This window comes from Ixodes scapularis, unplaced genomic scaffold (genome assembly GCF_016920785.2).
Source record: "Ixodes scapularis isolate PalLabHiFi unplaced genomic scaffold, ASM1692078v2 PGA_scaffold3__209_contigs__length_174095766, whole genome shotgun sequence".
NCBI classification, from domain to species: Eukaryota; Metazoa; Arthropoda; class Arachnida; order Ixodida; family Ixodidae; genus Ixodes; species Ixodes scapularis.
The window spans coordinates 27,793,002-27,865,090 of NW_024609868.1; positions in this window are offsets into that span (position 1 = coordinate 27,793,002).

A 72,089-nucleotide genomic window follows, 5' to 3' on the forward strand; every position below is an offset into this window, starting at 1 on the left:
CTCGTAGAACTCAAAAATGCTCTAACTCAACACTACTGACCAAGGAGCGTCTTTGTCGCGGTAGAATTCCCAGGATAGAACCGAACCTTTTTTCCAGTGTCTCCTTCGCAAAACTTGATGACGGAGCAGCGGAAACATTGCCAACAATACGACCCTCAGGCGTGCGTCATCAAGCTTTGCAACCCCGCTGTGACGATATTTAAATGTCGCTCACACAGTCGGAACGAAGATTGCGTAGACATTCGATTTTGTCTCGTTTCCACCAATATCTCGACATGCACTCTGGTAATGCTTCGTGCCGAATCTTCAGGATGACGGGAATACCCGAACCTTAAGAATGCGTGGAGTTCAGGCACGATCTGTGTTCTGTCAACCCCAAGGCGTGGCTATGATAGACATTGGTGGCATATAATCGGCTTCTGATCACTTGGCTCCTTTTTTTTTTTTTTTTGGCAGCGAGTAGGGGGGTAAACGGTGTTCGCTTTCCTCTGATTTCTTTCTACGACTGCCATTACGTAGAGAAAAAAAAAACAAGCAACGTGCCTTTCATAGGTCATAAACATCAAAAAAATATTTCTAAGTTGTATTTATCAAAAGTCGAAACATTGTCGCATTGCCCCTTTAACACATCCCATAATGTGTTACCCCTACCCTTGCCACCCTAATACGGTAAAGAGGCGACTTTTTTTCCGCTTCCGTTTTGCACGATATTTTTGTGTCAGGGAACCACTCCTTCGATTATATGTTTCCCCACCATTTTCTCCTCGCAGCGACAAAATAGCAAGAAAAAAAATATCAATATGAAATGTCACGCAAGTTTCGAATAAACGCGATTCATGCCTGTGAAAAGAACTTGAACTTTAGGACTTGGGTGCAAGCTCTTTATAAAAAATCGCATGGCAAAAAACCCAATCGAGCTCTCAACAAAAGCCAGAGAAATGGACTCAATCTCGAAAAAGAAAATGTTCCATACTTTGAAGATTGATCGGTTACCGAAACGCAATCTTCTTGACGGCGGGATTCTAAAGTACCATGGCGCGGAAGATTGTCCGGGAAATCCTATTTCCAACTGTAAAACCGCTCAACACCTCTCGATCAGCAACTTTCTGCATCAAGCTCAAGGAACATAAAAATGCTGGCCAAAAAGGAATAAAAGAAACAGTTTACTGCATTTCAATCATAAACGCCGATATGGGCGATATCTGCAGAGGACTTGGAGAACTGAAACGCTACGTCCCTACCAAGACTCGTCGCGACTTCCTGCGTTGGTCGGCCAGTTGGAATCGGATTCCGAAAAGCGTATACAAAGTCAATCTTGATGTGTAAAAATAATGCCGCGTATATGTCCGAAAGGGAAGGCTTCTCTGTACTTCGTAAACATGTGTGCTTACTTTTACACCGAGATTAATATATAAGAAGGCCAATGTGATGTTGCCGACTCAGTCTCGAACATTCTAGGCAGAATGTTTGAGATACCGAGAGTAAAACATAAGGGAGCCAGCGTAGCCTTACCGACTCACTCAGACTGTCCCTACGACTCTGGCAGTCTCACTCGAGCCAGCTGTCCCGCCGACGACGGAACGTTCGCTTCTGCTGTTTCGACACTTATTCTTTCTTTTGTTTCTGGCGCAAGCTCCCCGATTAAACCTATATTTGCAGTTTATCGCTGGTGAATTAATTTCTATCCGCGACTATATTCATGTAAACACCCGATATTGAAGGAATCCATTAGGACTTGTAGCGCAACGAGTCACAGATTCATTAAACCTCAAGTTTACAAATGAAAAGGGAAGGACACTATATCTTAATTGTAACCCCCCCCCCCCTCTCCGCCCCCCCCCCCCCCCCCCTGAAGTATACCTTCTTTAGTACCTTGACATAAAACAGAGGGATTGCTGCCTCCAACTCTTTAGCCGTTTCTGCAGGATTTGTAGTTTTTTATTCAGTCGGCCATCTGCTCTGGAATTGGAGCGACGCTGTCTTCAACAACGGCACTGCCTCTTGAAAGGAACTAAGATAATATTAGTTTTCATGACAATATTTTTTTCTGCCTAAATTGTGCGTCGCATGGTAAACCAACAGAGGTAAGTAACCCTACACGAGATTGTAAAACTTGATCCTAAAGCGACAAACAAGATTTTCCAAAATGTTTGAGATGAGTGGGACATGTAAATAGTAAAGGTAAATAATTTTAAAGGTACTTTTGTATTAAACAGATAACCGTTTGGAGTCCATGGCCTCAAGAACTCACCATGGCAGATATTGGGCGCCATGGTCAACCTCAGTACGCTGAAGTATTTCGCGAAGTTTAACGAGACTTCTCCTACGCTGCACCATACCTGCAGCAACATACATGACATTTTATAACAAAGAGCTGAACAAATACAAAAACAGTAATCTCCAGTAGAAATATTTACATAGTTTATGATAGTCTATACTTCAAACAAATGAGGTTTGGAAAGGAAATTTTCTTGAAGCCAATCCGGATATTCGAAAAAACGTGTTAAGGATAAAAAATTAATAACAAAAAACACGTTTTAGAGCCGCACCGTATAATAATAATAATCTTTATTTTGGGGTGCCCAAAAACAACCACATTGGTCTTCTTACAGTGTATCTGGTCATTGAATGAATAAAAATATATTTTCGTTTTAAGGAAAATATTTCTGCCAAGCATGGTTTCAGAGCCGCCTGGTTGTGTAGCTGTTGAGGGCGTTGAATTGAAGACGCGGGAAATCTAATCAAGCTAGACAAAGTTAAAATGTCCTTCTTGGACATCGACATACTAGCCGGCGGTTCCATTATGATTCATATAGAAATCATCTAAAAATAACAGACAAGCAAAAATCCTTCCGATCGGCAAAATTCACTAGGTATTCAGAGTTTTAGTTTATAAGCTATATATAAGTCTTTGTTTTTTATTTATTGGGGGTCAAAATCACCGACATCATTTAATCAAAAAAGTCGATTTTCTTCCTTAACCATTAAAATAAGGTACCCAAGGAAGATTTTAAGCGTACATAGTTTTGAACGGTAATGTTGCCCCTATATTTTCCATAAATATGCCACACTGTTTAAACAAATGCTTCGTAACGTCCTGTTCCTTCATAATACTCCCGCGCAATATCGGGCATATTATGTTAAAGGATGCATTTCGTTTCCTCCTCGAATCTATAAACGCTTTTCCGTTCGCTTATCTCTCTCGCCGCTCATACGTGTATATGTGTGTGAGTGTGTACGTGCGCTCGTGCGTGTGTTGATTGTGAGCGGAGGTGGAACGTTTCCCATGCACTTATTTCGCCGTCGACGCGGAATAGTGTAGGGCGACGAGCGTTGTATCTTTACGACAAGGCCGTCGCGATGGCCGGCGTGGGACTCTTTTTCTTCCCGATTTGAGATTGACGACGGCGATTTCTCGGATCTTTCGGACGAACGATCCAGCGCTTGAGGACAAAAGGGAGCCGTGACGTGAATGACGAGGACCGAGAGCCTCGGCCAAGAAAGATTTCGAAGTGGAAATGATCGGAACAAAGCGATGTTTGAAAGCGTCGGCGGTGGCGATTCCCGACTCGTTGATCCTATTGTCAATCTTGATTTGAGCCTGTTCATATATTTAGATTTGTATCTACGTGTTGGAATTTTTTTCTTTTTTCTTCAAAAACGAGAAAAAAATGTAGAAAAGAAAAAGGTCTTGAAGAGATGACTGGATGTTGTACAATTACGTGAACAGGTAACCACAAATTACTATAAACAAATTTTTTTTTTTATTTAATGAGGAGCTCGGACGTAAGACTGCACGTCAAAAGACTCCGGCCAGGAAATCGCAACCAAACAAAACCACGAAAACCCAAGTTACCTAAGGTGATTGTACCGGAATATTGCGTACGCTTTCCTTGAAGTCTGTTAACTAAAACTTGAAACGTAGAAGGAAATGACCGCTTGTCACTTTTCAGGCACACATTATAGCGAAGCACGGTAACGGCAGATCAGACAAAGAATGTGACGCAAATTCTCTTATTTGAGTTGTTCCAGTTCTAAACCCATAAACAGCTGTAATATCGTCAGCACAAGCTTTGACCAGTCAGGTGTGACCTACCCATTAGTTGCACTGCGGACAATGTGAGGGATGCAGAATAATAAAATAAAATACTGAGGCGTATTTTTTTTTGCATGCTTTGGGATCTTGTTCATAATCTGGGTCTGTGTTTTGTAGCCGAGAGTTGCTCGGGCATAACTTTCCTTTCAATAGCAGTGAAGGAACGAATCAATCTTAAGCAGTTTTTACCTGAAAAATTGTGTAGTCGCTTGATGTAACGCAACGAGTGAAGAGCTCGGGTTCCTGTTACACATTACACATAGTTGAATAATCAATTTAGTAGGCAGCACTTTTTTCACTCGGCTAGCATTTCTTCTTTGCTTAATCCATCCCTTTATTTTCCCAATTTATAAAAAAAAAAAACATAAAATCGCTAATGAATGCTTTAGTGCGTAAGCAAACAACGTTTTCGCGCTTTTTCTCCCTGCCACACCACACACACACACACATATTTTGTTGTTGCCAGATTAAAAAAAAAACAAAAAAAAAAACAAAACAGTACAGCCAACCAAGAATGCGATTAACCGACCGAAAAAGAACTTCCCCTCGGACACCCATTAACTGGTTGGGACTCTGTCGTGTAAAGGTTAGGTCTGTGATAACGCATAGTCAGAAAGTACCCTCGGTAAATTCCCCAGCATTGAAAGCGGATAGGAAATAGAAAGCGGAGGGCTTTTCTATTGTTCGCTCACAAAACAGGCTCTTTGATCAAACTTAATAAAAAAAAATGTCAGCGAGCCAAGGTCAATACAGCCAATATTTTGGTTTGTTTCTATGCCGAACATCACAGCTAATTCCATCGAAGTCACCCACCCTGCTATGAAAGCGTAAATACACTCTGCATAACACCAGCTAAGAGCACGGCGAGGTGTATACTCGCCCGAAGTCAAGGCATCGGACTTGTGACCGAAAAGTAGGGACTTTGTTCACTGCATACCAAAAAAACTGCCCCTTGAATATTTGGCCACCTCTCGTACGAAGCACAGATGTCTCAATAACACACGGCCGTATTTCAAAGTAACTTTTCATGAAGGCTCTTTCGCGTGCAACGATGCAGTGACTAAAAAAAGAGTTGGTGCGGCAGCTGGCATTTTTACGCCAACCGCCATGAATATTTTTCCACTGTTCGTGCATCAAGCGAATTCTGCCCGTGTGACACCGTTTGACTTGTGCAGTGATTGCAGCACTCTACGATTTGTTTTGGTAATAATGTAGTGTGAAAGCCTTAATACTCATAAAATGTTTACTATTTATTTATCTAAAATGTACGCACTTTTAATCATTCAGGAAACATGTTCAGGTGTTTTAGTTGATATATTTATCACGCAACTTTATCAAATAAACCAGCTCTGGAGAAGACGGCTTTTCCCACTGGTTTTTGCTTCCGTTATGCCCCTTCCGGTTACTTGAAACTTTTTACCTCTAGCTTATACTTTCGCTTCGCGATGAAGATATGACACTAACCCCTGAATGTTGCGTCGAAATTCTGGGTAAAACTCGTTTGAAAATTCTCTGCGACAGTGCAATTTCAAATTTAGTCGCAAATCGACAGAATATTTTTTGCTCCACGATACTAATCGGAACATGTCAATTGGGATTGACGTATTCAAACTCAACTATGGAAATGAGTATTCGCTCAAAAAAAAAATATATATATATGGAATTACTTCTAAAATGTTTGAAGTAAAGTACTAAATTAAATCGTTGACGGACGTATAGACCGACACGCGGAGCGGCTCTGTTTAACAACACGGCCGGAAGGCCGCGCATGCGCGGGAGCTATGTGGGCAAAAGCGGCCCTGCTCTCTCTGTCATCGCCATTGCGTTGTGTGGCGTGCGCTCGGTGTTGACGTTGTAGGGACGCTTCTAGCTTTATTTGTGCGTCGCATTTTTTGACAACGTATGTCTTAAGCTCTGCCCGACTATTTGAGCTCGCTAGCCGAGCCTGAACGGCAGCGATATTGAGACAAACTGTGCGTGGACTGCGTTGCCTTCGAGGATCCGTACGCCGCAAACAAGGACTGCTGGACTTCCGACGTGAAGTTGCTGCCACCGAAGTTGACGGCTCACGTCGTCGTTTATTTAGTTTTTTTTTTGCCAAGCCAGTTCACGGCCGACACGGTGCAGGCGTACAAGTCTCTCGAGGCTTACGATTACTTCGAGTCAGTTTCCGCACTGCCGGCGGGATCAGCAGACTGCGGAAGTGTATTTATTAATTGATTAAATACACACAGCGTCTTCAAGTCAAGCTATCATATTGTTCCTATATACCCTCATGACCGCAAGGAATGACAAGCGGTAACGCTGTCTCCGTTGTTGCAACCGGGCGATGAGGAAGAAGAGAAGCGGCGGGAGCTCATGCTTTTTGTAATTTTTATCAGTCTGAAAAACGAACAGTAAAGGAAAAGGTCGCACCGACCGATTTGTCTAGCGTAATTGCCTTCGTATTCCTTGGTTCCTCAACATCCGTATTCCTTGGTGGTAACACGTTACAAGTAACGGCGTTACCAGCAACGCGTTACTTTTTTCAGTAACGTAGTAACCTACGCGTTACTTTTTCGACACAGTAACGGGTAATTTACTTACGTTACTATTTCAAGTAACGTGGTGACGCTACTCGTTACTATTTGCCAAGTGTTAAAGAAATTACACTTCAATTTTTTCCGTGTTTTTAGGCGTGAAGCCATGTAAATTTTTGAGTTTTCTGCGTTTTTCCTTGCCGTTTTTGTTGTATCTCGGTGAAACCGTAAAAAGAGATAAAGTAGTCATGTTCAGTTTCTGCATGAGCTTAGTGTTTCTTGATATATGAGCTTATGCATACCCGTATTGTCAAAACAGTAAAACGTGTTAAATCATAATTTAAAATAACGCAGAAGTAACGTGCGTTACTTTTTATAGGTATCGGTAACGCGTTCCTTTTATTTTTGGGTAAAGTAGCTCGGTAACGCGTACCTTTTATTTGCAAGTAGCGAGTAACGTATTTCATTACTTTTTTTTCGGTAACGCCTACAACACTGCCGTTCTTTCGCCAATCCCCTTCTGCTTGGCAGCACGGGCGTAGCGACCCTCCGGCGAGTGCTTGGCCGGTGCTTTGTGCGCGAACACCGTGGGAACAAAATCCGGGTGGTCTCGATCAGACGACGGTTTAACTGCACACAAGCAAGCCTTCGGACGGAGACTGAAACTTAAGCCTTATTTGCTCCAAGGAAGTGCTTGCCGCACAAACGGTCGTTCGCGCGAGGCGACCATTCTTTTCGATCCACGGATAATAGAGAGTTTTAGTAATACGTATAGGGGAAAACGCAAACCCCCTCCGTTAGCGTTAACGTTGCGTCGACGGAACGTTACGGAGCGCGTCGAATACGCACTTTTAGTACAGCGGAAGAAGAACGCATACGTAAAGACTTGTAGCGCCATCTAGATGTGCTCCTGTAAACTGCTTCAAACAATCCAAGGCGGGTATTTGGTCAAGACAATCCAAAGCCCCAATTCTCCTCGCTTTGTTACGGAAGTGCCTGTTTCCGTGTGCCTGTTGTGTACGTGTTTTGTCTTCTCTTTTGTACCGACCGCTCGGTAAACACCTTTTTGGGTTCGAAGGCGTCGCCAACGTACTTGGCTATCGACACCCATCTTTGTGGATGCTCGAAAGGGTTCGTCCCGTTGACTTCTTTGAGGAGGTTGATGTCATCTTCAATGGTGAGGTGAACCCGTACAATGCGCGTAGCACTTCCGCTGGTTTGCCTCACCGCTGCCATTTTTCAAACTGGACTAGTCTCGCGCTCTCCCGTGCGCGACGAGAGCAACGAGATGGCACGCAGGGGACCGCTACGTACGTTCGCAAAAAAATCGATAGCGAGCGCACATACGCAAGGCTCGCCGCAGTACGTACGTATGGCGCATGCGCAGTGTGGAAGATGCAACGTTAACGTTAACGTATGGGGTCTGCGTTTGTCTCCTATACGTATTACTAAACCTCTGTATTATCCACCTTCTGTGCCTTTCGGAGTCTGCCGGGAACTTGTGGAAACTCACTCCGCTACTTGTCTTGTACCTTTCGGCGCAATTAACGGCAACAGAGCTTCGCGGCATGCTGAATTGCTATGACGCCCAGGCGAAACGTGCGCCCTTCTGGCCACACCACCCGGCTCCGGCGCGATCGCAGCGCCGCCGTAGCTCCGTGACGTCAAGCCTGCGTGTCGGTCTATATGCAAAGTGCCATTTACGTCTAAGTTTATATATTGTTTCGGAAAATTAATTGTTTCAGATGTTCAGACGTGCAGCGCGTGCAATTAAATTCACCGCATGTTTTTGGCTACTTGAATAATATAAAAAAAAAACGTAATATATTGAGGTGAAAAAAATGAAAGCCGTTTACAACTCTCTGTAACGCTGAATTAGAGCGCAGTTCCTGAGGAGGAGTAGGGGAAGGTACGAAGAGGAGGCTATGCCCCTCCTCTCCGTAAAGGAAAAAATCTCTCCCCCCCCCCCCCCCCCTAAATTTGGCGGAAAAAATTTTCTGATAAATTTACCGTGGAAATTTTCCGCTAAATTTAGCGGGGAAATTTACCCATGATCCGCCACGCGGTTATGCCGACGGCGACGCCGCTCAAGCCGGAAACGGGCGCCTAAGAGCTGCGCTCTAAAAACCTCTCCAATATTTATTATGTTGCTGCAGTCTACAAAAACTCTTTGGTATTACATAAAGTTCCTTCGTTTCAAATATAGAGCTCCTGTAAAACACTGAATTTTGGCTTATCCTACCACTCAGATGGGGAGAAAATGATGTCGTCATTCGTAACTTCAGTCGCACTTTGGCCTTTTTTTTTCAAGACCTTTTGTCAGACTACAGTCATAGTTGTATGAGATGCAAGGTACCACGGAGCCTGGAACGCGTCTCCGACTTGTGTGTTTAGCGTCCTATGCAGAGCGCAAGTCGTCGTCTGCTTTCGGCACTGGGGTTTTGTGGTGACGTCACAACAACGAGCTCCGATTCGCTCTGATTGAAGGAGAGTGGGTAGACCTCAGAGCAAGCTTCCTTGAAGTCTACCCACTATCCTTCCATCAAAGTAAATCAGAGCTCGTCCTCTTTCTGACGTCACCGCACCTCCTGCCCAAAAAGCAGGCGACGTCTTGCGCTCCGGATTCCGGCCACGCATTGAAAGTGGTCCCGAAGTGGCAACAAATGACGTCACTAAATGCCGACTTTCATGCTGTCGGATGCCCCGATCCTGGTGGTTGGTCGCAGAAACTCCGGGAAAAAAGCAGGACCAAACGCTAGTGGTGTCATGGCGTCCCCACTCTTGGCTGCCGAAGCTTCCATACACTCTCTCAAGCTGGAGAGCGACCTGCAGAGGAACGTGCGTCTGCCACGTTCATTACCACCGCTGTGACACCACCAGGGTCGCGGCCGGCGCAAGCGTAACACGTTTATGACGTCATAAAGCAGAAATCGAGGAACAACGTTTTGGACGCGTCAAAGACACCAGTTGAAGACGTGTTCCAGGCACCATAGCGGTACCAAAGAGGAGAAAGAAAACAACAATGAAAATATTTGGATACGAACCATAAAAAAATTGTATTCCCACTTCAAAATAAAGCAAAGATACAACATAAACGTTTTTTTCTTAATTTGATAATATAAGTTAGGACTGATCACTAAATATCCTAACCCATGTTGGTGAAGTACAAAGCGCATACTACCCACTTGTTTTTGTCAATCACAGGGTTCTCGAAGTTAATAGAGAAGATATCAGCAATGATACTTTCGCTCTAACACCATTGCAGCACGGCAAACTTTTGGAGTAATTTTCATTCAATGACATTATGCGATCGGCGAATCAGCTTGCTATCATAGCTATAAGCCTCGCGCGTGCACCGCACTGCGCCAGGAGTGGCTCGGCGCCGATTGGCTGATCAGTTAATGTCGATAAAAAAAAAACGATATTAAAGCTTGCTTTATGGCAGAACAACTTTGTCGCACTGAGCGCTTTGAACAGAATAAAAAAAATATGTCTCCGCTAAACGAGTCTGCCAATTTTATTTGCAAGTTTTTTGCAGGCGCTGCGTCCCACTTGACAAGATTTCAAGGGGCCCTCTTTTTACCTGGCGTTAAACGCATCCTTGTTCCGCAAGTCCTCGAAATAAAGGGGAAAGTCGAAACCGGTTTTCTAGCAACGCTAAAAACGAGTGCGCACGTCCTCGATTCTTGAGTCATTCTTCCTTCCAGACGTTTCTCGAAGAAAGGTTCCCCGATGTTGTTGAGGGCATCCGCGCACTCATGCATTATTGGTCGGTGCACGACACGTATCTCGAGGATTTAGTAAGGCGCACTTTTCGATGAGTATCATTTATATGGATGATGATCGGCAGATTGTAACCCCAAGTCTACAGTCCCAGCTGAACTCTCAAGCTTTTCCAGAATTGGCGTGGTATGCAGACTGTGCTCGGTAGCTCTGCACGCTTCCGTATTGTAAGCCTTGGAAAAATTTTGATCACCGTCCGACTGAATAGGGGCTTTTGATTTGAGTAATCTTAGTATCGTCCTTTATATTCATCCCTTGGAAGTGGTTATTATGTCCTCGGACACAAGAACGGTGCCTCGAAACTTTAACATTTTCATCGGCGTTAAATTTAGAACCTTTTTGGTTTGCCGAAATCACCCTACTCAATTTTGCAAATGAGAGGGGCGCGTATTTTCTACGGTGCAGGATTGAAGGTTGTCTAGCAAACAAGTCAGGAAAGATCCCTTTGATTCTAGACTAGAGGAAAGGCATAACCTGTTCAGTGAAAGGAAAGGCATGTAGTTCAGTTGTCGTTGATGAATTATCTTGGCGTATCAAATTAAAAATCATTAATATTTTACCCCTTGTCACCTTTCTGCTCAAAATAATTTATTGCGCAAAAAACTGTAGCTAGGTGAAGCCAAACTAAACAACTCAACATAAAAAAGAAATTAGACAATAAAACTAAATGCTCTAGAAAACAACCTAAGCTCAGCCGACTTCTTGCATGTAAAATTGTTGAAAAAGGAATGCCTTCGAAGTTGAAATGTTTTATTGCATCTTATAGCCGTTAGGCGAAACATTCGTTAAAAGTTAATACGAGGCTTTACGCAAACCAACATATAGGTCTGCCAAGTTGAACCATCGCTGTCTTCTCAAAGTTAGGAACTAAGCATTTGCCAAGCAAGTTTACGCGATTGAGTTCCGGTAAACAAACATTCTTTATTTTTTTTTCTACCCGGACGTCTAATCCCACCCGAACACTTCGGTTCACTTTCGTGCGTTTTTGCACGTCGCAAGCGTTATGATCATGCGCGAAATAGCTCGAGAAACGTTAAGCACAAAACACACACACACACACACACACACACACAAAAAAAAAACAACGCACGAGCATGATTCGAGTGATAATTTTTGAGCCGATATTTTCGAGCCGATAATTTTTAGAATGAAATAAAAACAAGACGGAACTAATAGATTCAAGAGCACGAGCATGATTAACGAGAATCGCCACCGGGTGAAATGTTGGAGCGAGCCCCTGACAAAATATGTTCAACGCCCCCGATACACGCAAAAGAGCGGACGCGTGTCACCGAAACCGCTCCAACGACTGCAACACAATTACCAGTAACAGAGATATTGGTATTAGTGTCACCCAAAAGAAGGAGAGAAAAAAAGCGAAGAAATAGAAACAAAGAAGTCACGAGAAAAAGATTAAAAATGTCGGTTTCAAGTTTATCAAACTGCAGGGTACCAACAACATGTTTGTGAAGGAACAAAGCACGAAGGCGGCGCCAATCTCACGCCCCTGGGCTGTTGTATACGTATGAAAACAAGAGAAGTAGGAGAAAAAAAAATGAAGTACGGATAAGGTTATTGCTCGAGTCAGTGACACCCTCTTTTGACCCCATTCAAAGTTGGAGCGCAAAACGTAAACGCTGCTAGCAGTGATAAAAACGAAAATTTCTTTCAAAATAAATCCAAATAATTGATATTAAAATGTGCGGCCGGTAACAAGAGTCGCTTACAGAATTTATTTTAGAGTCATTGATACTTGCATTAGTAATAAGAACCTAGGCTTTTTGTTTTTTTTTCATTTTCGTATTTTTTATATAAGACACCGGTGACGCAAGTCCGCACAAAAATCAAGTCAGAAATTAGTGTACACTCAAACGAAACAGTTGTCGGGATTACGATTTAGACTTATTAAGCAAACTGGAGACTTATTTTAAGCGTCTTTTTATATTTGTTTTCATTCGCGCAAGTATATCTATCAAAACAAGGTGCATTCAGCCTGCGCGTCAAGGTACCAGTACAGGTTTTTGAAAAAAAAAAAAAAAATAACACTACACCGAAAATAGCGCTTCCCGTGGCAAACTGGTTTCTACAGGACGTAAAGTCTTCTGATGTGATGATTTATGTAACTTTTAATCTCAGTCGGGAAGGATTCGGAAAATCGCGAAGTCGGGGGCATATGTTGCATCTGATTGCGATTTCATTCGGCGGTATCCCTATTTCTTTATAGCGCTGTGAAGACTCAGATTTCATCAATTCAACTTAAACACGCCTATCGCTTCTGATAATGTCAGAAACATCAACAGCGCGTGTGAAAACTAGCGGGCTCCGGTGATGTCTCGAAATTCATATCGTTCTGACAAATGGAACTTATTCTCCCGTTTGCTCGTTCTTCGTCATTCATTGCGCTTTGGTGTTCAACCGTCAAAGTAGGGCCTTAACTCGCCGAGACCTTTTACCCCCGCTTTAAAGAAACTCGTAGACACTGACCAGTGACAACCGTGAATCAGCAAAATCCAAAAACCAGCAAAACACTCCAAACTAAAAAAAAAAAAAAAAAAAATCAAAATGTTGCGCGGAGTTGGCTTTCCCTCAATCTCGTCTAGAGTGCGGGGAAGCCCTACACCTCGTACTTAGGAGACTCGTTTGCCCGCTTTTCCTCACCCGTCAGGAATTGGGCTCTTCCGCGCATTTTTTATTGATGGCGCTTCAAACTGCGGACGAAAATACGGTCACACCTATACGTAATGCCCAAGACACTCTGAAGACACTGTCTGAGACTTGTTTCTTCCTTGTGTGACCGTGTAGATATGTATATATGCACATATTTGCACAAATGTACACGCGTACATGTGAACACGTACACATACATGTGTATATATGCGAGAAGCAAACATGCTTCTAACACTATAGGGGCGCGTCCTTGGATTGTTACCTGTCATCGTGCCTGCACCGAACGCCGCGTCTTTCGTTTAATGAACAAGCAGTGTGACTCTGGCTTAATGTTTCGTAACGGTCACGGCGCGTTCACCCCGAACGCGGTCGTATTGACTCCAACGGGCATAAGCAACGCAAACGGTAGAAAGCACTTTCGCAGATTAGAAAGTTCCGAATTCCCCTTGAGCGACCAACTCAAACATTTAAATCTCCTATAGTAACTCACAGAATGAAAACGAAACGGCGTGTTTTTTTGTTTTTTTGTTTTCGAACGCCGCCTCTAGTACGCATTTGTTGCCCTTTCGCCGACCTTTGGCTGCGCATGCACGCTCAAAGTTCACGAGACGCCAAAGCACTATCGAAGGCAGGAAGCTGGCACCGGAGGTGGAGCAACCGAAGATCCTTCCTGCCGTTCTCGCCTTAAAAAAAAATTATATATATATGTGGGGTTTGTAGCTACCAACAGAAATACCTATAAAGTAACCAAAAGGTTATCTCATAAAGGAGCCGTGAAACCTAGTAGCGCGGTCCCCACATCTCCGCAGCAATATAGGCGACCTTTTGGGCGGCATTAGCATAACTCGGGTGAATTAATTACCTCCGTCGGTGCCAATGATCGACTACCGTGTCTCACTCCCTCGATTATAGCAGAAGAGAAAACACACGTACGAACGTGAGGACACAGGCCGAGAGAATTTATAAAAACTCTCTTAATGAACTGATACGTCCCCAACCAAAATGCCTCCCGTGCCGGCATGGTAAGAAAAGGTCCAGACGCTGGGTTCCGGACATACATGGGTAAATTACTTTCAAAATGTAATTTAATTACAATTATAATTACTTAGCTCCAAAAGTAGTTTAACTACAATTACAATTACTACTACGCGAAAGTAGTTCATTGCAATTACAAATTACTTTTCAAAAGTAATGCAATTACTTTACAATTACTTATTTCTGAGAGTTACCCCCCACATTGGGCCATATAACTGTAAACGACTTATATGGCCGCTGTATAAATGTCACGCATTGCACTTTACTTTTATGAAATTTGTTAAATGGATTATAGAACTTAATAGTTTGGAGTAATGAACTCCTGCGTTCATATATTCTCAAAACATAAAAAATGGCGACAAAATTCACAGGTGCGAGGTGAATCTCCTTAGAGCTTATGCAAATGGTATCCAAGTCAAACCAAGAAAAAATAAACTTAAAAATAATACAAGGAAACAAATATGCAACAGTACTGGTATCATAAAACTCACGGAAAAATGGCTAATAAGAGAAACTTGTAAACGACGTCAAACATTTAAAGGATACGACAACTTACGAAAACATTTCAGCCACGATAATTCGCTTCCTCTCCCTGTCTGTGAACTTGATACATGCCGGATTTGGGTAACCGTAGCACACGAACTGTGGTCGCTTTCACAAAACTAGTGTCACAATAGTAGCAACTCTATTGCCAGGGATTCTGGGTTAATTCAGTGCACGGTAACACCCAAAAAGCTCCCGAGATAAATAATAAATTTAGGACCGTCATGTAGCTAATCAGTAGGATAGCAATGATTGTATCGATGTTATGCGTCTCATAAAGAATATCGATTTGAATTTAGCATGGCAAGAACAACCTCGAAAAATTCATGATACACTGCAAACGACTTTATTTTCGCGAATTTCGCGAATCGCCTACAATTCGCGAAAAAAAAAGTAAACACATTGGAATCTATATCGCGACCGCACCGCGTCGCGAAAATTAGAATCCGCGAATTATTCCAAAACTGCGGCCCCTTGGACGCCTCGATTTCACGATTTACTTGGGCGTGTTTCAGCTGGAAGATATAGACGAGCTAATATTATTATTTTTTTTATAACTGTAAGTATTATTCAAAGTAACAAGAAAGTTGCCTACCTGCAAGTGTTTCCGCAAATTGGAGGTCGCCTTTCGGTTTATTGAATTTGTTTTCAGAAACGGTGCGGAGAGTTTGCTCCTCACGATTATAGTTTTTTACATTGGTGCTAATCTGTTTAGAGAATTTTTCGCAACAAGGCCCCGGCAGCCTTTCCTTTTCCATTGTAGATAAGACTGTTGCAGCTTCTCAATGCAATGCAGCACTGCGCGCCTCGGGACGGTTCCACAGGCCAAGACTAGAGGACAACGCGTGGAGGGTCACGATAGAGGTGTAAAAACAAAGTGCAAGCCAAGCCCTCTATAAAAAAGAAGCCTTCAACGAACAACAAATGTAAAAACAAGCTCCCTACAGCTAAAGCCGCGGTTTGTAGGTTTTGGAATCTCGTCCAATCAGGCTGACAAACGGTTGAAAGGGTTAGGTAGAGCGAACACTAAATAATGAAGATTTATACAAAAAGGTAGACGAGGATTGGGAGAAGGAAGAGCAGTGTAGCAACAACAGTTGGAAGTAATGCGGGGTGAGTCGTATTAATGAGACCTGCTGCTTCTTTGCTTCTTCGCCTCGATGTTAGAGTAGCACGACTTACTGTTAGTGGTATTAACATACGAGATAGAGGAGAAGGAGGTGAAAAACTCATAAAGAAAAGAGAATAATTTCATGAACAAAAAAGTTCCAAACTTGACTGAAATATGTAAGCGAATATGCTAGCGGCGAAGACGCGTAAGGAGAACCTCGAACCTCCCCGCCTCGACCGGATGATGTGATCGCAGCCAACCAGCTCGACTTCGACCTCCGATGCCCCCGTGTGGGAATGAGAAATAAGAAAGACCCCTAGAAGCAGGAGCAACAGGAAGCAAACGAGACGAAGAGTCAGATTTAACTAAAACAGGAACGAAAACGGACGCGAATGTAGCCCTCATTTATCAAATTATTTTTCAAATTCTTCATTAAATCGTTTTACAGTCTACAAATTCCTTCATTCCGTTCTATCCCAGCCCTCTTTCCCACCCCTCTTTTCCATTTTTTTAGCAGGTTGGGAGACGCTCTCTCCCCTGTCGCTTTGGCTGTGCTGTCGTCTCCGTGGCCAGGGGGGAAAAGCGCCGCCGCCGCAAAATCTTGCAAAAGTAATTGTAATTGTGCCTGAAATTTAGCAATTACTGACGCTAGAAAGTAATTAAATTACAATTACAATTCCTTTTAGCCAGAAGTAATTATTACAATTACAAATTACCAGGAAAAGTAATTAAATTACAGTAATTTAATTACTGTAATTGAATTACTACCCAAGTATGGTTCCGGAGAGCCAAGACCGGGGAAGCATCGGAGAAGTCGCCGATACACGTCCTATCCCTTTCGCGGTTACGGGCGAGTCCCTTTCCCGAAAGCAGGAAAACAAGAGGCGAAACTTCCTCGCCTGTCAGCAGTGATCCGCGTCCGAGCGGGGGGAACGGAAAGAGGCACCCCCGAGAGAAAGAATGAGCAGGGGGGGGGGGGGGGGGCCTAAGAAAGGGGATTGTCCGCTGCACGAACAGATCAGAGCTCACGGCGAAGGAGGCCCAGCGTTCCGACCCGCGGTCATTACCACAGCCATCGAGGAATTGACACCACAGGAATCCCCATAATATGTATATATATGGGCGGTTTCATTTGGATTCAGGCAACGAGGAGCAGTCGTATTTTTTAGATGCGGAGCATCTCTTGCTCGGGTCTATGTCCCGCGGCGTCGTAGTCCGCACTCACACTACGTATGCGCAACTCTCCTCCTTCCCTCTCTCCAACAGCTGCGCGTTGCTCTCTCCGCTCTCTCTCTCTACCAGCTGCGTGCACTTCGCGTGCGTTCGCTTCTACTCACACCGCGCGCGTATGCGCAACTCTCCCCCTTCCCTCTCTCCAACAGCTGCGCGTTACTCTCGCCACTCTATCTCTCTACCAGCTGCGTGCACTTCGCGTGCGTTCGCTTCTACTCACACCGCGCGCGCATGCGCAACTCTCCTCCTCTAGTCTCATCTCCTTCAAGTGTGAATATAAGTAGCGGTAGCGCGCTGCGCGCGTTCAGTTCACCACTGTTGACTCCACTTCACTCCATTCTTCCGATGAAGTGTGATGGAAGCAACAGTCCCGTCAGTTAGTGGGTTGGCGCAAGCAAGCGTCAGCACCACCCCACAAACTAACAGCAACGCTACGTCCACTGAAGACAAAGCTGCGCAGCGAAGGGCACGCGACGCTGAGCGCAAACGCTTGAAGCGAGCGGCAGACCCTGAACTAGGGCAACGAGAAGCGGCGTCCATTCGTCAACGTCGAGCGGCGGATGCTGAACTACGACAACGTGAAGCAGCGGCGGTTCGAGAACGTCGAGGAGCAGAAGCTGAGGTTCGGGACCTTGAAGCTCAACGTAAACGTACGAAGCGAGCGGCGGAACCCGACCTTTGAGAACGGGAAGCCGCGTTGGTTCGTGAACGTCTAGCAGCAGAACCTGAGGTTCGGGACCGTGAAGTTCAACAACGTTACTAACACCGTTAATAACACCGTTAATAACGATCCGCGATGCTCCGCATCACCCCATGGTTCCCCTCAGGAAAATGGTGTAATTTGTTTTTTATTTTGCCTCTATTTTTTATATTTCGTGGCACATGTTCCAACAAGAACAGCCCTTTTTATTTTAATGTCCTGACTGTTTAGTTTCTGAGAAAAAAAATCTCAAAGAAGCGGGAATGAACGACGACGTTTTGACGATTATCGTGTGTGACGTCTTTGAATCACTCTCAATCTCAAACTGTTCAGAAAAGAAGGTACATATTTTTTTAGTGTGATATGGAATGAAAATAGGTAAAACGATATTCTAACTACTATTTATAATTCGTCACTCCAATTTTTGTAACAATCCCCAAAAATGCCACCGCGAACAACTGGAACCTAAATTCCGGATTTTTTTTTTTAGTCGACTATGTTTAGTATTGTTTTTAAAATAATACAAAGTGTAGAACCTTTCATTACCTTCCAAATTAAACAAAGTTTGGGCCTTTATTATGTAAAAGTAGTGAGAAATAAATTATAAAACTGAGAAGGTTTTCACTTTTTGTTAAATTTCAACACGCTGTAAAAAAAAAAAATAATAATAATTTTTTTTTTTTCGCATCGCGTTTTCTTCACACCCTTCTTTTACCCAGAATACATTCCGTTAGAGGTGTTTCCACTGGTTTTGAGTTTTAAGCCTCTAAATATACTAAACAAATAGCAAATACCGAGAGGGGGTTTTATCGATTTTCATGTGTGGTCAGTGGCATTTTTCAACCACTCTAAATTTCAAAGTATTAAAAAGAGAGCTTCTATACTTTTTTATTGTGATATATATGCAAGTCGGGAAAACAACAAGAAACAACCGTCCGGTGTTGCTGCTTTCCCCAAGGGCTTTTTTTTTCAGTTATATATATATATATATATATATATATATATATATATATATATATATATGTATATATATTAGCGCTTACTTTCCTAAGCATTTTATGCAAATTACTGACAAATAAGCTAACGAGGTGACATATAGTCTTGACTGCCAGTTGTCAAAGACACCTGAGATTCTTTTCGGAATTTCTCTAAATCGTTAGATAATCGAAAATAACGTAAAAAGAAAACCCTGAAAGCAAACCAGACGGCTGGAACATGATTGGTTGCGTATTACGAAACGCATTCCAGCGGTCACCAACCGCACCGCTAAAATAAAAATAAAAAAAAAAATGAAAAATGTAAAAACAAAAAACTTGTGTGAGCTCTTTTTTGCGAGGGATAATTTGTCGGGAACGAAACATGGGCTGCTTACGAAATATTTTCCTAATAAACGTCCCGTTAAGACTGCTTTTTTGCAACGCAAGATATTTTTCCCCGCTATCAAGGCCTTGATTTACGACGCCCGTGCAATACGCTTTCTTTTACCGTTATATTTCGGGTTTTTTCCTGTTTCAGTTACTAATATCTCAAATTCCTGTAAGCAGACTGCAGAGCTGTTCCAGTATGGAGTGGAGTTAAAGAGTAGCAGCTAGCGCTATGTAATTATTACCGCTGGCACCTCGTCAGGCAACCTGTTTGCCTTTAGTGCCAGCGGACCGTTCAAGTCGAATTTGTATTTGAATTGAAAAAATAAAATGATTGATTGATTGATTGATTGAATGATAATGGTTAGACTGAGAAATATTAAAATCGGTAGTTGCAGCCGGCTCGCCTAATAAAGGGTCAATATAAGGTTACCCGCGATGGTCTATTATCTTTAACGAAATTACAGGAGGACGCCTAGGCTTGGCCTTTACGAGTGGAACGCGATAGCTAAATACAGACCGCCGCTCGTTCTGAAGCCGTGCAAGCGCGTCTTCGTGGCCTCGGCAATAAATAATTTAAAAAACACGTCTGCGTGACATAGTTGGCACCGTGTCTGGCTCGTAACCGAAGGTTCGTGGCTTCGCTCCCGCTCCGGCAAAACACCTCCAGTTTCCTTTAAGGCTAATAAATTAGTTATCAATAAATCCTGATTTTCACGTCCCCCGGCATCGACCCCGACGCCGGCTTTTCTTCGACACAAGCTCCTTAAAGCTGTCGCTTTACAGAACGCTATCATGAAAGCACCCCGAGATATATTTTGTGCACGCGGCGGATTAATCAAAATAAGCTACCGTCAAGTTTGAGGTGCTACACCAAGAAGAGAGGGGAGCGGGGAAGGGCGCACATGGACCTTTTGCTTTGTGTAGAGGTGGCAGACAGTTATTGATAAAAGTAAAGCAAACGCAGACAAGCTAGTGAACAAACTTCGTAATGATAAACCCGAGCCCGGGGATAAATGAAGAAAAACGGGCAACTGGACACATTGTCAGAGCTTACGGAGAGCTATAGTTCCTAAGAACGCGTCTCCGACTGGTGTTTTTACCATGTCAAAGAACAAAAAAGTGGTGTCTCGATTTCCACCCGATGGCGTCATGCAATTTTCACGCTTTCGCCTGCCGCGATCCCTGGCGGCGTCACAGCAGCGCTGGTGGACGTGGCAAAAGCCTGTTCTGCCGCAGGTCGCTCTCCAGTTTTGACAGTTCACGAAAGCTTCGGCAGTCACGAGTTGGGACGCCGCGACGACGGCCACACTCGCGCTTGCTCGAGTTGTTTTGCTCGAACTTTTACGACCAACCGCCAGGATCGCGACTTCCGACAGCGTGACACACCGGCTTTTGTGACGTCATTTCGTTGCCACTTGAGGACTACTTTCGATGCATGGGCGGAAAAAGACGCTAAACACACCGGACGGAGAAACGCGTTCCAGGCGCCATAGTGAGGGCTTAAAAAACGCTGGGCAACCAGAGTTCGAAGCATCTTATTGTTGATCGGCAGCTTGCGGCATTATTGGATGCAAAGAAAGAAAAAAAAAAAAAGCATTGCAAAGTGTGAGCCTAAGAAGCCGGACCCTACGTAAGCTCTCGGCGTCTATGGTATAGCGTCAGGCCCTGATCTGGGAAAGAGTGAGGGGTAACGGTGGTCAGCGGTGAATATTATCCTATCGCGTGTTAGAACCTCGTCGACGGGAGATGGAGGCAGACCAAAGAATAGGGAGAGCTTTAATGCGCTCCGGACGCGTACGACTACAAAGGGAATAACAGTGTCACGCGGATAGTGGCACAAACATCACGTGGACGTTCTTTTTTTTTTTTACTAGGACGGTTCAAACGCGCCTTTTCTCAATAGTCGCACTTGATAACAGCGTGATGTTTTATTGCTGAAGCGGAATCATCATCGCGTAGCTTGCTACACTTCGTTAGCGTGTTAGACGCGAGTCCCTATAATAATGCAGGTAGACATTGAGGGAGAAAAGAAGGCGAGAACGCGCGGGTACACCAAAGCACCGGGCTCTGATGGGAAGGATTAGTGGGTCGATGCGAAGGTCTCTACCCGATATTCGAACGCGCTCGATTCGCGAAAGCCGGCGCCCGGCGTCTGGCGTTCGAGCCTGAACGCCCCTCAAACGGTGCAGTGGAGACAAAATTGGCTAGCTTTGGGTCCCCCCCCCACTAATCCCTCCAACCAGAACTTGGTATTTCGACGTCTCCGCGCGTTCTCATCTCCTCTTCGTCCTCTATTTCTACGCGTGTAGACCAACTTTACTCTCCGACGTCACGCCATTCCGGTAGCGCTGCTGTCGGTACTGCAGTACCGACAGCAGCGCTACTGGAATGGCCTGACGTCTGCGTTTGCGCATGCGCAAACGCAGACGCACTCCATTGCTCTATTGTTTTGGGATCGCTGCCATCGTGGTGCTAAGTGCAAAGCGGGCGCAATCGGTAATCGTTATGGTTCATAAATGCCACTTTCTGACCACAAAAAAACGCTCTCATTAAGATTAGGCAATACGGTTCGGCTCTGTAGCAAAATTTATAAGCATTTCCGGAAGACGTCAAAGCCGTTTAAGTTTCGTTGCGAACTGAAATGCAGTTCCTCCGGAGAGGCACTCACCGAGTGACCCTAGGTCTAATGGTCGGCAAAAAAAAGTCTGACTGGAAAATATTCACTGAACTCAAACCTGATTGTGTTTCTAGCGTTCTTCTCCGCTCGCAGGACGAGACGATGAGGCGTTTTATTGCTTTTCAATGGTTTTGGGAAGTGCCGCGGAGCTCGGTGGCCACTCAGGATCGAAGTATTCAATGCTCCCATTGTTTGAGGGCTCGAGAATATCTGCGCGTACGAGAAGAGGGGGAGGCGACAGATTGAGGGTGTGACTCTTTTCTCTGCTTGTTGCCAACGAGCTCGCAAAGGCAAATCGACACAAACGCCATTGCGGCAGTGTAATGGACCAACGGATCCCACACCATAAGCCATACTAGTGTAAGAGGACGTAACGTGCGAGTCAAGCGACAGTGAATTATAGACAGGTACAAATATTTGTGGGTGCCTCTGATGGCAAACAATGAAGTTTTTGAACTTGCGAAATGCAAAGTACCATTAGTTAATAAAAAGTGTACCTAAAATACAGTTACGTTTGTCAAACAAAAAGTATCTAGGTTTGTATCTTAGCTACACATAAGCTAAAAACCTCCCAAATTCCACTTACCCGTGTATTTTATAACCAAGCTCGAAAGGTGCACAACCCCCTCCCTACACGAATCAAGACCTGCATTGTTATACACCGTTTAGATTGAGCCTGAAGGTCAATATAGCAGGCGTTATACCTGTGACCCAATCAAAACATTTCTGTCTCGCGCATTAGCAATAAACTGAGAAAGCAAACTCACAAAACCAACATGCAAAACGACTAAAAAATATTAGGTTTAACAAGGGCGCAAAATCTATTCCCGTGTCCCCTTACAACTGAGCAACCTCGCACGCCAAGCTGACAGAATGCTCCGATAAACTCGTCTTTTCGAAAACACAGTATTTGTTTAGATAGCACCTCCTGGCGTTGTTACTAGTCGCGAAGAAGTCGGCGAAGAGGCGTATCGACGCCCACAAAGGAAATTAAAAAAAACGTCAACGAGACAATATCAATGAGTGTTCGTAAGAAAACATTTTCATTATCCGGGATGAATGCGCTGAGCGGTAAGACGGGTGTATTCGAGGGAAGGGTTCCAACTCTCCTATGTTTCGACACAAACTAAACCGTCACGTCGTCTTAAAGTTTAACGCTATTCTTCCATTCTACGCCCACTGCGCAAATCTTTGTCCAGAGCAGCGTCAACAGAAGCGTCTATCGATTGACTTGTGCAGAAGCAAACGAAACCTTTTGTTATCGGCTCTGCTGCTCCCGTCGTTAAAGCAATGTCAACAAGCTCCATTCTTCCAAGGTGGCGATTGACAGTAAAATTAAGCACAAAATATTTCTAGGGTTTAGAAACACAAGTCATCTCCTGCCTGCCAAACAATTCCCGCTTGCTCTTTATTTGATGGCCTCCCGGACTTATGCCACAATTGCTAGGATTCTTAGATACTAAATTATCCCCCAAAATAAAGGTTTTAAACATAGATAATTTGTTTTGTCCGTCGGTTCATTTGGTCAATTCTCGCAAAATTTAGCCGGAAACTTGATGTCACATATGCTGATGTCACGCGAAATTACCACTTAAATTTAGCCCGGAAATACTAGACTTGACGTCGCGCACGATTTTCTGAATACATTTGGCGCGAAAATCTACCATGTCATGATGTCACACAAAATTTCCTCGCTAATTATAGTGGAGAAATGATTAAGCAATGATGTTGTCCGACACTCACAGAAACGACAGTTGAAGGTCCTCTATACTAATTTAAACGTTTCTACCTTTAATACTCCATTCTATGGATTATAAAATTTTATTCATAAATGTCGCTGGTAGATGGACTCCTATGTTACAAAATAAACTTTCCAAAAACTTTATAAAACATTGTGCTTTAAAACTAAAATAAAATGCACGTGAAACCGCCTGATTTCAGTGGCGTTGATACACTCACTCAACGTGTTGGGTTAATCTGTTTCTTTTTTTAAAGAGTAAATGCGATTATAAGTAGTTCCATCTTGCATTCTGCTGGTTATTATATTATTTATTCATTCAATAATTTATTGACCTCTACAATCCTTTGTTGTTGTTTTTTTTAATTTATATATGTATTTGTAGTTTTCCACACATAGATTGATGCGTCTCTAGTGGTGCACTTTATGAAAATCCTTCGATTACATAGCAGGACACAAAAAGCTAAGCCGCCTAGTTTAAGGTGCAAATCTTGTTTCCAGTTTACAAGAGTGCAACACCAGCTAGGGCCCACCGCTATAAACGATTTTTGTTCACACCGATCGGCTCTTTACACGCCTGGCACAGTCAGCGTAGGAACTTCATTGCCCCATTGTTATGGAAAAACGTGTGCCGCACAACAAGCCATACTGATGTAGGAGGATGTAACGTGTGAGTCGAGCAACAGCGGATAATAGACACGCACACAATTGGTCGGTGTCTCTAATAGTAGACGATCAAGATTTTGATCGAGTAAAATGCAAAGTAGTCACAAGTTAATAAAACGTGTACCTAAGATACAGTTACGGTTGGTAAAAACGAAAACAAAAGTACCTAGTTTTGTGTCTTAGCAACAAAAAAGCTACTATAAGCTCGCGAATTCCACTTACCTCTGTACCTTATAATAAAATATAACCTTAGAACACTTTATATTCTATTAATCAATTCATTGTGCAAAAGCGTGTTGGCGGTAGCGATACAAAATGAGCAAGAACAAGTATAAAGGCAGGATCACACGAAGTGAATATATCTCGAACAAGCAACGAAACTTGACCGAAAGAGTTCACTCTGCTCAAGGCGTCAAAACAGTGAATGTAGTGCCAAGCGCAAGTGTCACTGGTCAAACTCGGTCGGTTGTTTGCCATAAATAAGCTCCTTAAGACGTTCCTAGAGATGTCGACTGCTCTTGTGAAACCAACGTCCCAATTTCGCTACAGGCGTCCATCAATTTCTCAGTAAGCGTATTCGTTTCAGCTTCCCAACAAGAAACAATTTCAATGGATGCCCTCCAATAAACTGAACGCAGAATATCTTTAAATACTTTTTTTTTCTCTTTAAAACGCAAGTTATCTGGTTTTGTTTTTGTTTTAAAGCCGAATAGCGTTCTTTTGCTACTTAACTTATTTGAATCCCCTCCAGTGTCCTGTCCGATGTACTGTAGTGCTTACTTTGACTCAAGGTTCTTGTATTCCCATCCTTTCGGGGTTCCTTTCTATGCGGGCAGAAACCGAGGGAGAGGAGAGGAAGAGAGTGGGCGGGACGTCCGAACATCATGCTATGCCTGGAATGATTAGAGGATAGTCACAAAGCTAGCTCCCTTTGTCTCTACTCAACCGTTCGAACGCATTCGAACGCGAACGCTAAACGCCGGAGTTCCGCGTTCTAACGCGCTGGACGAGTGCAGCGGAAACAAAGGAAGCTAGCTTTGTGTCTACCCTCTAATCCTTCCAGCCATAGTATGATAGTCGCACTTCCCGCGCACTCTCGTCTCCTCCTCTCCCTCAATTTCCGAACGAATAATTTTTCATACACGCGTACATTATACACTACGTGTAGACATAAAGTTACTCGCGCCAAGGTGTGCGTTCCCCAAGCACCCCAGTAGATACGTCATTATAGCTGAACTTTCCGATGTGTCTTGAAAACTCGGTGGTGTCGGCCCGAAGTTTATCCGATATGGGTCGCTAATGAGGAAGCTTGTTAACGTCGCCACCGTTGTTGTGATTGAACGCTGCTCGTTAGGCAAACTAACTTCGTCAATTTCCCTGCGGCTGTATTGTCTAAGGGAAAAAACGGTGTGCGCAGCGCAGAAAGAGCTGCAAAGGAAACCTTTCGCAATCAACTTTTAATCTGGGACCTCGTTTTACGGATCTTTATTGTTTTGTGTATGTTAATACAATTTTACTTTAATAAATCGCTTTATTTAGTTGAATCAAGTACTACCGCAAGCCGCCTGATTCCTCTCATTTACATTTTATGGAGAAAAAGCTGCACGGAATGTTGAGTACAAACTTCACTTTTAAAGTGAGAGATTAATTATTTTTAACATTGCCTTTCTCAATATTAAAACTAAGCGAAAGGTGTGCTTTTAAAAAAGCTAAGTCATTTAAAATGAAAAACTTTACTGTAAAATGTACTAAAACTAAACGTAAGGTAAGGTTTTTTTCTTGTCTTTTTCTTCTATTTACTTTTTCTTTGATCTTCCCTGCTTCTCTTTGTTTTTCACCTGTCCTCCCTTTGCCTCGTCTTTCACTTTTCCTTTCTGTTCTTTGTTGGGCTGGCATCCTATTCCTTGGGATCCAAAGAGAGCAAGTTTGACTAAATACCTCTGCGCTGGTTCGTAATTAATTAAGGTTTTATATACTATCTTATCTTCCGTCATTTAAAAAGGACACTAAGTGAGACACTTTAAGTCAATCTGTGGTTTGCGCAGCATTTTCCCGCATCCCCAGGAAAAACAACGAATTTGAATGCGTCTGCCTGGTTCGGGTCTCCGGTTGGGTGTTGGCCTTAATGTTCTCACGAATCACAGATGATGAGACGATGAATGAACAGAAACTAAACGCTTTATTTGGTGAACTTCATCAAAAAACAATAACACAAAGGCATAGCGTCCCAGGTGTCGAAGGTCGGTGGACTCGCACGTTCGAGCTCAAGAGCGAGACTGACTCGAACGGCAAGACGCAGCTTCTTTTAAGCCTTCTCTGGGAGCCTAGAATATTCTGCCTCGACCCTTGTCCAAGCTACACATTCTTAACATAAATAGGTTAGACGGGTTTCCAACCTTCTCTTATCATCTACTTTCATAAAAAAAGATAAAGCGGCACGTAGTGACCAAAATCGATCCCGAGTCACCCTGCGTGTGAACCAAACGCACAGCCGACGCGGCCTACATAAGCTTTTTTTTTATCTTCTTTATTAGACTCGGCTACATAATCGCTCGGCAATATGCAGCCAATAGGAAACCGACACTTCGGTAGGTCGTTCACATTTTTTTTAATATGCGCCATAAAACGCCATTCGCCAATTAATGTCTTGGAAACGAATTTCTTTAGTAGTTTATGACAATGCCGAGCAAATTTTTAGTTGAAACAAGATTTTTAATTCTATCAATTATGAAGTTCTCTATTCAAATTTATTTCAACACTTAACTGTAACAAACGCTACATGTATCTATATAAATGTGGCAGTTTACAGCAGCTAGAAAGAGGTGCTTAGAATGATAACCTGGTATCCCGTTTACCAGGAAAAAGTGGCCCCGCTTTGGCTGCCTCCATGTTGTACAATTTTGACTATTAGACACTTGACAATACCAAATCTTGAGGCTTTTACGCAAAACTGAGTTCTAAAAAAAACACCCCGTAAACTATCTTTTTCAGTACTGTTAGCCCCAGAGATCAGTGATTAGCTCCGATAAAAACCCAAAATACAGCACCGCGGCTGATGGCAATTAGCGAAGGCATTGCGAAGCTGCCCGAGTTTTTGCCGTAAAAGCAGATTTTGGACATAAAACAAACGAAACATAACTTGTTTCTTCCGCACTGTTAATAAAGAACAATGAGCAATTATTTGTGCGTGGTACATCGTTAAAATCTAGACGCGAAAACTATAAGATCACGTGTGTGGTGTCCAGAAGTGTGGAACGTGGCGGCGGCCAATTGGAGGTCACTTTCAGCGGCCAGTTTATTGCTCTAGGGCCCTCTACCTCGTTGGACGGCAGTAACCTACATGCCGTCATCCGTTTTTCCCCTGTCTGAGTCCTAAACTCTGCATTGAAAATGGGCGGAGTTCTGTCAAACATTTACGGGCAGAAGACATCTAGGGGCTAGTAAAAAAACTATAAATATAAAATTCTATACTCTCATTTAGCGGCGGCAGCGTCCTTTGTTAAACAATAATACAAAAAAAAAACACAGACCTATATTTAAAAAAAAAATATTGTTCGTTTTAAAACGGCATGCGTTCACTCGATAATCGTAAAATATTTTTTCAGAAACGGGAAGCGAGACTCCAAAATATCCGCCTGTTTACATGCCAGGTAGTTTCCTTTTCCCGCTGAAGACGGCGTTCAACTTCCCCCAAAAGGCAAAAAAGCGGTGCCCTGCAGCGGTTTCTTTCTCCATCTAATCCTTACACAGTGACCTAACTTAGCGGGATTAGAAGTGCGACACTCCTCTCTAGACCTAGCTAAAAAGCAAGATCGCACCTGCCAAAAATTGCATTTTCTAACTGCCAACTTTATAATAAAGGCGACGAAAACCAACCGCCCCAAAATTAATAAACACAACCGAAAAAGCTAAACACAATAACGCTTATCAATTGTCGAAACGGGGGTGAAAGTTTAGTGAGCTAAGCACTACAAAAAAAAGAAAAAGCTTTTTTTTCCCACATTTCCTTTTCGTACCTCCGTAGAAAGGTAATTTATTCCCTATCGCAAAAGGTAAACGCGAGCGCAAAACTTATAATGACTTTCTTTCTTGTCTCACCTCTGACGGTCGTAAACTTATACTCAGTGAAGCGGGCGGCGACGTGCGACGCCAGTGGAGACCGCCAATACAAATACAGCATGATAAAGATAGGAAAGGCGGCGGCAGACCGATAACACATTTCACCCCCTTGTCGCGGAAACAAACTGTCACCGGCCGGTTCTTTTTATTATATATATATTTCTTGCTCGTTGTACGACCGCTGACCAAAGTCAAAATAACATCCATCTCTGTACAGCTACCGCCGGTTTCGGGAAAGAATGGGAGGGCTATATTTTTGTAGCTTTTATTCCCCCAACCTTCAAAGTCAACCACTATTCATCTCAATTACCGAATGAACAAAGCATAGGTAAAAAAAAAAAATCCGTTACTACGAAACAAAAAAATATGCTATACAAATACGAGAATGCGCCAGAAAGTGCCACCTATAGAATATACGATCACGCGCCGTAGAAAAGAAAAAAAATGGTGCTCGCAATGAACCCCTTAGAGCACGCTACAAACAGGACAAATATTTTGCAGCTGATAAATTACGATAGTGGGCGGAGACCTGGAGCATTTCACGTTTTGATAATCAGGTGGCACCAATATTCACATATATTTAAAGAAAAAAAAAAAAAGCCCGAACTAGACACGAAGGAAGGAAAATGGACGTACTACGGGCTACGGGCCGTTCGTCGAAAGACAATTCGTAGCAGGTTAATTGGTCGCAGGGCAGTTCGTCACATAAGGCATTTTGTCATAGGCTAATTTGTCACCTTTACGAGCTAGTGTTGGCGGTAACACGTTAAAACGTACAAATTTACCGGTAACCCGTTACTTTTTTTCGGTTACGTGTAACATACTGGTTACTTTTCCAAGTCAGTAGGAATAAGTTTCAGGAAACCGTTTTAAGCAAACCCGATACGGTGCGATGAGCCCTCCGGTACGAACTGCGCAAAGGGGAGACTTCTGCCATAGCGCATGCGCAGTTCGTACCGGACGGCCGATCGTACCGTACCGGAAATGCGAATACGGTTCCCTAAAACTCCCTAGTGACGGGTAACGTACTTACGCTACCTATTTCGAGTGACGGGTAACGGAGTTACGTTACCCGTTGATCTGCATTCCAAAACTTAAAAAAAAGATTACACTTCAATTTGTTTTTTCTTGTTTCAAGGCGCTAAGTTATGTGAATTATTTAGTGTGTCTTTTTTTTTTTCGTTTTTATTTGCGCTTTTTCTTCAGAGTATTTAGGTTAAACCGTAAAAGAGATAAAGTAATGGATACCTTATGCATACCCGTAATGTCAAAACAGTTAAACGCGTTAATCCATAATTAATAAAAGTAACGCAAAAGCAACGTGCGTTGCTGTTGCGTTAGTTTAATGGTAACGCGTTCCTTTTATTTCGAAGTAACGTACGATGGCAACGCGTTACTTTTATTTGCAAGTAACGAATAACGTGTCCGTTTCTTCCTTCCGGTAACGCCTACAGCATTGCATACAACATGCACAAGCCCTATATCCCCCCGCCCCCTCCCCCCTCCTCCCTTTTGTCCCGTATCTCTTGTGCTTTTGAGATTTTCTAATATCCTAGAGACCAATTGGTTCATATCAAAGTTGTAATGCGTCGTATCGATGACTCGCTTGATATAAAATATTAGAGAGTTTTAGGGAACCGTTTTTGCACATCCGATACGGTACGATGGGCCCTCCGGTACGGACTGCGCATGCGCCTGTCTTCTGCGATCTTACCGTAATCCGCTGGTGGAACCGTAAGTCACGACCGGCACGACCAATGGCCGACATGGACAGTCTCGCTTGGTTGGCAAAACGGCTATTTCGCTGGCGGAGAGGGCGTGCCGGGGCTCCAAACATGAATAAAATAAATCGTGGCAGTGCCTGGCAGGAGCGCCATGTGTGAAAGCAAGTCCATAAAGTTTGAGTCAGCAAATAAGAAAAAGAATCAAGAACAAAACGCAGTAGAACTTTCTCAATATAAATAAATTGGTATTTAGCGCAGCCAAAATTCGTCTGCTCGGTAGCTCAGTGGATTGGAGCGCCGGTTTTTTGAGCTCGTAGAGGACCGGTAGTGAAGAGTTCAAATCCCGCTGGCCCAAACACCTCTTCTTCTTTTTTTTTTTTTTTATACAAACATTGGATGTGCATTTTGAGCACTTATCACCCGTTTTTTACAGCTGCTGTTATGACTGAGGATTATCTGTAGTGGCAACAGAGTGAGCAACAGCCTTCTGCCTCAAGGCTCTGGATACTTTTTAGTTTAAAAATGTTGCATGAATTAAAAATTTCTGTACAGATGCTAATCACATATATCCTATAAAACGAGCCCTTTGAATATTGGGTGATAGTTTTAATAAGTGCACATCAGTAAAGTTATAGGTTTTCCTTTATATTTTCTTCGTGGTGTACCGTACACGGCGCAACGATCGGTACGCGGGCGTACGACCGTGATCGTCTGCTATCTGTACCGTAAGAGCAACATGAGCGCCGCATCTACCTCCGTCCCTCCGCCTCGCAAGCGGTTTACAGCAGAAGACATCTTTATACTTCGGGAAGTGCTAGGCGCTACTCCTTTTTCACTCCAGCACTTTGGAATGACGCAGCGTTGAAAAAGAACTTCTCGTTGCGAGGAGCGAAGGAACGGATTGACCTCCTCGTAAATAAAAATAGAGATTTGAGACGTACTGGAAGATACGTCATTCTAAAAATATACACACTGTATGGAAAGAAAAACAGAAATCAGTACATTCCTTCCTTATTTAACGAACTCCCAGAGTCCCCTATGAATATAGAATCCACTAGGGTACTTAAAAGGAAACTAAGGAATTGGTGTCAGGCATCTGAGCTGTAGATATCGTAGCCTAACCGTTGGAGATATTTCGTACTTTTATTCCATGGTTGCGTGAGTAGACTTGGCTATAAACACCTATATTTCATGCTCTAAAGTGTTCCTTTTTGTATTTATTTGTGCTGCTAATTTTGTGTTCCTTTCATTTTTTTTTTAAGCTGCGGAGTGTTTCTTTTTCGTGTCTTTTTTTTGTAACAACATGTATTCTAGTTCGTCGCCTGGCACCACATACAAGCAGAATGCTGCTTTTGTGGGCCAGCTCTTTATTTTGTATGACTTGGTGTTAAAATAAAAATTCAATTAAATTGAAAATTGAATATAAAATTGAATTGAATTAGCTTTGTACAAGAAAAATGACCGCATAGCTTGAGAAAGTGAGTATATTTTGGTTATTTTTGTATTTTCTTCGAGATTTAATATTTCTAGTTTTATTTGTCCATAACTTTCTTAATACTCGATCCTGCATTGGGCCTCGAGGGAAAGAGACAGCCTCGCTAGCAGACGACTTCGAATGTTGATGATAAGCACGCGCGAGCGTGTTCTTGTGCCAAATCGAGTTTGCTTTCGGCAACGCTTCCGCATATCGGGACGTGGTTGGTGTAAACATCATATTTGGTTGATGTAAAACACCAAAGCTTGCCCGCTGAGAACGCATGATTTATTATAAAACAAGTTACCATGTACGGTCGAGGCATTATTTTATTCCCCAAGTATATAAATCTGGTAAACTGAAAGAAAAAAAAATAAGCTGGCACATCATTCGTAGTATCCGCACATCATTTCTGGTATCACAACATTTTGTTTACTCAAAAGCTACACCGAGTTGAACGTCCTATGCCTTGCCGCCAACAAGCGCCTTCTCTTAGTGTATCAGTGCCCGGTGGCACCCGAAAGAAATGCGACTGACTCCGTGTTACGGCAAACCAAAAAGAATGTTTATTCCCTCAAGTCACGGGCCCCACGGCACGCGCGTGCGTGCCTCGCTTATAGAAAGCGAGAAGTTCAAAAGAGACTCACGCCATACTTAGTGCGCAGACAGTCGTACAAAATCACTTTTTCTAAATTGCTTTCGCTGAATAGAGGCAACTCCAAGTCATGGTCAAAAAGATCGAGCGCCATTGTCGTCGGAAAGCTCGTCTGCTTCTGTAGCAGACGAACATTTTACAGCTTCGCTGCGCTAGGGGCGACACGCCGTGGTGCGCCAGGTTTTGTATTACGGAAGCGCATTCATTCCAGTAAAAAAACGAGACGAACTATAAGTAGGTATACATTATTTTAGGTTCTCTATATATTTAGGGTGCGATCTTTATTTACTTGAGTTTCTGCGATTTGTACAAACACGCAAATTTGTCTTTTCTCGATGAGGCGGATGCAGGTTTCCGTTGCCAGGGGGCGCGACCTGTACCGATCGTCTGCTATCGTCTGCAAATACGGTTCCCCCAAAGCCGTTTCAGGGCACACGATCGGTCCACACGCCCGATCCAAGGTATCGATCGTTTTTGTTTATCGATCGTATTTTGTTCCGGTTCCCTAAAACTCTCTATTGATACTGTTATCGGCGCCTGAGCAGCGGTCGAACGGTGAACAAAATAAAACATAGGTAGAATATTTTTGAATTAAAATGTTCAAAGTGATATCATAAACTGAACTGTGATGTACCAAATCGAAAGCCATCTAGTCATCTTCAATGATTACTAAATGATAGAACATCGCCTCTTCTCTGGGTCCCAAACAATGTGACTCTCATCGCTCTAAGATTAGACGCTCTCTGGGGTTTGATACCTGTATAATTCTATTTTTTTCCGATACAAGATGAAGAGAAATATTGTGGTGCTACGAATCAAGCGAAAGCGGCACAACCTAAAACGTTATTTAGAGTCCCCAAAGTTATGACCTACGATCATGTTTGGCGTTCTTATTACAGTATACTCTAAAATTTGGTACCGGACATTTCATCGAACTCCGATTCATCGAACGCCGTTTCATAGATTCGCTTGACGCCGTTTTAAAAAATTTATATTTATCGAATTTCGAAGCGCTTCAAGATACACGTTGTTTTCTTGCTTCTGAAATTGCTTCGACACAAGTTGAATCACCAAAAATATAATTACACTCCTAATCACTCACTAAAATTTTGATAGCTGAATCATTCAAGATAACTGCATAGCAGTTGGGTGGGTGTGCGACTTACCGTGTTCTAATAGGATAAGCGACTTTTCTTCACCACACACTTTATTCCCTCTTGCCGAAAAGGGATGCAACTATCCTCCGCTGCGCCTTTTTAAAATTTTGTATTGACATTTTGACTTTTGTTTTCATTCTATCCTATGTGAATACTTTCCTTTCTAAGAAGAAAGGCCAGAAAGCAGGCAAGTTCACGGTTCAGTCGATTAAGAAAATAATAAACAAAGAAGGGGTACACATTTTTTCCATACCACATAAAGGCAGGTCATTGTTTCAAAGACGGCCTAGATCTTGTAGCAGAATAAATATTTTCAAGGGCGAAGATACGCCCTTAAAAGAACATACCTTCGCCAATATACCAGATAATCGTAGGTTTAAAAAAAAACAAAAAAACTTGATATCAGTCTTTTATCGGCCACATTAACAGCAGAAGTCACCAGTTACAGAAAAAAAATGGAAGTAGCGAGGAAATAAATTTCATTATTATAGACAGCCGCAATGCCAGAACGGCAGGGAGGACCTCCAGCACGAGCTTTCTATTTTCGAAAACGGCTACAGCCTCCCGTTCAGATCGAGCGTGCGCGAACAGTTGAATCGAGCGAAAGGTAAAGAGAGCGCGCCGAAAGCAGGGGGCGTTCGAAGAACACGCCTTCCGCTTCTCATTCTGTTAGCGCTTATATTTCCCCCCCTACGCTCGAAAAGACAGTTCATGAATAAAATTATTATTATAACACTCACATGTTTCCTAATCCAAAATTTCTACTGCTATACAGGCGGTGTTTGATAAAAACGGCTTCGGTAAAACGGTGTTGGGTGAAACAAAACGGCGTTAGATGAAAAGGCGTTTGATAAAATGTCCGGACCTATGTAGAATTGAATCCCGAAGAAAAGCTCACCCACTTCTATGCGGGTTCCAAGAAAGGCTCACCAGTTTTTTTACCGACCCGGAGAAAAGCTTTCCTCGAATTAAATCATTATTTTAAGTGGTCGTTATTATCTAATATCAGTAGTGGTACTAAGGTTTTAGGCTCCTCTGACGCAGGCGGTACACCGTGCAACAAAGTTAGCGCGAAGCGATTGTTCGCATTTTACTTAGAGAGGGGGTTGATCAGTGTCAAACGTTTATTGCAAAAATTGGTGCCCCGAAGTTTTGATGGCAACTACTAAAATGTAACAAAAAAACATTGTTTCTTTTTGTTGACAGTCACGCAGCGTACACACTTCACATCAGGAGGCTCTGCTGCATGCAAAGTAAGTAAAATATTTTTTTTAAAAAAATCAGATTTTTTTAAACTATCTAAGATGTATATTATAATATGAAAGAAACATCGCAGTAGCTAGAAAAAGAAAATCATGATCTATCACACTTTTAAGCACGGCAAGTTGTTCGATCAATTTTTCTGATCAGTGAAAACAGTGCGGAAAAAAGTATTACTGCAATTTTAAAAACGTTTTGATCATGAAAGCACCGCCATTCTAGAAAAAAAAAAACAGCTTACACTAGTTCTTTTTTTAGCAAAGAAGCTGTATTGGTTTGCTTTTTTGTTATCTCATTTTCTTGCTATACGAAATTACTTCCTTAGTTTTTGTTCCTAGCTTTTGTGTTCTGATTCGATTGCAAAAAGATGTGACGTAACGGAGGAACGGAATCGGAGCTCGAACGGAAGCCCAACGAATCGATTTGCTTCGAACACCGTTTATTTTTGCTCGTGTTCAGTCCGATATAAATCTTCCTTGTATGACGATTCCTTCATAATAATATCAGAACATATATGCACATATTCAAAGCATGAAATGATAAACAAACGGTAAATACAACATATATCTTTGGGATTATTTTTGCGCGAATAGTTTTATTTAAATCATCCTAATAAAACCGGTCTGATTTAAATCCCGATTTAATACCCTGGCCGCATTAGCGCTTTTAAGTATCAGTAAGCCAACGGCAGTTCACTCAATCGTGATCGGCAGAAGTTACACAGCGGCGCCAACTGTTATCGAGCCGCTAACGACCGTTGAGTTCAACTGAGCTCGCCTACATGAGTTAACTGACGACGGTTCACTCTAATGAAGCTAAAGGTGGCGGCATCCTCCGCATCGCCACCCTTGGACAGCGACAGCGAAGCACTTACTATTGCGGTTATTTGGGGAGGTATCTATAAAGTATCGTAGCAGCAAATATTCTCGGAAGAGGTATGATTCAACGTCAGAACTGCCGCTGGAACGATTGCGGCACGTCACGGAAACCAAAGGCTACGTATTTTCGCCACAGATTTGAAATGCAGGGGGCGTGACCAATGACGTCACGTCCGCGACGTCGAAATGGTTTTTTATTTGGTGTTATTTTGACCAAAAAAAAAAAAAACGCTCAAGTTTTGTTGCTGACTACAGCGCCATTCCAGCCCCTTGCGGAACGCCCCATTCCGAGTGGCTCGTTGTTTTTCGCCTCGCTTCTCCGCCGTAGGCGGTCAGGTACGCTAGTCAATAATAATATTAATTGCGAATAAAAAATGTAAATGCCCGGCTAACACATATATTTTGTTGTTGATTGCAGTAACAACTTCCGATATTGTTGTAGTTAATCCTTAAACTCTACCGCTTCCCTGAAAAGCCGTACGAGACTCGAACGGCGCCAAGCCTGAACCACGGCATGCAGTGCTCCAACGAAAGTAAGTTTCTCGTTCGGTGGAAGATAAGTTTTGCTAAATAGGCCTGAAAAACGAAATGGAATTGGTGTCAGAACAAGAACAGCATGACTACCGAGCGCGGGAAAGTCAGTTGGCAGTGCCTGCGTGACGGAATATTTGAATTACGCGCGCCTGTTCCTTCCCTTCAGGTGATTGACGGGGCCTGGATCGTGATGTTGGATCCCTTTGGCACGCATATTGCAACTAGAATTACTGTCAGGATGAGAACGGCAGGCACTAGCTTCCAACCTTCGCTAGGGCTTCTGTCTCGCGAGCCTCGAGTGTGAACGTGCAGCCAAATCGCAGTGAAGGGCAACGAAGACGTGCTAGAGGTCGGTCGTTCAACGCCCTGCCGTTCTTACTTTGTCAGCAGACTTCTAGCTAGGGGAGGGGCTTTTCGGGGTTGCGAGTGCAGCTTTCTCTCGCCGTGTGTGTTTTTAGAGCGCAGCTCTTAGGCGCCCGTTTCCGGCTTGAGCGGCGTCGGCGTCGCCGTCGCCGTCGGCGTAACCGCGCGGTGCATGATGGGTAAATTTCCCCGCTAAATCTAGCGGAAAAATTTCCCCGCTAAATCTAGCGGAAGTTTCCCCGCTAAATCTAGCGGAACATTTTCCCCGCTAAATCTAGTGGAAAAATTTCCCCGCTAAATCTAGCGGAAAAATTTCCCCGCTAAATCTAGCGGAAAAAGTCCCCCGCTAAATCTAGTGGAAAAATTTCCCCGCTAAATCTAGCGGAAAAATTTCCCCGCTAAATCTAGCGGAATGATGTCCCCGCTAAATCGAGCGGAAAATTTTCCCCGCTAAATCTAGTGGAATAATTTCCCCGCTAAATCTAGCGCAATAATTTCCCCACTAAATCTAGCGGAAAAATTTCCCCGCTAAATCTAGCGGAATAATTTCCCCGCTATATCTAGCGGAAAAATTTCCCCGCTAAATCTAGCGGAATAATTTTCCTGCTACATCTAGCGGAAAAATTTCCCCGCTAAATCCAGCCGAAGAATTCTAAATCTAGCGGAAACATTTTCACGCTAAATATAGCGAAAAAATTTCCCCGCTAAATCTAGCGGAAAAATTTCTCTTCAGGTCAGGTGACCCCCCGAGGTCACGATACCCCCGTGGTCACGTGACACCCCCAGGTCACGTGACACCCACGTGACCTTGGCGAGGGGGTCATGAGACCCCTCCAAGGTCACATGACTATATTCGCTATAGTTTCGCTATAGGAAATTTCCCCGCTAAATCTAGCGGAAACATTTTCCCGCTAAATATAGCGAAACAATTTAATCTGGCGGAAAAATTTCTCTTCAGGTCAGGTGACCCCCCGAGGTCACGTGACCCCCGTGGTCACGTGACACCCCCAGGTCACGCGACACCCACGTGACCTTGGCGAGGGGGTCATGTGACCCCTCCAAGGTCACGTGACCACCCCCTCCCCCCGATAACACGTGAACCTCAGTACCCTTCCCTCCTCCTCCTCAAGAGCTGCGCTCTAATTCGGCGTTACATGGAGTTGTAAACGGCTTTCATTTTTTCAACTGCTGCTACCGTTGTCTTAGCTGTTTATAGCCCGTCATGTACAACCCTTTAATATGCACATGCATCCACCCCTCCCAAACAACACACACAAGGCATGCACATCCAAACCGCCTCAACCAGCCCCCCCCTTTTAAGATAAAAAAAGAGCCTGATCACGATTTTACTTGTTAGGAACAATAATAGTTTTTATTATTTCGTGTCGATTTTCTGCTGATCACACTACAGATCTTATATTATTGATTTGTTCTTCAGTGGGGGCGGTTCAATTTTGCTTCCGCCAACGTCAGCGAGGATTTCTAGTGTACACTTCGTGAACACCCGCGAGGTCGACGCTGAAGCTCATCCTTCAACAAGTTACTAGATGAGATGCCAGTTGAGGTGTGGAATGAAGACTAATTGCAGGGGAACCTACCGACCCTGTAATTGCTCGTGAAAGATTCTTAGTCAATTTAAATTAAATTTCACTCCCTCGCTCGACTATACAGGTGACCTTTCCTCGTCTATTTTGCATTCTCTATATGTGCACGGTTCTTAGCCAGTTAAAAGTATGGTTAGTTGATTGGCAACTTCTGTAGTCTCTTCTGTCTTTGAGTTACATGTTTTGGTTTAGTCTGTACGCCAAGATTCAGTATAGCTTGGCTAAAGGTAGATAAGCTTAGGTGATGACTGCTTTCTCACGAACTGGGAGACATCTTTCGTGAGATTTGGAATATCATGATCTGCCGTGCGAGATCCCTGAAATAGTCGGTGCTCACGGCCCTACAATTTCTTTGACAGTTCCTTTGTTTCTCGAGATGTGTACATCATCTTCAAGTGTCCTGCCGGCGATACTTCGAGTCTCCGCAAATGTCACCGTGTTAACAGCATAGGAAATTTTTTATATTGTCACAAGGTTGTGTCTTTACCTACTCGTGTTTGTGATAAAGCTCAATAAAAAGTTTTTTACTGTAAACAAAACATATTTGAAAGCGTTGATTTATGCTGCTGTACCATATTTTCCAGACTATAGTCCGCAAGGGCAAATTTGGGGGGGGAAAATAAAAGATTTTGCATAGATTGTCCACACACGGTGCATAGTCCGCACCTGGTGCTTACTCGTCACGAATATATTCTTATAGACGGCACACTTTGAGAAATGTTTGCTTTCTGAGCTCCCCAAAAAAAAAAAAAAACTTTAATATATATAAATTATCATTAACATACTCTTTCATTCACAAAATCCGTCTCGTCTCGTCATAATCAACGATATCGAAAAAAAAACAAAATCCCGCATCGTCCGCACAGCCTAAAATTTCAACTTTTAAAAGTACAGCCCAGAAAATAGGTACAATTTAAATACGCTTGAAGACATGCAACGAAATAAACTTTATTTTGTTAAGCACCAATGAAACACTTACAGGCATAATTTTTTTTTTTTTTTTAGAAAATAAAAATTGTTTTGATAATGACAACCTATCATGTGTCAATGGTGTTTTCTTTGTTACACATTTTCCTCCTAAAATGTCCCACACAGGAATGTATGAACCAAGCCCCCACCCAATGTTTGAAAATCTTGCATGTGGATTGGACATCTTGAATCTGGAAGAGAAATGAAGTTTTTTTATAAATGCATCCAACTGAAAATTGTCATGAAAGTTCGAGTAAAATTATGTGCAGTCATCTGCATAGGAGACATTTAGGATGGATGATTTAGTCTAGGCTAGCCTCTTTTCAATTTCAACTGTTTTTCTTCTCTTTCTGACAGAATCTCGCAGCAAATTATCGCTCAAACTCGCAGAAAAAGTACCATTAATCAGCAGGAGCAGGCCCCCAGTAACTGCAACCTACTGCCTCAGTGAAGTGGGACAAAAATACCTGGTAATAAATCTACGAGGCCTTTGTTCAGGTCGTGCCCTGGCATTTTAGTTCCCTACTGTTGAGGCAGGCTTATGCAGGAAGCGTGTTCAGCAATACTAATAAAATTAAGATCGTCGGCACAATGCTCGCACCGGTCCGCAACTCCAGCCCAGCGGGGACCTGTAGTCGCAACCGTACGCGGGGGTCCTATCTCTTCCCGGAATTATGAGCCTATGCCCGCACGACCCCGACACGTTAGTATTTCTTCGACGTGGACGAGCCCAAAAAGCTATCCCACTCGTAGCCTCTAATGCGAGAGCGTAATCTGTCGGTGATTTAACAACCGAAAAATAGTATCCCGACTTCGTGCACCAGACGCAGAAAGTGGGCTAGACATGCTCCCTTGGCCAACTAGAAGCCTAAAATGCCCTAGCGGTGGTAGCGAGAAACTGTTTTGGTCCAAGGTATATGTTGGTTTAAGGTCTTAATAAGCGCGTAAGTGTGAAATGTAGTAACCCTTATGGTTCAAAAAGGGTGCACCTGATGTTTCAATCATGATCATTCAGAAAGATGTAAGAAACGAATGCGCCGCTAAACTCTGTTTGGCTCGAATAGAGTGTGACCGCTCGGACGGCAGATTCCCAACCCTCGGCGCTTGGCGTACGGATTATGTCGATCCTTTTGCTAGTCATACACTTCAACCTTGATTTTGGATGACCATGATTGAAACATCACGTGCACCATATTTTCAGTCACCGAGAGTTACTCCCACGCACTTGTAAGGTTTGTTTCTCGCGATCACCGCCAGGGTATTATTTTCGGCTTCTGGTAGGCCACATTCAAATTTCTGAAGACGCCCTGGAACATGCCCAGCCCGCTTTCGGCCAATGGTGCCTCCTCATTTGTCTCCTTTACTTCTCAACGAATGGCAAAACTCTCTACATATACGGCTTTGGGTTACAGGTGCGGTCCTCTCGGCCAGCGAACAGGGTCAGCTCTGGCTGTTGCCCCAACCGGCAGCCACCGCCAGAAAAGTCGTGTCGTGCTTTTGCCTGCAATCAAATCTCGGCCCAAGATCACGGGCACCATGATTTCGCAGTGTCGATTCTGTTCCTGTTAAGCTGCATTTGCGGCATCCCGGCTCCTCCAGTTGAGGATGCTGTGTTAGAGGGTAATTGCAAGCGTGTACACATATTGAGGCTTACCTCTTTCGCTTTCGGGAGTTTAAAGCAAAGTCTCCCGTAAGAGAGATAATGGCCTCACCACCCAAAAGCATGACATTAGGACGCCAAGTAAAAAACTTGTCACAGAAGGTTCAATGATCTTACTATTTGGCTGGATTCGGCATACTGGTGGGATCAGTGTCACTGCCTGACTGCTCCCAGGGACGGTAACGGCCATAGGTCACTGGCTGTTTGGGTTCAGCGTCTCTGCTGGTTTCTTTGGCCTTCCGTCGCCGCGGCGTTCCACCTTTGCTTGTTTGTAGGTTTTGCCAGTCACCGCTTTTGATGATGGTCAGGCTGCTCACACTCATGGCAGTGGTCCGACGACTGGTGCCTGCCTAGGTTCTCCCGTACCAAGGTTTCTTTTGGACCGCCTCGCATCTGAAGTTGCACTTTGCAGCGAGTGCAGATAATAAAGAAGCCATCAGGTAGACGAGAGCACTACGAGACGCAAAGACGCAAGGCAACGCACGACACTTGAGCAATAAAAGGGAAGTCGGCGGCTGAATTCACTGAACCACGTGTGCTAAAAGTGCGAGCTAGTGCAATTGCTTAGTATTACGTGGTACCAGCGCTCCTGTAGCGGGTGCTCCAGACATGGCAATGAAGGCTACTCGCTCACCGCTTGCACGGCCTTCGCATCTATTCTATGCAAGGGTGATGATCCAGCTCCAGAAAAGTTCGTACAAAAAATTACTGCCGCTGGGCTCTGTCGCCTCCGGTACACGTAATCTTCATTTGCAATAGGAGTGACGTTAAAACAAGAGTGCAGGCGAGCTGGTTGAATATAGCCATTTTAACCCTGGAGAGTGGGGACAAGGAGGACAACACGACACAGATCTCCAAACCAACTCCGAGCTACATAATTGTTTCCTCACATCACTCACAGCTCTAAAATCATGACTATTAGTCCTGAACGAACTGTCAACGATGGTACTTAACCTTTTCACAGATTCGTCTATAAAGGCTGACCTTTTATCGTCAGAGCAGATTTTGTGTGCTACCTCATGAATATTTGCTACCATGTCTATTCTTGAAGGTTTTACGCCTAAACAAAACTTGGGGCTTTTTTTCTAATACACGGGAACCCGAGCCAGACAAGGGTACATCACAAGGATTACAAATCTGACTCTTTTCGAAATCCGATGCGCTACGAAAGGTTCCAATGAGGCTGTTCGCTAAAGATGCAGAACGAAGGTCTGAAGGTTGCGTACTTTAGCTCCGCGAAACTTTGAACAGTTGGATTCTTTTCGACAACCAAAAACGATGATAGAAGTCTTGTATCAGTCGATACCAAGCCTTGAAGCCCATCGAGGAGTTGAAGTTCTCTCCGTGGGCAGAAATCCACAGCTTAGTTGACAGTTCATGACCGAACTCAAGTTGATCACACTTGAGGATTCTTCTCTTAAAACGCCACTGAAGGTTTGCAGAAGTCAGATATCTGAAGTCAGAACCTCCACCACATCGTTTCCGTAGTGCAAGGCTGAAGTAGCTTGCGTCTGACTCCAAGTCCGCAGCACGATGGCAAGCTGACATAAAACACAGAGCGCATGCAACTCGAGGTCTCTCGGATTCAATGGGGGAAGAACAGAAGTAGATATTGGGACAATGTCTGCATTAGGTAGAAGTAATGAAGTTAAAGCAAGGGTGCAGGCGAGCTGGTTGTATACAGACATTTTAACCCTGGAGAGTAGGGACAAGGAGGGCAACACGGCACAGATCTCCTCTAAATCAACTCCGAGCTACAGAATTATTTTCTCGGCACCGGGCGAAATTCGAAAATGAAAAACGCTTACCCACTGATGTTCCTGAGAACGCGACGAGCACAGGCTGCACGTCGACGACACACACCAGTGCGGTGATGACACCGCCGAGTCGCCGAGTGCCCGACCAACGTTGCCGACGTTTCAAAATGCTACTGCGTGATGCACTGGCTAAATTTCTCATCTACAGCTAAGAGACGGATCACCCGTTGAGGCGTGCCAACATCAAGGCTGTATAAACATGCAAAGCACGCCATTTTTTTTGGTCAAAATAACAACAAATAAAAAACCATTTTGACGTCACGGACGTCAAAATAACAAAGGATCATCAAATAACGTTATTTTGACGTCCGTGAAGTCATTGGCCACGCCCCCTGCTTTTCAAATTCGTGTCGAAAATACGCAGCCGAAACCAAAGCTCGTCAACAGCGGCCACTATGTTGTCGTTGTCGATAAGACTTCCGTTATGTCTCGTGCTTGAATTCGTGTGAAACGTTCAAATTATCGTTTCTTTACTCCGAATTTTATTTTATAATGTTTTAAAGTGTTTATATTGAGTCAAAAAGTGTGCATATGATTTATATACATGACGTTTTTGAAAAAAAAAAGGTAATATGACATTAGTTTTGACTTCTTTGCGGTCTCAACTGTACCCTGTGACTCGTATTCCAACAGGATTAGTTAGGCCTATGTACCGTGTACCATCGGTCAACTTAGTTGAGCTCTAAGACAGTTGGAAGATGCCAGTTGTTGTTGGCCTGATGAAAGTTGACAGCGTTAGTGTAACTAGCGTATTAGTAATCTTGATTTTTATTCTCCACCCTGGATGTATACCTCCATTCCGCTTTCATGTCAACCAATTTCTCATGAGCGTGCCCATATTTAGTTATGACGTAACCAGGATACAAAAAATACTATTTTTGTTTTATTTTCCCTTGGAATGAAGTCAGACATGACACCACTGTTTCTTAAACAAATGGTGAAATGTGGAGATTTGGAAATGCGGTGTTGGTATACTCCCTAAAAGGTAATTTCATAAATAAATATCCAGAAACAACTCAAGCTGCAGCTCCCTACAATGGTTATATTACCCCCGCTATTTTATTTTTTTAAATTGTCGTTTTATTGAAATTGTTTTCTTTTCGTCGGGCAAGGCCTGGTGTATTACAGAACATTTTTATATTTTGCAAATAAATTTGTCTAGTGAACTGCAAAATGACCGCATGCACATGAGGCATCCCAGTATACTTCAGTTTAGTGAACGCGTTTTACTTGAGTGAATGTTCGATTCTTGAATTCGTATGTGAGCTTTTCCCCGCACCAGTCAAGTCAAAAGGCCGACGAGCTTTTGTCCGCATAGGAAAGCTTTACGGTGAGCTTTTCTCCGACGAGCTTATCTCCAATGAGCTTTTCTTCGGTGAGATTTTATCTGCCGCTCATAAAATTACCTAATGAAATTGTTACTGTCATATTTTGTGCAGCGTCAAATATATATATTTTTTTTGTAGGAGTCTGTGTTCTAGTACGACAAAGAGTTGGAAAAATGGCTACTACATAATGTTTCATGAATATATATTATTATATCAATTATCTAGCAACATATAAATATCAATTTACTCAGAGTTATTTGACTAAAAACGAGCTGTCGATTGGCCAAAAATTTTCTTCGTATTGTGCTGTTTGAGCAATTTTTATAGCACGGAAAATTCAGGGTGGAAAATCGCAAACGTAGTACCACTACATAGGACGGTTATAAATAAAGAACGACCTTGGTGCGTGCTTGAAGCTTTTGGAGCAGATAATCTATAGCCGTTTAGTAAACCATATAGAATTGTAAAACTTTTTAACACCCGGTTTCATGATTTTAAAAAAAGGTATTTCTTGAAATTCCCAACTTCTTGAAAAGTATTAAAATTTATCTTTTATCCCGAAACTAATCAAGCTGATGACAATGTGTCCGTGTGTTTTAGATTTTCAAAAAGCTTGATTCTGGTCCCGAACAGATCTAAAAATGCCTAATATTGATGAAAACATATTTCGCTATGTGGAAGATTAATTAACTCCGGCGTTTTCTTTATAGTCCCCGATTTTCCTGAAAATTTGCTAAGCGCACCAACAAACATCGGTAAAATAGTAACCCAGATATTTGGATATTTTTCGCAAAGTTACAAATTCGGTCCTCATCGCGTTTTTCAAAGTGAAAAGCTCTACTGGCAACATTAAAAAAAAAATGAAGTCATGGGAAGGCGGGGGTTCACTCTTTGGGCAGTAGACTTTGTTTCCAACTCATTACAAGCAGTTTCATGGTGTCAAATGAATGCTTTGGAAGCTCGGTCCAGCACCCGCGCAGCGGCACAAAGCACAGGACGATTTCAACAGCGGCAGCCTTAACATTAAATGGAGTAATTCGAGTCGGACTTCTCGGAGCGCCTACTGGACAGCTGAGAAAGCGCGGCTCTTCAGCTGCTCCTACGCAGTTTCCGCTTCCTCTCCTGTGGCAGACGGACACCGAATAAATTGGAAGCAGACGACGCTGAGCACGATCAATTTTATTTGACGTCGGTATTGAAGAAGTCTCGACAAGACATCCGCGCCTTTCTTCGAAGCGATTCAAAGGGATCGAGCCCTTCGCGGGGCGGTTCCAAGGTTGCTATTGTTATAAAAACCGACAAAAACGTCGTCAGCACACGCAAAATATGGAGCGCCGCGTACCTACGCCGCCGGTTACGATACTTTTTTATGGTCATTGTTTCTTCCGCGCATCTTTACGAACTTCCTATAAAATGTATCCGTATACACACGAGAAGTCGGCCGCGCTTGGCGGTCAAGGTTTTGTCGGCCGAAGCGAGCATCAACCACCATCTCACACTCGCACACACCCCGATTTAGCTACGCAAGCAAAACATTAATCGGAATCAGGCTCTACGTGAGTGTTCAACCGCGCACCAAAGTCACATTTATGCCCTGTTTTACTGTGTTCAGCACGGACAGGACTATCGTCGATAATCACCGAGTTTCCGTCCAAAAGCGATCAAAGCACGGCGTCAAATGAGCATTTACGTGGTTTACTACCATGTCCAACACAAACGAAGTATGCTCCAGGGTATTTTTAGAAGAGAACATCAGCTGGAAACAAAACTCGAAACCATTAATCGCCTTAGCTTGACCACTTTTCATTAACAAAATGGAGCACACCGCAGACTAACGCCGCAGCCAACGGAGCTTCTCCCGACATTCGTTCTTTTTTTTTTTTCTTTCAGCACCAGAACTTCATGAGCGATCCGGAAATACGTCATATTGAGTTCCTTTCACTCCTCGCGCACCGTCTCGGGGCTCGGGACACGAGAGCGCGATTCCTTTACTTCGGAGTAATGTGAACCTGAAGTCGCTTTCTGCCGCATAGTGGAAGGAGCGCAAGCACCTTGACTCCCGGAGCCGCTACTGAACGCGCCCAAAGGCTCGGCATAGTCCATATTTAGACTGCTCGCTTGACCTGCAAGCCTGTCTTCCCCTGATGACACGGAATTGAAAAGCGCGGGTATGTTTCAATCTTAGTTTTGACGTCATTTGCATTTGCCGATTTCACAAGAAGCATTTTGAATTTCTCGATACTAAATAACATACCGGAAAAAAGGAAAAGTCGAAAATTTTGAAAATGTGATTTGCTTGGGTAGATAAAAATTCCGAATTGAAAGGGTTTATAAAAAAATTAAATTAGAAACTCTCGAAGTCACTTTGTCGATTTCTGAGGGTTCTCTTTTTCAGAAGAAAAGCCCTGCGAGAAAGCAGACCCCGTAGGTGTCTGTATGTCTGTGTTTTTGTTTTCTTCGAAAATGCATTATATACATGTCAAAGCAGAAATGCGATTTTAGATCAAATAATGTTCTTAGTCGGTATACCCATTTGGTGATTCTCCACCATACTTCATAGTAATTTACTCTCCTTGTGCGCAGCGCAGACGTCTGCGAGAGCGCTTTTCGGTATTAGGCTTGCGAAGAGGTAGAATGCCGTGCTAGGCTAACTTGAGTAACGACGAAAAGTTTCACACCAACACATTAGTCGAACGAAAAAACGGAAAACCCCCAAAAATAGTATAAACATTTTGAACGTCAGGGCTGTGTAATATTCGTTGGCAGAAAACACCTCTGATATTTTTGCTTTTCTGCTTACTGGGTGGTATTAGCGATATTTAGCTCCTGACAAAGATATTTTTTTCGCTTTCCACTCTTGACGGAACGAAAAAATATTGGTTTCAAAACTTGTGGACTATGCTATCTCCGAAATAATAGCTCCAAGAAACCTATAAGAAATCTGCGATGCCTAAAACATATGCGCTCTGGAGCCTCGTAAATTAGGGAGCGCGTTCCTTACGCACCTAATCCAAACGCTCACTTCCTACTTATTTGCTTCTTGACTGCCTTGAACTTCAAACAAAAACTGTGTTTAAACATTTGGCTAAAAATCCCGAGACTGGGACGATACTGGGACGAGACAGGGACAAATGTTTAACCACCGCCAGCTCGTTTGCGCCATAACCTTTTGTTCAAAAATTTTATCTTTTCTTGGATTTCCACGCAGACGCTACGGCCAATGACCTTTTTCTTCAATAACACTCTGAACCTCCGACATAAGTTTCAGCAACTCTGCTCCCTAGCGCAAGAAATGCAATTCCCGACACTCATACACAGAATCATGGAGAGATAAAAAAAAAAAAAGAGTGCTTCCCGAGAAAGAAAACAGAAAAGCAAAATCCAGAGAATACACCAACACGAAGCACGCTGCGGGCACTCAATCTTCCGGGTTTCTTTTTTTGTATAGATTGTTTACATTTACGTCCGGTGCTGCGAGATGTGGAACAGCTCCACGCACGTGTCCTAAAACACGGGCCAGATATAGAGCGAGAAAGAGAGACGGACCTGGGGAAAACGACTAGCGTTCTCAGCGGACGGTTTCGTTGGTGCGAGAGGCAGATCGGACAGCTAGCTGCCAAGGGAAATGAGGACATGGTAGGATGAGGTGAAAAAAATAATAAGAGGAACAAGTGGCGAGAAAACACGCCGCTGAACAACCCACGCACCTCTTCCCAAGATACGTTTTCCGGCTGCCCCATTTGGGGGAAAAACGGGAGGAGGAATGCTTTATTCCCGGGGCTGGAGCTATGCGTTGAATATTCTCTGCGCGTGCACATGGTCAAAAAAAACCGGAAATAAGTGCATAAAATGAAGGGTTCAGTTCCATTTGTATAATGCCTTGTAAAACAGAGTTTGAACAATAGTTGCACTGCCGCGAGAGCGATGGTAAACATCGACACCACCGGTCTCTCACAGGGCATTATTAAAAAAGGTTAATATTTTCTAGCGTTTTCCGCAATAAGTCGTCTGCCTGAACGAAACGAAACGCACTTGCTTTTAATTGTAACGGAAGAAAAAAAAAGGGGAGGTGAGGCGGGGGGGGGGGGGGGGGGGGGCTGGTCGGAAATACAAAAAAGGACCGCTAGGGTCAAGATACGGATTTAAATAAAGCGTAGCAACTAGGGTTGAGTGCACATAAAAAATTTTAACCTGATTAATCGCCACCCTTTAACTAATTAATTATTCAATGAATGGTTTTCGTTTATTACCATGCATATATTTTTACAAATATCAAAATTAAACTTTTTTATGTGATAAACCGCGCAATGTACAATTTCGGATTTTAAACCAACCTTGATGTGTAGTTGAGAAAAGTCTAACGACACCCACATTCGCAAATCACTACTTGAGCCGCAGAGGCAAAGAGGTTAGTTGATATTCTCCGGCAAGAGCGAACTCCTTTGATTGTTCACAATAGTTTGTGCTGCGCTAAACAAACACTGGAGCGGCGTTGAAGTGCTCGGGACACGTATAACCTTCTCCATTTGTTTGAAATTACAAGTCTAGCCCTTCAGTGTACTTTAGATTAAAATATTCAGCTAAGGTTTGCCTTCATATGGGTGTACTCGTCCACGTCTGCCTAACGAAAGCGTTGAATTTTTTTTTGTAAAACTTTAACTGGTTGACCGGTTGCTAAGATTACTCGCAATTAATGCATTGTTTCGTTAATCGGTAGCCCTAGTAGCAACCCGACACCCGTATAAAGCGTAACGGTATTAAAAACGTAATTTCCGAACTCAATAGGTTGTTAGGAATAAAAGCTTATTCAAAGTAGTTTTGTCAGTAGCCCACACAGACAGACACTCGCCTCCAATAAGCTCCTAAATGTTTGTTGCCAGGTGTCGCATTCATTTAAAACAAAGTTGTTGTTCTTTCGCACAAATATTAAAGCGGAATCTCAGTGTTTTTTCAAACTTTTACTAAATTTTTGAAATTTAAATTTCAGACTGCGTGAAGCGAACAGATCCCAAACTCGTCTTGCTAGCCAGAACCATATTTGTACAGTGGCCCAAGATTTTAATAATATCACGAGAGCGTCAACCGCCGGGCCTACCAGCACCGTGCCGCGGAAGGGTGCGGTGATACGGGAGAGATCAGGCACGTGCGCACAAAGCTCTTTCCGGTGCCAGCGTCGTCTGCTAGGCTATTTCGCTGACCACACACAACCCCTGCTCCTTCTCTGCTGGCAGAGCTAAGCGCCAAAGATTTAAACAGCCCTTGTTTGCGTGATGCTGCTCAGGCATAGCATAAACCAAAGTTACTCAATCAACTCAGTCGGCAAACTCCCACGGAGAGCGTGATCCGTTCTGGTACCCCTCAGCCGGGCCAACGCTGTTCGAAGCGCCAACCTTCTTGCTCGCTGCGGCGAGTCTTGCAACAGCAGTTCAAAACACGGCCGCAGCGGGCAAGAAGGATGAAGCTTCAAACGGTATTTCCGAATCCAGGGGTTATCAGCGGAAACTAACGTGTATCGGCGCGTGTCTTACAAGGAATCACGCTATCCGTGGGAGTTTTCCAAATTAGTTGTTTGAGTAGCGTTGGCATAAACTGCGCGTCATTTTGGCACTGTTTATGCCGCGCAAGACGAGTATCATGCCGGCGCACGCTCTTCAGACATTTGCTCTACCAACAGTTATGAGAAGCAAACAGAGAGAGAGAGAGAGAAAAGAAATAGAGTTAGACGTTGGATAAAGAATGAGGTCAATCATGTCCTGCGCGCCTTTATACCGAGAAGGGTTTGTGTGCGGTGAACGGAATAGTCAAGCAGACGACGCTCGCACCGGAAAGAGCTTTGTGCGCACGCGACAAATCTCTCGCGTATCGCCGCACCCCTCCGCAGCACGGCGCTGGTCTGCCCGGCGGTCTACGCTCGCTTGATATTATTAAAAACTTGGGTCACTGTACGTAAAGAGTTAGAAGTAACCGATTACTTGAAAGAAATAACATTTTATTGTAACGTTTTAACGCTTTAATTACATTTCTTTTTTCTGCGGTAACGTTTGCTGTTATTCAGCCACTATTTTTCTGTAATAATTTACAAGCAATCAGTTACTTGTTTCCGGAAAAAAACTAAACTTATTGGGTTAATTTTTTTACGTATAAACTCGCTTTGTGTGCCCGTGCCTCACTCGTCTATGTTGCACCAGCCTTGGGCACACGCTAAAGCCAACGCTGTGAGTATTAACGCCGAGTTATTGGATTCATTCCCAAACTTTGAGCATCCCTTTAATACAAGGTCGGTGGAAGAAAACTGGTGCATATTCAAAGAACTTATTCACAACCTCATTTCTCTATACGTTCCGGTATGTCGGGTAATCCCTAACCCCAGTTCGCCATGGTTTAGTCTTAATACGAAGAGAATGCTAAGGAAGAAAAAGAGGCCATTTCAGTCGGCAAAAAGAAAAGATAATAATGACGCCTCGTGGTCTCGCTTCCGTGAATTTGCTAAAACTTGTAAGCGTGAAATAAGAACGGCGAAACGTAATTTTTTTGAGAACGACCTGTATAACATTCTTATCTCAAATCCGCGGAGATTCTGGAAAATTATTAATCCTTCAAAGAAAGGTCCGATCATCTCAGATCCGACTGGAAAGCAGCTGATTGAAAATGAAATATGTGACAGATTTAAGGGATATTTCAGTACCGTCTTCACTCGAGAAACGTTCCCCATGCCGCAATTAGCTTCTCGGGACACACTTGGCGAAATGGGGTCAATAACTATTTCTTCTGAAGGAATATCAATATTAATAGAGCAACTTCCAGTCAGCTCTGCTCCTGGTCGCGACGAGATAAAAAGTAAGATTTTCAAAATTACTAAGCACATCTTGTTCCTCTACGTGGGTAAAATTTTCAACCAATCACTTATTACTGGTATGCCCCTAATGACTGGAGACATGCAGACGTCATTCCAATTTTTAAGTCTGGGTCATCTGACAATCTGAGCAATTACAGGCCTATTTCTTTAACAAGTGTATGTAGTAAGCTCCTTGAACATATTATTTTTACAGCCATAATGCAGTTTCTTGATATCAATAATGTATTATTTTCTAACCAGCATGGATTTCGTAGGAATCGATCACGCACAACACAGCTTTTCGAGTTGGTAACCGATATCCACAGTAATCTTAACTTAAGAATACAAACAGAGGCTCCCTTTATAGACTTTTCGAAAGCTTTCGACCGTGTGCCACACTACAGACTTATTGTAAAATTACAAAACTTAAAAATTAATGCAACTGTAGTTAATTGGATAAAAACGTTTCTTACGACTAGAACCCAATCTGTACGTCTAGGTGAAACATCTTCACAATCCTTACCAGTTATTCCAGGCGTACCACAGGGTACTGTACTGGGCCCATTGCTCTTCCTTATATATATAAATGATATCGGATATCGCCTGGGAAGCTGTGTTCGTCTGTTTGCTGACGATCTTGTTGTTTATCACGCTATTTCCAGTGAAGATGATTGCCTAACATTACAAGAAGACCTATCCCTAATTGAAACCTGGTGCGCCGAGTGGCTTATGTCCATTAATCATAATAAATGTAAATGTGTATATTTTTTTACATCCCGTAATCCAGTAAATTACACCTATCAACTTACATCCCAGCCCATTGAAAAGGTTTCATCTTTTAAATACCTTGGCGTGCACTTAAGCTCTGACCTCTCATGGAGAACTCATATTGAACACAAAACTTCCAGTGCTAATAAAACTTCAGGTTTTCTAAGACGCCATCTTAGTCAAGCTTCACCGAAAATCAAACAGCTGTCATACTGCACCCTTGTTAGATCCAAGATGGAATACGCTTCTAGCATTTGGAACCCCCATCAGGCTTTCCTATCCGAAATGTTAGAATCAATCCAAAACCGCGCAACTAGACTCATTCTTGCTGACTACTCACCCCCGAGCATCTCTGCCCTTAAGGCTTCTTTATCACTGCTTCTCCTTAATACTAGACGCACCGTAGATAGATTATTCTTTTTTCATAACCTGTTTTACAAGCCCTGGACCGACCATGAATTCTTCTCTTCAGCCAGTCATGTCTCCCTACGCCGTGATCATTGCCAGAAGATAGAAATGCCCTTTGCCAGAACCAGCATTTTAAAAAACTCTCCCCTTTTTTTGTGTATACGGGATCGGAATGCGCTACCTGAGTCCATTGTAACAATTACTGATCATGCCTTGTTTTTAGCAGAACTTACTAAGCATATGATTGTATAATGAAGATATTGCATTGTAAAATAACAGATGTTCTTTCAACCTATTTGTCCCTACATTTGATTTCAACCCTTGAAGTGTTATATTGTGTTTTATGTTACCCCACTTATGTAATGCCCCCTGGGGCCCTTAAGGTATAATAAGTGAAATGAAATAAAATGATATGAAAAAAAGATTTACCTCTGTACAACTAAACAAAACGTATCAAGACACCAGAAGGATCATAATGTCAGCACGCTCAGTGACGGTTTGACTGTTGAGAGTACCTCGTTTCCTGTGTACGGTTTGTTACGATCCGGGTTGGCTGTGGCATAGACGACTGTGCTCTGCACTGACCTCATTTAGCCACAACAAAGCCCCCCTCCCCCTTTCCAAGTGCTTTTTTGATTTCGTAATAAAAAGTTTGAAAAAGTAACGTAAGAGTAATCAATTAGTTCTTGGTAATTTTTTCAATGACTAATCAGTTATAATTTTTAATAAAGCAATTGTGGTTGTAACCGGTTACTTTTTTCACTAACGGAAACAAGACTGGCCAGAATCGAGCTTTCTCATGGTTGGTAGTGATTTAGAATCCTATGAATCACTCTGCTACAACAACTCGTATCTGATCAATATTGGCTTTGTAGCTCTGCAATTAAAAATAGTGCCGCGTAAAAAAAGAAAAAAACTCAACGTTTTCTTTACGGACCTTTATGTTTCATAGACACTCTATTCTTGCTGAAGTCTGTCAAAGGTAGACTGGATCATCGAGCAGGGGTGTCTCAAAAATGCGCTCTTCCACCTTCGAATCTCGCTCCTGGAGGCCATTTTAGTACGCGTATATACATATAAAGCTCCACTCCCTTCAACGAAACAATGGCGAGGAAAAGAGGGCAATACTATCCTTAATATATTTCGCGTTGGCAAGAACTAACTTTATTTAAAATAAAAAAAGTGTTGGGAACGAAGACATTTTCAATCTAAACACTGCATTTTAATTTATTTTGCATGCAAGTGAACACATTATAACTGTGGCTCTTGACGCGCTAAATATAAAGCATGAGCCCAATGTTCGCGGAGCGCGCCGATTCGACTTCGGTGGCAAGAGCGTAGCGTCATTGTTTGCTAGAGTTCGATCGGCGAACTGCCTAAACTTCGGCATCATCTTTGTTTGTAATGCGATTAAATGCAATTTGGAGATTTGTGTTTGTCCTTTGTCCCGCTTGTTCCCCTTCTCCAGGGATTATTTTCATCATCTTTGTGTTTGGCGAGTTTAAGGACACTGTTCGACAGAGAAATACAATAGTCATTACCAGTACCGTTTTTGTTACACTTATCATTACCCTTATCATTACTATTGTAATTCCCAGTATCATCACCATTATCACATTATAATTATCATTAAATTACCATTATCATTATCACTACCAATACCAGTTTAAAAAAAATTCAAACTTTTTTTTTTTTTTTAAGGGCGAAGTTATACTGGACGTGCGGTTTAATTTCCTTTCATAAACATGTTCACACTGACTGAATCATTTTAGGGTGGGCCGGAATAGCGAACGTCTTTTGTTCTTTGCTTTTATTACTATTACTGCAATAAAAACTGCAACTCGGTGCTAATTGTCCTTCCGAATGGCAAATTATATAAGCCTGCTTCGACTGTTATCCCCGCCCTTCGAGAGAGAAAGCTATTGCTGCACGCAAACGTACCAGGTGCCTCCAATCAGTGCCGCCTTTCGCGTTCTTTTACTGGTGCTCAGAAATAAGGACTGGCTATCCCTAGATTCGATTAGAGCCCCCAGAGCCTCTGAGCACGCGTAACCGCCACCTCAACCACACGAGTAAAGCGGCACTCAGCAAACCTCGTTTGTCTAGATTGGCATCCGCCAAAGCCAGCCGCTCCGTTAGCGGGAAGCCTCCATCCGCCCCTGCAATGTCTGCAGCGGAGATAATTGGCATCTCGGCTGCCGGAATCACACATTCTTAAGAGCTGCAGGCCCACACAGGTGGAGTACATTTTACGCCGTAGATGCGAATAGCGAATGATGCGGCTGGCGCATTATTCGCTGTTTTGAGGTAAGTTAATGGATTCTGAGATGTTTTTGTGGGTTACCTGAATCGTAAGGATCGCCACATATATTCATCGTTAAACTCTATGTTTTACCGATTGCCTATACTCCGTTTCAGCTACCGTCTGAGCGCAGCCGAAGGCTGAGGGACTGTTCGCAACATCGAGAAGAGCTTTCCTACGCATCACAAAATAATCCGCAAAAGCTTTTTTTTTTTTAAATAACTGTTTTGTGCGTAAATATTGCACAATATTCCAGATGTGTACTGCTGAGAATGATTTGCAACTAAAGTAATTTAATATCTGAAGTTTATGTTTTTATTAATATATGTAAATGCATGTGGTTTGGTGAAAACACGTACATCCGCTGGCAACACGGCTGCTGCGCTCGATTTTTCTGTGGGATTTCGTTCCCGTAATGGCCGAATCGTGTGCATCACTGCTTTCCTCACAGAGTCGCTTCAAAACGTCTTTTCGCAAAGGCGTGTTTGGGCGTCAGGCGCGAGAGGTGATGATGAATGCCTACTTTCAAATTCGACAGAAGACTCCGGCCGCGTCGTACCGCGAACGCGTTGTAAACAAGAAAAGTATCCGGGCCGCTACAATTCACTGATACGCGGCGAAATCAGGGCACCCCGTTACCTGCCGATCAGATAAAACGCCGAGAAGCTGGATGAAAGGACTGCACCTCGAGCTCTGGTATATCCAGGCAATACAAGGAAACATAAATGGCCGGGTCATCAGGCACCTTGCAATGGTGTACTTACACCTCGAAACTATGCCGAAATGCCGAACAGGTGGAAAGCTCGGACACCGACGCCAGCGGCCAGTCTACGTACTGACATCCCCTGTGACTAAATTTTAGAACGTGAAAGGGAACTTTTTAAACCTGTAGCAGACGATACCGTTGATACACCCGTAGCAGACGAAATATACGGCGAGCGTGGGCGGTGCGGACGACCAGCGGCGCAGCGGAGTGATACAAAAGTGCAGGCGAGATCGCGTGACCTATTGCCAGCGTGTGATTGGCTGCGGCCACACATAGCTGTGGCTGCACTTGGACGGAAGCTGAAACGAAGTAGCGTTCTCTCGTAATACCTTTTAGGATTTAAAACGAAACCAATGCTGCTATGTTTTCAAAAAGCGTATCATCACTAGATCCTCAAACTTACCCACAATCAGGCCAGTGACCCGCGGAAACGCATACGCTGTTTGGAGTTACTCAAATATAAATTTTTACGAGTGGGCTTACTTTAGTACTTTTAAGAAAACTTCTAGAAACGGCAATAACAACAAGAACGCCCTTATAAAGCACTCACACACTCACAAGCACTTAGATCCCAACAGCTATTTGTGGAAAGCGAACGCGAAATATTGAGGCAGGCTAAAGACATATATCCGAGGAGTACCGCAAAAAAGTCCCTGCATCGACACCAACAAAACTTTGTTGCGCACGCTGGTGTCAGGTGTACATAGCGATCGACGTCTGCACTACAAACGCGAATACGAGCCGGTCACAATTCGTAGATCAGTTCAACTTAATCTTGTAGGTTCCGTAATCGCGAAGGAGACAAGAAAAAAATGTGAACGTGGTGTGTCTTGACAAGTCCCTGCCTCGTGTAAAGTATAACAGTGTTGTGAACATATAAATAATTAGGCGTTTAGAAAAAGAGGCACACACAATTTTGAGCGGAAACAGTTCAAATCATCCAAGATTCTCGTAAAATACAAGGCTAATAAATAGTTTCGTCCTGTTACCATTGCTTATATAAATATTTTTTAATAGTTTCGACGATTTTACATAGGGCATTAGGCATTTTAATACTAGAAAAAAATATATAGTTTTGGCTGTTTCTAATACAAACCTTCGAGCCCGTCAAAGCCATGAAGGCTTGTATGACGTGGCTCTGCAGCCGCGAGAGATTTAATTTTAATAAAGGCCGCACTTGGGCTAAAAGAATAAAAAAAAAAAGAAGCCAAGAAAAGACATTTAAAGCATGTATTTTGACTATTCTAACAGACACGTAGTCACTATGTCCGCCGTGAAACTGGTAACTATAGTATACTGGATAGTTTTTTTTATATATAATTCGTACAATTTACGTTTCTTTTCAAGTACCACAAGACAAGAAATCGCAAACTCAATATACGACTAAACAGTAAAAAAACAATCTAGATTAACATAAAAAAACTTGTTTATACGACTCAGCATACATTTGTTTACCACAGTTACATCTATATTACCTGAATCGAAATGTTGTTACGGGGTGCGGGAGGTGGCGTAAAATACCCGTAATCGGTAGTACGTTTTGTCGTAGTACTAAAAGGCAAATCCTATAGTTGTGCTTTTAAACCAATTATTTTTTACAGTGCATAAAATCATGAAATGGTCACCTCGTCACCATACCGGGTAATACTGTTAGTTCGAAAGATATTTTTTTAAGGGCGTTTTTGTTGGTACGGGAATGCCGTATTCACTAACTACTCCTTAAGCTGGGCGCACAAGGGGAAAACGACTGTCACAATCTGATGAGTAATTTTGTAAAATTCGGTAATTACCTTTTTCGCTATTGAAAATAAACATATGATTATAATTAGAAATTGGCTGAGTCCCATCTAAAACCACTAAATCAGACATTTTCAGAAAGTCTTTGAGCGCGTGAGACGCTCAGTAGAGCCCTGAAGTTACCTCTCATGCAGAAGGAGCAAGGCTAGCGGTCCAATGAGGCGCACGCGCGATTTTTCCGTCTCTTTAGCCCCAGCCTTGAACTTGTTGCCTGAATGGTACCTTTAGCGCACTACTAAGCTTCCCACGCGCTCAACGTCTTTTAAAACATTATTGATCTAGAAGTTCTGGATGACGCTCAGCAAGTTTCCAATTAGAAGCATATGTCTATTTTCACTAATTGAAAAGTTAATTAACACATGTTGCCTAATTAATCACCAGACTGTGACGGATGCTCGTCCCTCCAATGTCCGCCGAGCACAAAAAACATATAGTAAAAATGGCTTTCACTTAGCTGTAAAGACACCTTTTTAAGAAAATCCGTTTTGAATAAAAAGAGCATAATGTATATATCATGAAATAGAGTTTACGAAATACGTCTGCCAATATATACGATGACGACGAAACTTAGCTAAAAGCAATATTAAGTTTAAATTGCCACGGAACTTTCAGTCTACCTTTTATGGAAACACTGAGCGACAGTTACAATGCTTTCTTGACTAACCAACATTGTTTACATTCAGCACCATGATGCAGACTTAAAAACATGCCTAAAGTACTGATCGAAATTGAACACTGTAATCAATACGCACTTTCGTATTCAGATCGAATCTGGCCTAAAATAGTGCGTACTGAAGTGAACATTTTCTTATACAGTACAACTTGCCATAGCATGGCAGATGAGGTTTGTTCTTGAAAAGATGCGGGTCAATTTGATTTTCAAATAAGCGTAAACCTTGCTAATTGGTAATTTTTTGTCGAATATAATAAAGTACTATTTCACGCTCTAATCGAAATGGAAGCTACTTAATTGGTCACTTTCTGGCGGTCTGCTTACTTAATCGTGATAGTTTTGTTACGCGCCCTTATGTACTTAGTATTTGTCCAGACCACGGATACATAAAATTGCTGTTCATCACATAGAAGAGGCAATAACAAACTTATATATTGTTTGAAGCTCTCTCCCAAATCACTTATACATGTCGATTGAGGACAAAAACGTCATAAGATTTGCAGAGCATTTTTCAGATAATTTGGAAGTCCATTTACTTATGATGTATATCCTAAACGCAAGCTAAAGCCCATCTCGAAAAAAAAAAAAACGATTTAAGAGGTAAATTCTGGCGTATTTTTATCGCGTGAATTTCAATATCACGTTCGTTTACCCCGAACTAAAACCGTGGCACAGTTTTACCCGTTTCGACTTTGTTGAAACGAGTCAAATTGTGCCACGGTTGCGGTGCAAGATAAGTGGATTGGGTGACACTGCAAGATGTGAAGGCAAGCTACGATGTATAAAGTATTAAAATAGGCGAATAGCTTACCTGTCGCGATGCGTTTACTCTGCCACAGATAAGGTACTCCGCTAACGACGTACGATGTTTTGGCGGATGGGCGGGATGGCGGATGGCTGCGACGGTTGCCGGCGGTAGCTGTCGCGACTTATGCGCTGTCGCGGAGGCACAACGAGAAAGCGCGTGATCGTTACCGACTCTTCCCGAAATTCCTTGACGTCATGGCGTTAAACGCTTTGCAACATGTCTATCGCACGCGCTGGCCACACGAGCAACGCGCTTTTGTGGCCGTCTCGACTGGTCGTCTCGACTGGTCGGAGGTTTTTCGTGTTTTCTTCCCAGGTATATTCCCCCGCACTGACACCAGTCCCGACGTCGCTTTCTGACCTTTTTGAAAATAGCAGGAGTGCGTGTTCATAGCTTTGATAAGTGTTGTAGATGCACGAGTGCGGAGATTTCGAAAACTCCTAATATGACGTCACGCCACTGAAAGAAGGGGCTTCACCGGTACCTTGAAAATTAATTTCTGCAGCCTCCGTGCACCGAATTGAAAAATAATATCAATATTCGTGATCCTAGATGCCAAATGAAGGCGATTTCAGTGGTTTCCTCAAATTAAGAACCGCTTAAGATTTCTTATTATTTTAGGTTATCGGAATTTTTTTTATGTTGTCCAATCTTCACTCAGTAATTAAATACATTTTGAAGACCATAAATGAATTTTACTGTATGAAGTTCACATAATCGCTTGAGACCAATACGAAAGGTTGATACTTAAAAATACGCCAGCTGTTGAGCCGATCGGTGGAAACGTGCTTTTTTGTACGTTCTTTGGCAACGTGAAACACCGGGTCGCGGGGAATGCCAAAAAGAATATTGCACTCACATGATAGATCTGAAGGCGAATACACAAAATATGCAGAAAGAAAAATAATAAACGGCACTCTTAAAAAAAAAAAATTTGATACACGATGCCTTACTGCAAAAGGAAACACCATAGGGGTGCAATAATATTCCTAATTACATTTAAATAGCGCGAAGGAGTGATGAAGGTTCTTATAATCCTAACATAAATCCCATATGGGCATCAGCTTGCATGAACTCGAAACTTAGCGAAATATTGCCTTGGGAGGCTAACGTTATATTCGGTTTTACCTGCATTTGTCTTGGGCTTTCATTTTACAGCTCTGTGCTTTATCAGTCATGCGCTCTAACATTTTAATATGCTGCCGTTTATCATTGCAGGACTGCTGTTTATACTTCACAATTTTACAATTTGGACATCTAACTTTGCTAGTGCTGCAAACATCGCAATTCACCAGAACACTAAATTGTTTAATATAGTTTGCACGCGACGTCATCGGATTCTATGCTAGTGATCATTCCGCTTTGTTGCTGGAATTATCAATTCCGGTGGTACAAAATTTACGCTGCAGAAGGTTCGCGCCCAGTGCGAATCATGTATTTGAGAGAAACAAATTGTTCCTGCTTAGGGCAGCTTCTTTAGGAACCGCGCGAGCTTCTGGTACCACAAAAACGCGCTTTCTGACAAGAGTGTTTCTGAAAGCAAAGTAGTTTCCGGGGTCACGCTTCCTGGTTTGTGCCTAAAATAGGGGGCAGAGAAACGTTTACAACACAGTATGTTTTTAAAACTATCCCCCTCCCCCCTCTTATATTCTTGTTTCGTTGCTTCTCCAGAGAACACTTTTTATTCCTGAGAGGGACTCCCTTCTCGTTTAGGGCTTTTAGATCGACAATTTGGGCCACTTGTTAACAGTTATCCTCCATTGCTTTTATTTTGCAGCCAAAACTGTAAATTTTAGACGGAGCTTGGGGAACAATTTGAGAACGACACTCTTGTTAGACTTAGATCGGCAGCCAACGTTCGGCTGTCCCTCTGAAGCCACTAGGATCTTTCTCTTCAGTTATCCCTTTCGTACACATTTTTGGTTTTATGGAACGTCGAATTGATAAATCAGGTTTAACCCTTTCAATGCTTCTGTCTTCGGGGACAACTTTCTAAAACATTTCAGCGAGAACGAAAGCATGTTTGAGTGCAACTTCCAAAAGCACCCATTAGTTTTCCTCCTCACTCAATGGCGGACGCAGAAAAAATGAAGGCAAGAAACAACTTCCCCCTCCTCAACTCGCAATTAGAACAAGCGGCCATATTATCTGACGCTAATTGTATACCGTCAGTGTTCATCATAGTCATGCGCTGGGGTTAGCAAAGCGCAAAGCATGGACTGAGCTTAAGATATTTTTAGAGTTCAGCTATTCCCATCTTTGATTAAACACCGGCCATTACCCGGATGTTTGGCGATGCTGATCGTCATGTACCCAGGCATTCGACTCAGGATCATGATACTCGAGTACGTAACGGTGTCACGAGACTCGCGATGCGAAGCAGTGATGTCGTGTGGAGTCACGGTGTCAACATCGCTAATAGATCTAGTGACGTACTCAATTTAAACCAACTTGACGCAGAGGTACGTGACTACGTCACGTGACGTCAAGAGACCACGTGGCGTGAAATTACTTCTCAACATGTCTTGATACCTTGACGTCACGTGACACATGATTAAATACTAGTGCCGAGACAAAAGCCGCCACGAAAACTCACAATTTCTCATACATTGCAATTCTGTACAGGACGATTTAATCAATACATGGAAATATAGCTGCCAATTTTGCATTCTCAAATAATCACTTTGCTATACGAACACAAAAAAACACAATAATCTTTTTTGTACCGGTTACCGTTAAATATTTTTGCGGTTCAGTTTTGGTTCAGTTCCAATATGGCGGCGAAAATTCCGGTTTGGTTCATTTCTGGTTTGGCTAAAACTAACGGTTCGGTTCCGGTTCGACAGACTGTTCAGGTACAGTGGTTAGTCGTGCCAAAACCAGCGGAATGAAGCATTCGGATCACTATATCCGAATATCCAAGCTTTTTGTTCTCATAATACGGTAACGAGAGAGACTGGCTGGTGAACGCGAGTTCACCAGCCAGTCTCTCCCTCTTTTCACGTACCAGGCGCAGTACAAAGGGAAAGCTATTTTCATTGCCCGGAGGACACCCCCTCATCGATGAGCAGCAGCAAAGGCTAGAACTAACGCGAGACGGCAAGGCGTGGTCTGTCAATGAACAAATATCTTCCTAAAGCAATCACGCCACGTACTGGAACAAAAAAGGGCTGACACTCGACAACCTGGACGCGTTGTTCCCCAGAATCGCCGTGCTCTCGTAATGGCCCAGTTAGTGGCGCCATCTTCGAAGACGACCCAGAGGTACGAAGTTTGACAACCCCGCCAAGTCAATCTTCGTTTCGACTCATTGACAGTGATCGCGAACAAACCGGAACAAAACGGAACAGGAGCAGAAGAAACCAAAGCAGAGAAATAAGAATCACCCAATGTCGATACAGAAGAAAAAGAAGCCGTCGAGGAAAAATGAGCTCGAAACAATGAGAGGCACGCAAAATAAAAAAGGAGAAAAAGTGGGGCTCATGTTTTCCCATCATAGGAGGCTCATCGCGCCTCCTATGATCCGATTTCCCGTGGGAAATTGGGCTAAACAATAAAAAGATTTAGGGAAAATGTTTTGCACACCCGATATGGTATGATGGGCCTTCCGGTGCGGACTGCGAACGCGCTACCGCAGAAAAGTCCTATATTCCCAGTTTGTATTGGGAAAACCATAGTACCGTATCGGATGTGGAAACACAGTTCCATAAAAGTTTCTAAGTGAGGGTCTCAGAGAACCGGTTTTAGACATCCGATATGTTACGTTGGGCCCTACGGTTTGCACTACACACATGCTAGTCTTCCGTGGTGGCGCATGCGTAGTTCGTACCGCAAGGCCTATCGTACCATATCGGATGCGCAAATTTAACTGCGGAGAAGTTCAACGAAAACATGAAGATAATCGAAGCTGGAACAAAGATTTTAAGGGAAACTTTGCGTGGTTCTATCTGCGCGCTCTCGAGTGTTCTTTCCAGGGCGATTTTTCCAGAGCGCTCATCAATTGGGCACCAGGATCACGAATATCGAGATTATTTTTCAATTTATTGCATGGAGGCTGCAGAAAATTTTTTTTAAAGTACCGCTGAACCCTCTTCTTCCCCGAGCGTTACCTCCTAAAAAGAGTTTTCGGAATCTCCGCACTCGCGCATCTTCAGCGCCTATCAAATCTAGGCACGTGCATTCTTCATATTTTCAAAAAAGTCAGAAAAAGACGTCACGACTCGTGTCAGCGCGGAGGATATACCTGGAACCTTGGAAAACTCGCGCACTTGGCAGCCGAAAGGCCTTTTAAGACGTATAAGGCCGTTCGGAGGTTTTTCGTGTTTGCTCCCGTTTAGTTTACATATTCAGAGAAAACGAACGTGCTATCAAGATTCACTGGTTGAACATACTCCGTAATTCACCCCTAACTCATTTCTTTTATTTTCTCATGAACCTCTTTAGCTTTTATTTAAGGTTCCACGCAAAAACTTGCAACACTAAGCACTTATGAGGTGCAGAAACAAAATTATCAGTCCAGTACTAATACAGAGTACAGCCATGGCAACAGCTGCGACACCTCACGGCGAAGTCGTTGGGCATCGGCGGCGTATTCCCGCACCGTAAGGTGCGTGAGCAAAAGCATTCGGAAATAAAAAAAATGCAGCAAGATCCTCTGGTGGATTCTTAGGGAATGCCTTAGCAAGACCCTCGTAAATGCCCGACATGTCCCCTTTTAGGAAACGCTAACACTGGCCCGTTGAATTTTTTCTTCTGGCTTTATCTTTTTATTTTTATCTTTTTTGCTGCCTTTTTTTTTGTCTTGGGTCAGTTTTAGTGTTTTCGAAAAGGGGATGTGTATGGCGTCTCCCAACAGTCATGCTAACGGTCTCCCAGAAATCCACCAATGAGTTTTCCTGTAATTTGTTTTCACCCCTTATTCTGCTTGTTAGAGTATACGTCAAAGCCCTTGGATACGGTCATCCATATCCCTCGTGCTAAGAACCACATCCATACCACTCGTGGAAGGAACCGCATCCTTATCACTCGTGGAGGGAAATGCATTCATCCTTTCAACTGCACACACATATCACAGCAAACGCACCGGTACTACTGATACCCAGGATGAAGAACAACCGGCGACGGTAGAGCCGCAACTGAGCACGCCCGCATTCCACCTCGCCGTGGCGCAACGGCTCCTAGATAAGAAAGTCGTAGTACTGAATGAAATGGCGTCATCCCAGAAGTTCAACGCTGGGCGCAAATTGAACACGACGATTGCGTCAACGTTCGGCTCAAACTTGACTCGAAGCCGAGCGCTGACGCAGCCCTCGTTTCCAATCTATGTCCAGCGTTGGCGTTCTTTGACTTCGCAATCTCATTCAGCACTACGTCTTCGTTAACTAGGAGGTGTTGCGCAGCGCCTTATCCTCTCTGGCTCCAAGCCAGCTGTGAGCGTGACTTTGACGAAAACAAAAGCGTTCGTTTTGATGAGAATTTCGGCGGTGTCTGTCAGTTTGTCAGCGCCGAGATGGGAGGGAGAGGTTGACATGTCCTGGCGTGAGCGCTTTGGATCAATAGGAGTGTCGCACGCGTCAACCTCTCTCCCTCTTTTTCCCTCTCTCGCCGGCGCTGTGAAACGGAAGACATCTCAGGGGTTTCTTCAAGACAACTGTTATAGTATGCAAACGCATTAAAAACATATTCTGACCATTTTGTTCCCAACACTGTTTTATTTTTCGCCCGGAGTGCTTGCACGCGCGATCCCCCGGCGCGTGCAGTGGGCCTCGGGTATTACCCTTAACCTTCTCTACACACATAAATCCTGGCAGTTCGACGACGGAGCCATAGAGCGCTCGGTCGCAGATTTGGAGTGCGGGGGTCTGGTAGCACAGAGCATCAAAGAGCCATTTCTCGGGAAACATGGACGTCAGCGAGTAGTAGAAAAAGTGTACCAACTCGGCCAGATAACAATCAAACATATGTTTCCGATATCAACATGTTTGTGATATCGGGGTGTCCGGTGTCTAACATCCATCCTATCTACGATATGTTTCCGATATCGCGGTGTTCGGTTTCTGACATCGATACATCTACGATATGCGGATATCTAGTTTCTGACATCGGCCCTATTTATTCGGATATCTAATTGGCTAGGTCTCACGAAGGGGCGCGCGATTATCCATTGGTCTGATGTAGGAGCGACCAATTAGTAAATCCTAATCGGATATGAAATGTTCGATGATCGATAAATTTATCACCGACCGATGACCGATCATCGGACGATAGTCGATCATCGACCGATAGTCGATCATCGGCCGATCATCGCCCATTGCTAGTCGCACACGTCGGTGACGTCAAGTGACGTGACAAGTGCGAACTTTAATTCCTCGAAAAAAACACTTTTAAAAAGGTTTTCAGCTCGGCCGGTTTCGCGCGTCAGTAGAACGACGCGCTATCCACTACACCAAAACTGCAAGCTGCCATTTCGTGTTTAGACATTGACTACAATCGTGAGAAGTGCGTTGACACGTGGGAAAGAGTGGGAACATTGCCGCTGGATGGCGCCAGGTCCAGTGCAGTTGATGTTATTCCCAGAAGATGTCGCCCCAATCCTGGGAATGTGTGGGGACATGCCGCTGGATTGCGCAATGTTCAGTGCAGTTGCTAATATTCCCAGAAGATGGCGCGCGACTAATCGCGTCTTCTGTGCGGTCCGACAGAGGGCGCTATAGGATTTGAATTGCGCGGAGTAGGTAGGCTGGCTTTGGAAGCACATTGCAAAACGCCAAACCAGGGAGTAAGTATAATAATAGGAGTTTACTTTCCAACAAAGTACAGGTTGGAGGGCGGCTTGGAAAAAACGCTGTTAGCACAGCTTGACTGGTCCCAAGCCCCCACGACATCAGTAGCGGCAGAAGAGCAAAAAAAAAAAAGATGAGAAAAAAAATCAACATTATTTTTACACGGAAGAATCATTTGCACGTATATCAGAAGCAAAGTCGAGCTCTATAAGAGGACACTGCCTCAGTGCTTTCGAACGCAAACACATGAAATACACCCACAAGAAAAACATACATTGCACAAAACCACTCTCGTATAAGAAATACAACAAAACATTCAAAAACAACAAAACATTCAAAAGCATCTTTCAGTCATGGTCGTTCCGGCTAGAGAGCATCATTTCCCGCAGACCGCCCACTGATAGGTTGTCAAGTTCTATGTGATTTGTAGAAAGCTGATTCAGAATTGTTGGAAGCGTGTGAGCTATGGTTTGACGACCGTAATCTGTTCTAGAGAAAGGCACTTGCCAGGGTAACATTATACGTGTTTGATAACTGTATTCTCTTCTTCTTAGATTTGATAACTCTTCAAGATGTCATATGTGCATATTTTTTTCAGTTTTATATTTTAAGCATAGGCGATATCTATACAAATACAAAATTTTCATTACACCAAGTTCATTGAAAAGCAAATCTGCCGGGTATTCCAGTGAAACATTGCAAATACTTCTTAATATCTTTTTTTTTTGCAGTACGAATACCTTTTGAAAATTGGTAAGTGTGGTTGTACCCCCTATTAAATAACCATAGTTTATGTGGGAATAAAATAAAGAATTATATAGTAACAGTTTTATTCTACGTGGCAAGATATGTTTATTGCGGCATATTAAGCCAGCAACGCTGGATAATTTGGATATAATGAAAAAAATATGATCATCCCATGACAGAGTCTCCGAGAAAGATATACCAAGGGTTTTAAATGCTGAAACTAATTCTATTTTAGTGGAGTTCAAAAAAGTTGCATTGATTATATCTGCTTGTTTATTCCTTGGGCGGAATAAAAATGCCTTAGTTTTATTTACGTTCACTTTTAAAGCGTTACTTTTGCTCCATCTCTCTAGTTACCTGAGCGCATCATTCGCGTTATCTATGAGTTCGGTGGCGGTATCACCAGTAAACAATAAAGTGGTGTCGTCAGCATAAATTATGAACTTCGCTGTTTGGCATATATTTATGACGTCGTTTACATAAGGTTGAATAAAAACGGTCCAAGGATGCTTCCTTGAGGAACGCCTGATCTAATTGATTTTACTACTGATGAATGACCGTTGATATGTACATATTGTTTACAATAAGACAGATATGAATTAATAAGCACTCCTGATTGACCACGAAATCCATAGATTTCTAACTTCTCAATAAGCAAGTCATGATCGAGATAGTCAAAAGCCTTTGTAAAGTGAATGAACAAGCCAAGCGTTAGTTGTTTATTTTCGAAATGTTTAAAAATATATTCCTTTTGTTGAAGAAGAGCAAGTTCAGTTGACCTTTGTTTGCGGAAGCCAAATTGAGATGTGCTGATCAAGCTATGATTATCTGCAAACGCTGTCATTTGAGTTAACAAAAGTTTCTCGAGGCCCTTTGAGAATACTGACAAAATTGAAAGGGGTCGGTAGTTTCCCAATTCATTTTTATTACTTTTCTTATATAAAACTGCAACTTTCGCCAATTGCATCCGCTTGGGAAACACGCCGTTTAAAAGGCAAAGGTTAAATATATGCGTCAAGCAAGGGCATATAATTTCAATTATGTATTTAACAGGCTTTATTTCCAAACCATCACAGTCACAACTTTTACTATTTTAATGCATTAAATACGTTTACTACATCTGTGTCTGTAACAGGGCTAAGAAACATGGATGCGCAGTTTCGAGAACTTATAAGCTTGGAAACAACTAACTCAGGACTTTCTTTGCTTAAACTAACGAAGTACTCATTGAAAAGATTCGCTAACGCTTGGCCTGTCACATCGTTACTATTGTAGCTTATCTTTTCTACATGGTTTGGAGTATATGTACGATTTAGAACTGAGTTTAGTTTTTTCCATAGGTTATCACTTCTGTTATGACATGCTAAAAAAATATCAGCAAAATATCGTCCCCGGCGTATCGCATTTTTTTGTTTAATTGGTTTCGATAACGTTAAAAACTTTGAAGATTTTCGGTCTCTCTTGTTCTTACAAAATTTTGATATAGCATATTTTTTGTACGTATTTTATCGACTATCTCGTTTGTTACCCATGGCTTACGAATCTTTCTAGAAGTTATTATTGAATTATATGGAAAACATTTTGTATAGAGCTTTTGTAATTTAGTCAAGAACATGTTATATGCATTATCTGCATCAGTCTCTTGAAGTACATAATTCCAGTCCACTAAAGAAACTTCTCGTCTAAATTTATCCAGGCCCCATCTGGTGTTATATCCTGAACCTGCACCGACTGATTGACTTTTTTACTTATATTTGTCTTTACACAGAGAAATATACCCAAGTGGTCGCTTATATCAGTTACTACAATGCCAGATTTAATCTGCGACTCAGGAAAGCTCGTAACGAACAGGTCAAGCAATGTGGAAGATTCAACAGTAATCCTAGTAGCCAAAGATATCGTATATATATAACCGCTTACTTTAATCAACGCGTCCATCTGTATTTTATCTGGCGTTTCAAGTAGCATATTTATATTAAAATCGCCCCCCAAGATTACGTTGTATTTATTATCATTCGAAAACTCGAAGAAAGATTATATATATGTAAAAAAAGAAGAAAGGTTACCACACGGGCGGACGGTAACAAACCGTGATAACTTTTTTATCGATCAGTAAGGACAACATTTCGAAATCTTCGTGAACGCAACTGTAATCAGTGAGCAGCTCACCGCAAATGGTCTCCCTTAACAACAACGCCACTCCCCCTCCACGACATACGGTGCGATTTAAAAAGTAGGTATTATACATTCGTAATTTAATAACGTCAGCAGCATCAGCGAACCACATTTCGGAAAGCATAATTACATCGTAGTTGAACCTAAATTTTTGAAAAAAGAATTCAATCTCTTCTGACTTATTCCGTGCTGATCGAGTGTTTAAGTGAAAAAATTTCTGGGAGTTGGATTATTCGCTTCCCAGGAAAGAAATGACATCCGATGGAAGAAAATAGTGATCGTCTGATATCGAATTCAGTGTGCAAACTGTATTGTTCGATAACAGGTGAGCCGGGAGACATGGGATGGGCGTCATTTGAGAGCAGGGAAGTGGTGAGCAAGATAGAATTTGAGGATGGGTTGAGGCAAATGGATGGGGAGCAATGGGCACGAAAGGTTTTCAGCAATTTATACATGAGGAGTATAGACACAAAGTAGAGGCAGCACACTAGGAAATTAAGAGGAAAGTTTTTGGGCTATAGCGAAGATACGGAAGAGCAAGTCTGAGTCAAGAAGAAAGTTAAGGCCACAGAAAGAGATCGGTGGCTAGAGGGAATGCAGACAAAGACGGATCTGGAAAGCTATTTATTAAACAAAATAGTTACTGTGAAAGAAAGCATTTATGACAATTCTAGGGGAAGCTCATTGTGGTTTGAGGCGAGGACGGGTGTTCTGCGTACCAGAAAATACAGAGCGAAGTACCAGGAAATGGATACAGTGTACACTGCTCGAGGAGAGGAGGACGAGACGGCTGAGTACTTGATACTCTACTGTAAAGGGCTTCACCTACAACCTAGATTTAATAAAGTCATTGGCTTTTAGAGACAGTGAAGGAAGAGTCGATTTCAAGACAGCAGAGATTGCCAAACAAAGATTAAGTGACTGGTGTCAGAAAGCGAGAGAAAACTAGGTATTTTCTTATTAACTGGTGGCAAGGGGGTTTTGTAGCCTCACCTTCTTTGCAGTCGGAGTGAATGTAGTTTTAACGTTTAAATATTCCAAGCCTAAATGGTAAAACAAAAGGGCTAGGTGGCGTAAGCTACCGCCCGATCCAAAGGGCTCAGCCGGATTCATCCATCCATCCATGCGTCGCGGGATGAGTGGATTTTAGGGCGTATCACGTGAATGCCACCAGGTGCATCCGACAGAGGGCGCTCTTCGTGATGAGATTTGAATTCACCTTTTGACGAATATGTGCTGTCACCTAGACACGCTACTGGGTCCGTGACTAAGTTGCTAGAAAACATCGCGCGCTCAAAGCCTCCAGCGGTCACGTGTTGAATGTCATTTGAGATCTGAATCGATGCGCGGTAAATATTTCATTCGCGAACAAAGGGTTCTGTAGTGGATGGGAATCGTCCCAGTACCTAGTACGGATGGCGCCATGTCCAATGCAGATGGTGATATTCCCCCAAGAATGTCGCGAGTATCGTGGCTAATGGCGTCATTTGTTTGGCGAAACCAACACCAATCAGCCAGAGTCATTTTTCTATATATATATCTTTCCAGTAGAGATTCAGCATATTTTTTCGACCGAGATGATTTTGTTCTCGTCAAGTTTTCGATCAATCAAGTGCTGCGTCACTTCGTGCAAAGTTTTTGTTTAGGAAATGCCTGGATTCGTACTAAAAGCTTCAGGATTTGTAATAAGTATTGCAATACGTATGGTCCGCGCTTGGTGTGGCTGTGCTTTTTTTTTGGAATGTCGTTGTTGGAGGGTTTGCTAGGATGTTCCTTCGCAACACTGACGCCTTCACGCTGTATGAAATGTCGATAGGCACGATGACACTGACGCAGGACGCGCAGCTTCGTGGGGGGATCCTCTCCAGTCCGGACCGACAGATGGTATATCGAAAGCTGAAAAGCCAACATCAGCCTCATTTACCTTAAGAACATTTTTGGCATAAAAGCGAAAACGCTTTTATGCCAAAAAGGAAGCGTCATAATACCGTCGCTGCAGTGTAACGCTTGTTGTTAAACGTATTCAGAGCAATCTTTTCAACCGAGATGCTTCTGTTTTCATCAATGTTTTCGAGCAGTCAATTGCAACGTCACTCTGTGTAAAGGTTTCGTTCAGTAGACGCTTGGATTCGAATTACGAGTCTCAGGATTTGTAATACGTCTTGGAATCTGTACGGTCCGCGCTTAGTGACTGCACTTCTATTTTTAGGACTGTTGTTGCTTGGAGAGTTTGCTAGGATGTTCCTTCGCAACACTGACACCTTTAGGTTGTATGGAATGTCGATACGCACGATGACACTGATGCAGGAAGTGCAGTTTTCTGTGGGGATCCTCTTCAGCCCAGACCGACAGATGGTAGATCGAAAGCTGAAATGAAAAGTCGATAGGGCGATCAATTTGATCAGCTTTTTTACCTTAAAAACACTTTGCCATTTTTTTAACCCCCCCCCCCCCCCCCGTTTTTTTCTTTTTTTTTGAAGAGATCAGTTGTTTTTGAGAACGCTTTTATACCCAAAAGTAAACGTCGTAATCCCCTCACTGCAGTGTAACGCTTGATGTTAAACGTATTTAGAGCAATCTTTTCGACCGAGATGCTTCTGTTTCCATCAATGTTTTTGAGCAGTCAATTGCGGCGTCACTCTGTGTAAAGTTTTCGTTCTGTAGATGCTTGGATTCGAATTAAGAGTTTCAGGATTTGTAATAAGTCTTGGAATATGTACGGTCCGCGCTTAGTGACTGCACTTTCATTTTTAGGACAGTGGTTGTTTAGAGGGTTTGCTAGATGTTTATTCGCATCACTTACACCTTTGCCTTGCATGAAGTGACGACAGACACAATGACACCGACGCAGGAAGCGCAGCTTTGTGTTGGATCCTCTCCAGCCCGGTCCGACAGATGTCATAAAGGAAGCTGTAAAGAAAAGTCAATAGGGCGTTCAATTTAATCAGCTTTTCTTTTTTGCCCTCCGATCACTTTGATATTTTTAATAATTTTTACAAATATTGGCGAGCGCTTTTCTATCGTCATCCTTTATGTTCCACTACTTTCAAATATGCGTAAGACATGTTTTTTTTTATACGACTCCATACAGTTATATACGGTTTTCTTACCGATGAGGAGGCGACACATCGTATCAGATGTTATTCGCTGTCCACGTAATTTTCCTCCAAACCGCTATTGTCATCTGAAAAAAAAAAAGAAGTCACAAGGTCATGAAGTGATTAAGCTGTAGATATAAGACTCACCAGTCCGCACTGGCAATGCGTGTTCTGCCGCGATCAGATGATTCCGCAGAAATTCTCGAGCTTCCTGCGCCGCCTCGACCACCTCACCGTGATACCAAAACCCACCCCAAAACTGCCGAGTCCAGAAGCGAGCCGTCGATTGATGAACAAGGTTCGAAGGAGCAAAATGCTCTAGAAGTATCCCGCAAGGGCAGATACGCTGACCAAAGGCGACCGCAAAGATCGCCGACATTTGCATTGCCAGGTATGCAAATAGAGGTGGTTGCATATCTCTCCCGGGATCAACTCCTTCCTCCTCCCAGTTTTCCCCTTCACCCGAGCCATAGTCGTGGAGGGGTTGGAAATTAATAAAAGCAATGATCTCCTCCAACGACCTAGGGGTTCTTTGACGAAAACGATCAATGAAGTGGGAAGTACAATATCAAAAACTCGCTGTCCCTGCTCGGCCATCTCTTTAAACGACGTGGTAGTTGCCTGATTGCCTTTAGGGTAGTGTTATATCGAGTCAGTTTTTCTAACCTCCCTATTTATAGAAACCTTTTGTATCTCACAACCTTTTCTTTTTAATTTTCAACTCTGCGTGAGTACAGTGTGCATATTAATCTTTCTTAGCCCGCAATTTAAAACGGTGTTGTGAAAATGTTCCGATAACTACCCGCAGTAATAAGACGAGATGTGTCTTCCCAATCGTCTTGAAATCAAGACACGATCTAAGCACAAAATAATCTACGTAAGTCCATGGTTTTAAGCAGAGATCGAAAATGGCCCAATAACTTCCCTGAGACTGGGATTTGCGCGTCCGTCTTGAAATTGAGACACGCTGTAAGCACAAAATAATCTTCGTTAGTCTGCGTTTTTAAGCAGAGTTGAAAAATGACCCAATTGCCACCCTCAACAAAAATAAAAAAAAAACGAAAAAAAAACTGCGAGAGGCGCGCGGTCTATCTTGAAAGAGTAACCTTGCAGCGTTTTTGACTGAATTTTGCTTCTTTCACACACTGTCTTCTTTAGTTTGCGAGATTCGTGCGGTCTATCTCGAGAGAGCGAGTTTGAAGGGTTTTGACTGGTTTTTTTGCTTCCTTTTTCTAGACACTCTCTCATTTACT